We start from the raw sequence: 63503 nt of genomic DNA, 5'->3' as shown, positions 1-63503 counted from the left end.
AAATGCCCCATTGAATTTTCCCATTTTTGGAAAAACAGTGCTGGAAGTCATCTTCTGTCAGCTCCTTCAGGACACAGTGCCACTTTCTCTTTTACACAAGCTTCCAGACTCAAAATTTGTCCCTTTTAATGAAGATTTCACCTTAGACTTGCAGACCTGGTCTGCTGAATTTTGACTGTGTATATATCGCTGCGTCTAATTTATGTTGTTTCGCCGTTATTACCGGTGAATTGTATTACCGGTGTTGTCTGGTAGTTTTGTCGAGATCCAGAGCGTTGGTTTTGTTTGTCGACAGCGCTGGACATTTGTGAGTAGTTGAATGTGACGCTCTGTGACTAACCAGATTGAACACAGCAGACCGCAGTGGACTCGTTGTCTGTCAACGCTGCCATCCTACGCGCAGGCAGTGTGCGCCGCTGCCAACCGCAGGCCGCCGCCGCTTGATTGTCCCCGCTTGTGACTAACTGCTGTACGGCCAGACTAGCTCGGCTGCATCTACCCGCTGCGAAGGTTTATTGTTGTGCCTTCAATTTCTACGCTGCAAACTACATTTCATACGTGTATTTTGCGCTTGCAGTTATTGATGTGTAGCCGTTTGACATTGCATCACCTAAAGTGATTATCTTAGTGAGTCTGTGTAGACGCAATAAAATGGTGATAACGCGTGGAATGTTTAAATTGCACTGTCAATTTGATTGAGGATTACATTTGCTAGCACGGATGGCTTTGACGTGGAAACGGAGACAGTAATTACAAATCTCTGTCTGGATTTAAAGAAGTTAGAGGCTAATCATCCTGACATTATATTAACAGATGTACAGTTAAACATAAACTAAATTACTCCAGCGTTTGGATGAGGTGATGACTTCTAATAATAATTCTGGAACAGTAATTAAAGACCTTCAGTGTAACATTTTAACTCTTGAATCCCGGCTTGAACGGGAAAAACAGCAAAGACAATGTGACCTGAATGCCTCATTTAGTGAACTGGACGCCGTCCGTGAAGAGAAAGACATTGCAATGAAAGAAAAGTCTATCATGACAACTAGTCTAGTTAATGTTAAGTCAAAGTTGGAAAGTTTAAGTAATGAATGTTCGTCTTTGCAATCCGCTATTCATGATAAAGATAAGATTATAGCTAGTATTAGGTTAGAACTAGAAGCTAGTAATAAACAAAGGATAGAGTTGACCGACTCAGTAACTAATCTAAAATCCTCAGTTAAGAAAGCAGAGGAAAATTCCTGGCTTAAAAGTAGATGGGTCGATGACACCTTGCTTGATTCTCATTTTCAGGCTTTTAACAGCAATTCTGAAGATAAATCTTCCAAAGTAATTTTTATGGGTCCCTCTCTAACTCAACTGGTAAAGCATGCTACTTTCAACGATGTAAAAAAACTCTTAGGAGACTTAAGGTTCTCTGAGAAACATTATGCTTTTTTATGTATTAGTGACAATCCAGTTACATTCAAGCAAGATAATGGGTCACACTGGAGCTTAATGTTTGTTGACATAGCTAGTAAGTTGGTTTACCACTTTGACTCGCACCAGGGCACAAATTTATCATCTGCAAAAACTGTTGCAACCAAGCTGGGATTTAATATGAGTAATTTCACAAGCTGAGTTGTACTCAACAGAGTAACAATTATGAGTGTGGACTAAGTGTTCTGGTCAATGCTAAATTTGTTAATGAGGGATTTTGTAAGGGGTTCATACCGGAAAAAGGCTTTTCCTTCTATGACTGGTATAAACTGTTTATCGAGGGCCCTTGTAGTCACTTAGTTACCAACTATCATGAATCGTTACTTGTACAGCCTACTGCAACTACAGAGCTCTCTGCTGATGGCTCTAATTGTTCAAAAACCAATGTAAATATTAGTGATATTGATAATTACTTGTTAAATAGGCATAACAATGTTGAATGTAAAGAGGTATCAGTGAATCATTCTGAAACTTGGAAAAGGGTCAAATGTAAGAGCAAGCGTAGTATTAAGAACAGAGAATGTAAGTTTTCTCTACAGAACAACAAAACAGTACAATGTACCAATCGATTTCATGTGCTTGAGTTGGAGGGTAATTGATGTAAATGAAACAATTAGGTGTAATTCATCAGGAAAATGGAAAGTTAAGTCCTTAAAACACAAAATGAAAAAACCAAAACCATCTGCTAACATATCTAACCAATGTTATTCAAATGCAATCAACGAAGCTTTTTTTCACTGCAATGCCTTGCACTCAGATGTAAGAGGAAATGTGTCCAATAGGGTAGATAGTTCAAAGTGTTTAAATAAAACAGAAAACAAAGCACAAACGAGGTCAATGTCAAGTGTTTTATTGATCAGAGATTCTCTTTTGCGTTTCTCGGGGAAAAGGTGTGCAGAGGAGGGAGCTATCGTGGATGTAAATCCGGGGTCGAGAATTAGTCATATAAAGGGTAAGCTTGAAAAATATAAGTCTGCACAACCTGAAATAATATATCTCTTGGTAGGCACTAACAACCTTGGTCGTGGCTATAATGGTGGCCCTGGGTATGACGGTGGCTGGGGTAAGCGTGAGGCACTCCATTCGATGGCTGACTTGTTGAGTACGGCTAAACGGACCTTCCCAAACTCTGTTATAATAGTGAATAGCGTTCTCACGAGGAAGGATATCAGTCAGAGAGCCCTCTTCTATTACAATGATCAACTGATGTTGATGTGTAATAATTTTAATGTCGAATTTTTTGATGTCACTGAAGTGATAAGGCCTTATCATCTTGCATGTGATGGAACACATCTGAATAGAAGGGGGTAATGAGTGTTTTGGTAACCTCATTTTTCTCTCACTGAGAACAATATTCATGAAGCAATGTCTAATGTGTCAAGTGTGTGTCCCAACTTTCAGGTATCAGCGGAGACTAATGATGTGTGCCCCAGTATTCAGTCGCCATCCGAGTCAAATCTGTGCCTTGGTCTTCAGTCATCTGCTGATGTGAGTGTAGCACTTTCCAGTCCTCGGTCATCACATGAGCAAAATAAAGTGCTTCCCGGTGCTTCTCATTTGGCTCAACTAAATGATTCAATTCTGTGCTCTTCGAATATTGACCAGTCGGGAAACGACACAGACGTGCTGTCGGCAGTTGTATAGTAGCACATCCCCCCAGAGACTCTGCAGTGGCAGATCCTGGACATCTAGATAACCCGCCTGATACTGTGAAGATTCTGCATCAAAATGTTCGGGGTCTCAGTAACAAGATTGATAATTTTCAACTTTTTATTGATGCCGAAAATGTAGACATAATTTGTTTATCTGAACACCACCTGAGAGATTTTGAGTTTGAGGTTTTGTCACTGCATGGTTACACTGGTGTTACAGCTTTCTGTAGGACAATTTACCAAAAGGGAGGTGTTTGCATCTTTAGTAAATCTTCAATAAAACACAATGTTTTAGATATCTCCCGATTTTGTCAGGAGGGTAGGTGTGAGCTTGCTGGGCAGCGATCTTTCAGTTCAGACAGTTTCCTCTTCTTGTTGTTGCCGCTTATAAGCCGAAACCTTTTTCAGCGTCAGTGCAAGAATATGAGATGTTTTATGAATGTTTATCCGATTGCTTTCACAATATCACAAATCCAGCAGTTAGAACTGTTGTTGTGGGTGATTTTAATGTTAATCTCTCTGTTCCTGACATAAAAGTAGATAAGCTTTTATCCATGATGGCATCTCACGATTTAAGCAATAAAGTAACTTCATTTACGAGGGAATTTAAAAACTCCCGGTCCCTAATCGATCATGTATATACTGATCTTTCTGAAGACATTTTCAGTTGCTCTGTCGTGATAAATGTCTTGTCCGATCACCATGCACATATCTTACATGTCAGGTGTTTATCTGGTCCTGGTTGCTTTAAGTTTATGCTTAAGCGATCATTTGTAGAGGAAAATCTTCGTATTTTTAGACATCTTCTGGGTGGGGAAACATGGCATGATGTTTATGCGGCTAGAACAATGGATGATAAAATGAGCTTATTTATGTCCTCTATAGAGTTTTATTTCATTCAGGCTTTTCCTGAGAAAAGAGTTCGGATTCGTGGGCGTTCTCCAAATGCCAAAGTGTCTTTAACCCAGGAGCAAATTGAGCCACGTGATTTGGTTGTGCATTGGTATTATAAAACTAAAAACCTGAGTTCTTCTGATGAGAGAAGAAAACACTACCTTTCTTTGAAGAGGCAATTTAGGGCTAGTGTGAGAGAAGCTAAGTCATCTAAAGTTAAACATTTACTGCAGACTTCCTCAAATAAAGTTAAGACTGTGTGGGACATAGTGAACGAGCATAGAGGTAAGGCAAGAGTTTCAGCAAATATCCCTCGAACGATCAAAGATAGTAATGGAGTCATTGTTAGGGATCCGAAAGACGTTTCCAGCTTGTTCAATGATTTCTTCATTAATGTGTCGAATGCAAGTTCATCTTCCACATCGTTGTCTCTTCTTCAACAACAATCAAGTGCAAGGGTGTCTTCATTTTTCTTTTCACCTGTTTCTGAAGTGGAAGTATCTGACATCATCAGATCTATAAAAGCAAAGGCTTCTTCTGGCTTCGACAATATATCATCGAAGCTTCTTAAATCATGTACGGAGTATTTTGTTAGGTCACTTGCCCATTTGATAAATTTTTCGTTTGAAAATGGCGTGTTTCCTGACATTTTAAAGTTCTCTATAGTGAAGCCATTGCATAAAAGGGGACTGGTTGAGGAACTTGATAATTTCAGGCCTATTTCGATTGGATCGACATTTTCTAAGGTGTTTGAGAAGGCAGTTTTGATAAGGTTAACGGCTTTCCTGGAGAGTAATAACGTTTTGTTTGACAAACAGTTTGGTTTTTTCAAGGGAGGCTCAACTGTGAAGGCAATGTTTGCTCTCTTGGATAAAGTTGTTAAAGCTCTTGATGAGGGAAAGTTTTCTGCTGGTATCTTTTTTGATTTGAGAAAAGCATTTGACATGGTTTCGCATGAACTTCTTTTGCAAAAGCTTGACAGAGTGGGTGTGCGTGGTTTGGCAAATCAATGGCTGTCATCTTTCTTGAGTCAGCGTGGACAAGTTGTGGAAATTCCATACATTGACGTAAATACTAGGAAAAGATGCTTTTCTGACGAGCAGATTGTCAAGACGGGTGTGCCTCAGGGCTCCATACTAGGACCCTTCCTCTTTATTTTGTATGTGAATGACCTCAGCAGTTGTGTTTCGAGGGGCTTGTTGTGTTTGTTTGCTGACGACACATCATTTGTAATTGATGAGTCTTGCCGTTTCAATATGGAGATGAATACGTTTGTTCAATGTAATTCAATAGTCCAGTGGTTTCAGAGTAATGGTTTGGCCGTGAATGCTGATAAAACTACATTGCTAGACTTTTCGATTTCATCAAGACGCAATGACTCTTTGAGTGTTTGGGTTGACGATGCAGAGGTTTGTTCTGAGCAAATGGTCAAGTTTTTAGGCCTAATTGTTGATAGGAATCTTACCTTCTCCTTTCACGTAAATCATGTCGCACGTAAAGTCTGTGCTGGTATTTTTGTTCTTCGTTTTTTCATCTTTCACGGGAACCGGTGTGCTTCTGACGTCATATTTTTGCATTGGTTTATCCTACCTTTCATACGCTGTTGAGATTTGGGATTTTGAAAATTGCAGAACAAAACATGTCTTTCTTTTGCAGAAGAAAGCGGTGAGAGCTATTGCTGGCATCCGTCAATCAGAATCCTGCAAATCACATTTTAAGAAGTTCAATCTGCTTACTTTTCCAAGTATATATATATATTTACCACACATTAGTATTTTTTAAGCAAAACCAGGGCATTTTCGAGTCACTAATTCCACAGTCCAGACATTACCTTAGAAATAGCAACAAATTAAACATTCCCCCCATGCGACCTCTTTTTTCAAACATCACTGTTTTTATAATGCTGTAATTTTTTATAATTCTCTTCCTGTGGACCTAAAGAATGTACATGATGAAATGGTCTTTAAGAGAACACTGAAGGCTTTTTTAATAGAAAAATATTTCTACACCCTCAGTGAATTTATTGGTAAATAGTCTGTATGTATAGATGTAAACTGTACTTGTACTTTTTTAAATATTTATGACGCAATCCAATGCATGTTATATGTCTGTTTGGAAATAAAGGATATTTGATTGATTGATTGATTAGAGAACAGGTAGAAGTCACATGGTGCAAGATCTAGTGAATAAGGTGATGTTCTAACACAGGGATGTTCTGGTACTTGGCTAGGAACCTCTTGACAGATAACCGGAAATGAGCTGGCGCATTGTCTTGGTAGAGAACCCATGATTTGTTCTTCCACATTTCAGCGTCTTTTCCTTACTCTTTGACGTAGTTTTAAACTCAAGTTAGTAATATTGATTATTTGTTTGACCTTCAGGAAACCATTGAAGGCACACAATTCCATGGATATAAAAAAAAAACTATCATCATTGCTTTAAATTTCAACTTGGTCATTTGAGCTTTTTTGGCTCTCAGTGAAGTTGGGCTCTTCCAGTGCTGGATTAGCTCTTCGTTTCCGGATCATAAGAAAGAAAAACCACATTTCATTATCATTTCCAAAAATTTTGACCATTTTAATTCACGAACAAAGTGTCAGTACAAACATTTTTGTGAGTTTCTTGTTGTTCAAATGTGTTAGAATTTTAGGCACCATTTTAGCACTCACTTTTCACATGTTAAAATTGTCTTGTATAATTTGCTGTATACATTATCTACAGTTTCATCAATTACGTGAAAACTTAACCGACAGTTAGACTGAATCAAATTACCAACATTTTCAACATTGTCATCCGTTTTTACGTTAAAGGGTGACCTGGCCGCAAATCTTCTTCAACGTCTTCTCTGTCTTCTTTAAAACGCTTAAACCATTCAAAAACACGTGCCCACTAATAAACATTCACTGTCCTACACTTCCTTTAGTAAATTATTAGTTTCAGTAACAGTTTTTAGTGCCAAGTTTAAAGTGAATTTCACAATAATACGTTGCTCTACTATTATACTAACCATTTTATAAAAAAAAAAAATGTGAAATTAGGCTCGGATTAAGTGGTGTTGTTTACCAAAGCGAGAATAGCTGCATACTAAAGAGAAAGCTTAACACTAAACTGCTGTTGATTAATGGAGGTTGATGCATGACTCCTTGATCTGCAGTAGCGTCAGTCACGTTATTTAATAGCCATTTAATAAGTTTTAGAGCACACCAGTTTGTCCAGCACACCCGTTATCCAGTCGGGCCTCCAGTCCTGAGATTGCTGAATAAAAGTAAGGTTACTGTAACTCTAGAAATATAAATGTGTAAGTACTAAGAGTTTTGCTAAATGTTGAGCATAATAATACTGACATTAAAAAATTATCACATCTTGACTTTACATGTGTAGATACTTAAAAAAACATGCAAGATGACATTCTCTAATGAGGAAATAAAAGAATTACTATATTTTTTCTGTTAAATTGTGTGTTTTAGATTTGTATTGTAAGAAAGTATATAGAAACCTTATCAATTAATATCTGAAATGTTTTTCATGTATTTGTATAGATAGATGATGTGAGACCTGTATCTTATGGAGTCTGCATCCACTTCCAGCTTTAGCAGGCGGATCCGCTCCAAGTCCAGTTTCACTAATAGAAAACTGTCGTATGGCAAGTAAAACTTCTTCCATGTACTCGCAAACCTACGACATGATTCAACATTACTCAATGATACATATTCATTCTTACTCAACAATTTAATACAAAAATCAGGATATGTGATTAATTAAATATGACATCAAATAACACACAAATGTAGTAACGTAGTAAAAATAGCCAATTTAAAGAAATATACAATATTCTCAAATACAAATAGTTAAATAAATGGGTACCAATAACTGCAACTGTTCCTCTCATATTCTTTAACCGTAATATTGGTAAATAGTTTTTTAAAGCTCCAGATTAAACAAAAGATGTGCTCGCTCTCCGCTTCTTCTGTTAGATAGAAATCTAGACCCTATTACAAAAAATTGGCACTATTTCAATTTGTTATACAGTTTTCTATAAGTATACTAATAAAGTGACAAATATTAAAAACCAATATCAAAATCAATGTTTATTCATTATACACATTGGGGTGTTTTTGTGTGTTATAAAATATTGTTTGTCAGTAACATTTTACACATCACTATTGAAAAATAACATTAAAAGCCTATTACTTAAACAATCGATTAATTTTCCAGAAATCAATGTTATGATCTGACATTTGTTTAATTTTATAGTAGCACCCTTTGTACATCTGTTTTGGCTTTGTTTACATTTCACTTTCACTATACGATCTCATTCTAGTTGATTATTATGAAAAACAATGAATGCATAATAATCATTAGCGCTTGTGTGAAAATAAATAGCTGTTTTGTCATTTTGCTTGTATAGTTGAAAATGTTGGCTATTTCCATGTTTGACAAATTTTCAATTAGAAATGTTTTTTAAACATGGTCCCCTTTTTTAACCCTTTTGGTACTAACATTTGGATAATCGGACATGTGAAGAAATGTCAATGTGAAACAACGTGGACAATGTGAAATGTAAAAATTTTAATTGTATTATAAAAATATGCCATGTTTACTGTTACATAGTTTATTCATGTACAAGTCTTTTAAAGGCTTAGTATTATTAAAATTAAATACTAATCAAATGTATCAATATGTCCTCTTTAGCTACATTTTCCAAAGAAAAAAATAATATACAACATAGTAAAATAAATATTTTTCTTGGATTTTTAATATAAATATAAATGATAAAAAACAAAATGCCGAAATTTGGCCTGCCCCCAGAGAGTAATGTAGCTGTCAGGTCCGAAGTTAGGCAATATCAAGAAACTTTCATAGAATGTGTTTGACATTTCTATTATGGATTACATTTACATTAATTTTCTTTATTGACTCTCTCTTAAAATCATTAATCTATTCTCATTCTCTTGTAATCCTCATCATGGCGGAATTGGAATTGCATCAGCAACATTGGTATTCCAGTTTATCAGTTTCATGGCAGCATTGAAATAACACTAGTTTCCCAGATAACTCACACTGAACATAATATGGTATTTTAAATATCGGCTTTCCCAGCAACCCAATTCTACTAGCTCAGTGTGTCTTCCCTGGCTTTACCAACAATCCCACCTTGTTAGTCTCAATGCATTAATCAATGCATCTTATTTCTCTTATATAGCTAAACTTAGCAAATTAATATTGTTTGACTAAATAAAAATACTGACCAAAAGTAAACAAATATGGTAACAAGTAATAACTTGTCAACTGGTAAATTGATGAAAATAAAATTATAGACATTACCTCTCCCAAAACTGTCTTCTCAATTCGACCTTTAACTCTACGAGCGAACTCTGGATCAGTGTCGTTCTCCAGGTGGGCTGTGATGATCGGAGTACTGATGTTCTTGCTGGCATTGATGATTTCTTTTATACTGTCCAAAAAGCATACAAATTAATACATATCATCAAGGCAACATACTTGCAGTTGATAAAAATATTTGTTGTATTATTTATTACCTCTGATCAAAGTCTAAGGAAAAATATATGTTGAAAAAATTATGGAATAAAACAATTTTAAATAATGTTTATGCTTAAGATATATAGCAGTATACGCACCGAGGAACACCCTGAGTAATGTTCATGCTTGCCACTCCAGCAAAGTGAAAAGTCTTCAAGGTCATTTGAGTTCCGGGCTCTCCAATACTCTGAGCTGCCAGAGCTCCCACTGCTGTACCTATGGGCAGAGTCTGGGATAGAAGGATACTTCACATTACGTGTTTAAGATATAATTCACTTCATGATTATTATTAATCAAAAATGGACTTTAGCCTCATTTAGCTACATTTACCCATCCATTATGCTCATTTTTTACACTAATAGAAACAAAAACATTAACAATACATATCAAGGACCTGGCGGAACGTAATGAGTCTTGAATTGACTGACTTTTTCTCCCTTTTTAAGTTTGCAGTTCTTTGACCTTTTTATCCCAATATCAATAGAATTCTTACTTAAACCTAAGTATCATGATTTTAAGAAGGATCTGTAGGGCCATTAACCCTTTCCACGCCGTAGACGGATATATTAGAATAGTAGACTTTGACCAAAACACTAAATACAGTTATATCCGATATTATAGATAATGTCTCTTAGAGAGTTTTTTAGTTCACAGAAGGACTTCGAAATGCCTGGTGCACACTCTGTGCTTATCGTGTTTGCCAAGGAAGTATTTATAAACGACCTTCACTCTGCGTCTGTGGGAGGGGAGCACCCTTTGTCTGCTCGTCAGTTCTGCGTCTCCTACAGAGCCATAACGAAACATATCCGTGGCATGTATTACTGCTTTCTCGGTTATCACGAGTGCACATCTACGACGTATCTCGTATTATTCTTCATCTTGTGGTAGTGTTGTGATTAGTTTGAAGTATTTATCTTGTTTTATAGTAAAATGTAATTAAACTTTTCAGATTAATTACGTTTTGCAATGAAATTAAAAGTAAAATACCCTGTTTTATACTTTTTTGTTTTTACGTTTTATAATTTAGTAATAATAAGAATTAGCTTTGAACTTAAAGAAACAAAATTTGTTTGCTTGTCTTGGTGTTGTAGGAAAGTTAATGCATTTATTAGTGGCGTTCGAAGTGTTAGTAAGGAAGAGGTAAAGAGAACATTTAATGTTTATGCTCAAGCTGCAGGGAAGCATTGATACACAACATTGGCAAACAAGGTCTGATGCCAGTTAACTCTGTACTGGCTGCTTCACTGCACTGTGATTGTATTCAGAGGTGTAGTTCCTTGTTGTCCATTAGTGTTGATTTTATACAAGTGCTTCTACCTCTAGATTGTTCCAGAACAACTTGAACCAAGGTTTCATTCCTAAAGAAATATAAAAAATTTAAATGATGTTTTTCTATTGTTTATTTTTAAATATCTGTCAGCTGACAATGGCATTGGGTTTAGTAAACAGGTGTTTTTATAGTTAAATGAGTAATACTCATTGTTTACGCACCTTATTATATTATTGTTGCTAATTCTTACAGTGGTCCCAACAGCACTGTCTCACTGTATCTAAATTCGGTGTCTCATGTTTCCGAGGATATACATAACCACAATTTCATCTCTCATAATAAATATGAGATACCATTTCAGATGGGGATATCTTAAAGCACTTTTTTCTGATGCAATACTACAAAATCACATTAACACAGTCTGTAGTGTGAAAAAGATGTGTGCAACATCTCGTGTTTACTGAGTCGCGCTCTCAAGCCTCATTACACTAAGATATTTCCTGCATTTGTTATGACCCAGAAGACATGACAACTTACCTTAACCTTAGCTTCCTACACGAGACCAACTGACTCCCCGAGTTTAGCTCAAAAATTAGGACCATGTTCTACCTTATTGATTTTCCATCAAGTAATTACTTGCAGAGTTAAAGCTAAAACAAATATTGCTCATCCATATCATGAGGAGTTCTAACCTATAGGGATGAGTATAACCTGACTCTAGCCAGAGATAGTCTTCTCACCAGCAGTATGATAATACTAATTCTGATCCAGCTGGAATGGGTTATACGTTAAGATGAAGTAATATGATACAATATAAAACTTTCAGAATACACGCTTTTTTACTTGTGTTGCTCATAATACATATTTTTATTTAAAGTTATTAACGAAATTTAAATCCACTCCCATATTTTCAATCCCAAAGAATTCGGGAAAATAATTTTTAACACAAAAAATGGCACTTTTATGTTGTTGGAAGTTATGGTTAGCAAAATGTTATGAATTACCTGGCTCTATCTTAGCGTTCATGTATTTGGTCTGACAAGTGTGGAAGAATTGGATGAGTTGCGAGACTGTGATGCGCTCTAATTCCTGCACTACTTTTATATCCTCTCTATCTTGTCTCTGTTGAGCCATGCGGCGTGCCACTCCGTACATGAAGTCTCTGAAACACATAACACGTTATATGAACTGAGAGACTATATTTTCCTCTAATCCATCCTCCATTTTCATATCCCTCCTGTCTGTCCACATTAGCAATATGTCATGCAATCCACAAATAAATAAAGTTTCTAAGACACATCAAAATATTAGGTAATATTTTTTTATAAGTTATCTGATTGTGAATTGCTCCAAATCCTACATAATCCTTCACAATAGAAGACATGATATAAATATATATATATAATATATATATATATATATAAAAGAAAAAGACCTCACATATATATATATATACATAATTTCAATAAACATTGAATTGCAAAAAGTACTTGCTCCGCCGGGAGTCGAACCCGGATCTCTCACTTGCCGGGTGAATGTGCTACCATTACACCACAGAGCGCTTACTTTTTCCAATTCAATTATTTTGTATTTGGCAGTTTCTGTCACATATGCGTTTAAATAAGCAAACTCACATATGATTGGAAGACCAAATACCTGTCAAACGACTTTTGTTTACATTAAATTGTATAAATGGCATTAGCCTTATTTAATTTCAATAAACATTGAATCGCAAAAAGTACTTGCTCCGCCGGGAGTCGAACCTGGATCTCTCACTTGCCGGGTGAATGTGCTACCATTCATATATATATATATATATATATATGTATGAGTACAAGTCCAGAAAACAACTCTTTTTTTAGCATCTTCACTACAGCTCTATACTCTTTACTACAGATTAACCTGTTTTTCTTTCATCTTAGAGTTTCAAAACAAGAATTTAAAGGAATTCTTTTTTACAGCTTAACTTAGAATTAATAAGTTATGAACTGAACATATTATAACAAGTTTGAACAGAACTTGGGTATTATCTTAACTAAATTGAATATACAGGGTGCGGCAGCATAACTTCCTTTTTTCAAAACTCAATAAAAACTATTGTATGCATCAGAAAATATTTATTTAGTTTTTATAATGTAGGTACATGTCTAAAGTTTTTATTTACATTGTTTTTAAGATCAAATCTGTTAGGTGACGTCCCCCATTCTCCATACATTGCGTAAGCCGATTTCTGGCATTTGTCACGACTGTTGTAAGCGTAGCAGGTGTTATGTTGGCAATTTCTTCTCAGATGTTGGTCTTCAAATCTTGTAGGGTTCTTGGACGGTTCACATAAACACGGGATTTCAAAAAACCCCATAGAAAAAAATCACAAGGTGACAGATCGGTTAGAGCGTGCCGGCCATTCCAAATCGCCTCTAATTGAGATAAGGCGCTCTGGAAAGTTTTCCCTCAAAACAGCCATCGATGCTCTCGAAGTGTGTGCTGTTGCACTGTCTTGTTGGAACCAATTGTCCCCCAAATCCAAATCTTCTAGCCGTGGGAAAAAAAAATTCTGTACCATGTTTACATACCGGTCCGAAGTCACTGTCACTGTAACCTCATTTTCCTCTAAAAACCAGGGACCAATAATTCCAGCTGAGGAAATTGCACATCACACTGTGACTTTCGGTGAATGCAAAGGCCTTTGATGCAATTCTCGAGGGTTGATGTCATCCCAGTAGCGCATGATTTGTTTGTTAACCGACCTAAACAAATGAAAATGGGCTTCATCGCTAAAAAAAAACAATAGCACCCTCGGGAACGACATCAAGAAGAAGCTCACACGCGTTTCATCCGAGAATTGAAGTCACGTTCTGAAAGTTCCTGCACTATCGCCATCTTATAGGGATGAAAATGAAGATCATCACGAAGAATTCTTCTCACAGAACGATCGGATAGTCCAAGGGCAGATGCGTGTTTGCGCGCAGAACGCCGTGGTGATCGCAACATTGACGCTCTCCCTGCTTCATCGATGTTCTCAGGTGATCTAACGGGCCGAGGGACTCCAGTTCTTCGTTTTGTCGCACTTGCAGTTTGTCTGAATGTAGTGACCCATGTAACAATTGATCTGCGGTCTGGGACGGGAGCCAACGGGGCTAAATTAAAGCGATTCCGAAATGCACGCTGTGTTGCAATAACCGAACATCCGCTTGAAAAGTAGGCCTCAACGGCAAAGGCACGCTCCTCACTATTCCAACGCAGGATGGCGACTGAACCGTGTCGGGACAAAACTTTACAGTACCCCCTCTTGAATGAGACCACTAGCGCTCCGCTATGACATCAACTAACTGAATGGAGCACATTTTAAAAAAGGAAGTTATGCTGCCGCACCCTGTATTATCATTAGACTGAGCTCAAGGTACGTTACACAGTTCAGATTTTCACCTAAATGTAAAATCCAACAACTGTATAAGATTTTACAAACACCATCTCCACCATCTTTCAAAGCTGTTTTCACTTCTGCAATCATTCTCTGAAGTCATCCTACAAAATAGCTAACTTGTTATTTCCTATAATTTCTTTTACTTTTCCAAGTACAAAAACCTTATTCCTTTTAAGGAGTTTACGAGTTTTGGAGCAGTAAAAAATCACAAAGAACTATATTAGAACTGTAGGTAGTTTTCAAAGAATTGAACCTAAAAGAAACATACTTAATGTAACTTACTATTTGTTAATGTGCTCCGATATGTAATCAGACATTAAAGTAACGATGCAACACTTTAAATGTATTAAAACAGAAAAATATCAATGACACAAAATTGAAATTTTCTGTTACCTGAGTTCGGCTTTGAACTCATCACTACAGCCTTCTAGATCATCAGGGGACTTTATGAGCTCATCAGTAGCTTGTATGATCTGGGTGGCAGTGAGTGCATCCTCTCCCCTACTGGGGAAGACAGCTCGCACATGGTCTAGTACTCGTCCGAGCTCCACCGGGCATCCGTTACCTGACATCACACCAATTACACACATTAACACGTATTTCACCTCATCAAACACTATTTTGGCTATAATACTAAATACTTGTTTCTAAATAACACAGATAAATATCGTCTTGAATGTTAAATTAATAATGACAGAGTTGAAGATATTGAATTAAACTAATCATAAAAATAAGATATTGATTACCTTCCATATATGTTGGGTCTAGACCATCTCCTCCAAACAAGAACTGTATAATATCTCCAGATGAGTTACGGACAGTCAAATCGTAATGCAGACACAGATCTTCGAGAGACTACAACAAAATGTTTTTTATAAATCCGTTTTATAAATTTATTCATCCAGGAAAACACTTGTAAAATTGTATTATTGTAGTTCAATGTTCAATAATAAATAAATGAAAAATATTTCATTTTAAAGCACCAAGAATAGTAGCTTGATAACACATAGATTCATATCAATAACTCAGAACTAAAACAAATGAAAAAATAAAATATCCTTATTTATAAAGGTTATTTTAACGGAAAATATTCATCATTTAAAAAATTTGAGTTTATTATTTTACTTTAAACTAGAAGCATTTGACTCATATACTATAAAAAGTTAAGGTGGTACAAGCCTGTCCTGCCAGTTACTGTTGAATATGTATGACAACAGCTTGACTGAAGGCAATTTCAACTCTCAATTGAATGTCCAACCCTTAACTTGTGCACTCCATTCTTTTGTACAAATATGAGATAGGTAAATAAACTGCAGTACAATCTATAAATACAAGATTTCGGCAGTGCACAACAAGTTTGTTCTTCAAACAGCTAATTCTTTCCAGACAGTATTTGCTTACCAACTGTTCTCCTGATTAAAAGAGTTAACTCTACCAGTGTGTTTGCTTTACAGAGAAAGTGGCTTTATGAGGAAAACAGCAGAAGTAAAAAGCAACCGATAAGTGGACAACCAGATTATTGGAGGCATAAGAGAGGGGATAAAGCAATAATATGGGGGAGGGGAGGTAATTTTTAAATTTTACCTTTGTTCCTTACTGACCAATTTTAAAGCTTATAAATGAAAATGTTCAAAAACTTTGATTTCCCTTACAAGGATTACCACTACCAAAACTTACCACTTCTTATGCTTCAAGAGGTCGAAAGAAGAAAGAAAAGAGCTCTAGAAATCCAACCCAACTCTTGCTAGACTATGTGGTCTAAACATTTTTTAATAGCTAGTACGAAAGCCCTAATGGCTGATGCACCTTGGGACATAGTAAAGATTACAATAAAATAGTTGAGTAGTAGGCTTAGATCACTGATAAAAAAAGGCTACGTTTTAGTAAAAAAAGTCTTTCCAATAGTATTACAGTTTGTAATCATAAAAAGAGCATTACTTTATTTCATTTTTAAATCAAACGGTTTATTACTAAATATTATCCAGAAATAATAATTAAAACATAAAAAAGTGCATTTTTTATGTTTTATATTTTTTGTAACAAAATACTGTCTTCTATTGAATTAATGCAAAAGCTTTATGTATATTTCTAATAAAACATTTAAATATTTTACTCATTTATAATTTTCTACCATCACCCCCATTTAATTGAGGAAACAGAAGTTCCAATCACACCTGCTTTTATTCCCAAATTTTTAAGAAAAATTTATTACTGCCAATCCCGTTCTAACTTTATAAAAAAACTTTGCCGATCCCTTTTTACAGTTGAACTCAACACAAGTTCAGCTCTAACATGAAAAGTTACACAGACTCAAAACACATTTTGTAAAACGTCATTTAAACTGTTGATGAACTCTTCTGCATTAGAGATTGCGCTGTGTACCTTGACGAGTCGCCGCTGCATGTAGCCAGTCTCTGCAGTTTTGACAGCAGTGTCCACCAACCCTTCTCGTCCTCCCATCGTGTGGAAGAAGAACTCAGTGGGTGTCAGTCCGGAGTAGAAACTGTTCTCTACGAATCCCTTCGCTGCTGGAATCTTAGCTGGCAACATCAATACACAAATTAAAACGATCCACAAATATCTATCAAGGAACAATGTAGGAGGTACATTTCACCACGTGTCATATAACAGGATTCGCTGAGGTTACATGCAAAATTTTAAGCCTACAGTTCATTTTATTCTGATAGACTACATGTGTTGCTATGTCACATGTTAACACGTTATGACAATGTTGGGGCAATCATGTGTGATTGTACTCAGTTTATTTACAAATTTATTTATTCTCCGATTTTTTCATTGCCAAAATGGTTACCCACCAATAAGATCAATGTAAATATGTTCGTTAGTGCTCAGCCAAATCCCATGAAGTGACATTCACTATTATCAAACTCAATGCTGCTTATAACAGAAATCATGAAAAATTTCAAGTATACAAGACAATACGTAACTAGATATAGTGCCTACAGATAGAAATGATTTTTTTCTAGTCACTACGAATGGAGAAGCTTTGCTAACGCCCATTCCATAAAAATGTGCCATGCATGTTGAATACTTGGAACAATAAAGTCAAATATTGAAGCACATAGAAATCTTGTACATTCATAACAATCCAGTTATTCTTTCAAATTTGTGCTAGAGTGTAGCTTAGTTAGTGATATCATACTGGTGTAGAGTATTGATATTATGAGATAAAGCTTCCTTTAAAAAATAGTTTCTAACATTCTTTTAAATTGTATAAAGCACTTATACAGCATCAATATTACTCAATCTCCCAATATTCTACTACTCTGTAATGTCTACGCTAGAGGCGTTAAAGTTCGGTTACATAATTTTCAAAGAGCTTGCAAAGGACTTAGGTTCAGAACCTCCTGTACCAAGTACTCAGACAAAAGCCACTAGTGTGGGTGCTCTTATTGTTGAACAATACAGACTAACTCACAGTGTCGTTCAAAGTGAGGAAGGGCTCTGTCCTCGAAGCCGTCTGGAGCTCGCTTGCCACTGATGGCTTGTTGGCCCACACACGCGATCATCTGGGAGATATTGATGAACGATCCTGTTACACAGAAAATTATATATAGTGTAATACAACTGTAGGAGATAACAACTTATAATGTTAATTCAAACTGAACAATACTAATTAAAGACATCATTATAAACAATGTTAAAACTGGTACTACCTTTAGATCCACTAAGAGCCATCACCAGTGGACTGTTGGTGGGGTGCAACTCCTTAAGACAGGCTTTGCCCGCATGGTCTCGGATGACAGATAATTCCTTGAGTATGACAGCTTCCAGGGTCTCCTCGGCCGAACAACCAGGCTGACACTGCAGTTGGCCATCACGCATACGTGCTATGTACTCGTCACACTTGGTATACCTGTGATAGCAATGTTCGAGTCAGTAACATGCCAGAGCTTGTGGTGGATGGGACAAAGCTAACAGAAAAGAAAATGTAGGGCTAAAAATTTGAAATAAAGACTACTCTGCAATAGTTTTTTTATAATAATCCATATTTACAGCTTTATAACGAATATAAAAAAAGTTGTTCCTTTAGTATAAATCTTTGTTTTTAATTTGTTCAAAAAGTAGTAAAAGAATAATGGAAATATACATTTTTTTAATGTTTACATGCCACAAACACATATATTTTCTATAGTTAATGGTTTTATGTTATTTTCTTGTTATACATATCAATACAAATATTCTGACACCTTTTTCATTAAAATCCCATAAAAAAATTGTAATCTTTTTCTAAAAATCCTGTAATAATGCTAATTATTGTTTGGCATTTTTCATACACGTCATTTAAATTTCTTTTTTACCCAGTTTTTGTACCTGTGGCATTCAAAGAGTTAAAATGGAACAACCCTTAAGACAAACCAATGTGTGAAGTTGATAAGCAGGACCAAAGGTTGTTTCAACATACACGTTATTCATAATAAGAAACAAACACTGTCAGAATTTAGGGTGCGTAGCAGGACAAACCTTGGACACTATACAGCTTCCATCAACATCAATTAATTGGAAGGCCATTCACGTCTGAACAGTCATTTCTGTGCCTTAAATCAAAATATTGGAGACATTTGTTGAAAAAATCCCTCTAACCAAAAAGCAAGACCACCCAGGAAGTGTAAAGTGTGCTTCTCAGGAGAAAAGGAGTGCGGAAATACCAGTCCAAGAATGCACTTGAAAATTTTGTTGAGGTTTTCCATATTAAATTAAGTACTGAAAACAATAGTGTACATAACCTGTAAAACATTTAATTATGTTTTACTGTGAAAATAAAGTGTACTTTCAACAAATATCAATGAACAGATGGTCACGTGTTATTATTCTCTGCTTGTTTTATATATGAAATATATATGTGTGTGTATATTTATTTGACTTACAAATGAAAAAAAATATTACTAGTACTGGATATCTTTTATGCTTATTTAGGCCATGAAATGAGACTCTAACTCAGTTAACTGTTAAAATTCCTGTATAAACAAAACAAAATGTCCCTTATCAACGAAATTTCAAAACTCTAAAATCAGAAATGTGTAACTTTGCCATGATCTAACACATGGGTAAGTCTACCTACCCGGCGTTGAGCAGACGCTGTTTGGCCCTCAGCAGACCTGTTCCGGGAGTGACGTCACCGATGCCGATACTGAATCCTCGATCCATCAGGTACTTGGAAGTGAGCCGAGCCAGTCGCCACATGGCTGTGGTGGCCACACCTTCGCCCCAGTCTCGTAACAACACGTAGAAAATGTTGTTCTTGCCACCAGAGCCCAAGGTGGACTTGTCCATTGACCCGGCCAACAGTTCAGAGTTACGGATCACCACAACTGTGCAGACAACATGCTTTAGATTGTACACACATTTATTGTTTCGCTTATAATTGGATCCTACCCAGAATCCCTAAGTCTTATTAACACAAGTATTGTGCTATTTAACTGCACATTAATTTAAGTGTAGAAAATAAATAGCAGCACTGCTGAGTACACATTTTTACCAATTTTAATTGCTTTTAGAGTCAAAATCTACATTCAAGATCCAAACAGCAATGACAAGGAAACAAAGAAAATTTACAACTGCAGTTACTATGTCAAAGTTTTCACTACCTCTTCCCTCATGAATATGGATGTTAGACGTTTGGCTACAGTGTTCAAAAGAATTAGAATTTCAAACAGAAGAATCCATAAGAATGAATTAGGTTAACTACATCATGGACAACATGAGATTAGGTATATACTTTAATACTTACTTATATAATTTAATCCAATATTTAATTTAAAATTTACTATAAATATAATAAAATAAATATTTGTTTTATTTCCTTAATTAAAAAATATACCATAGTTATAAACATACAGTTTGTAAATCAATTAATCCAATTTATACAAAACCTTTATTTTAGGTTTTTCTATTGTTCTGATGCCTGTACAAAACAAAAACAAAACCATATTTATACACTTTATATTTACCTAATAGACTTGCACTTCAATAATAGTCAAGCAAATATTTTCTCAATCTTAACTTTATTTTCACTTTTTTCAAACAAAAGGGTTCTACTTATTGTCTCTTCCTATTATTAAATAAACTTGTGTTCTATATAAATATTAGAAGCTTCAACATGTACATAAATCACAACAATACTTTGCTTGTATTAACAAAGCTAAATTTATTAAGTATCTAATGTTTAACTTAAAACTGTCACAAGTCTATAAATGCAACATCTGACTTACAGGAGTCGCGCACACATAGATCCTCATCGGACGTGTAAGCTCTACCCTTAGTGCGGAGGTTGGCCTTCACTGGACAAGCTTTGTTAGGTTTCAACAGCAATCCAAACACCTGCTTGCCAGTCCATAGCATGTGAGGCTGTAATCACAGAATGGTTCCAACTGATATACAACGACGATTACTAGCACACATTTTCAAAACATAATAATTTACAAGGCATTTTTGTACTGATATATCAAATCAGCAACTCTCAATCATACTCCATTGTCCACTGAGATTGAGTTCTGGAAAGCAAGTACAGTAGAGCGTCAATAATCTGAAAGCCCGCTTTAAACATGTGAACTGTATTTTGCGAGGCAGTGTGGAAGGAGAAACGACCTTGGGAGTGTATGTTTTGAACCATCCATTCCCCCTCTCCACAGAAGGTGAGTCTATTTTTAACCCAGTCAGCATCGTTGTGTCACTGTCTCCAGTCAGTTGCTTCACTTGTTCAGTAGTGTAGTCGAAGTTGCATGTTGCGGTTTGAAGTTCATAATATTCTTCAGTAACATTTATTAAATAATACATAAAATGTTTACTTTTATTCATCCTACCATTTTTTGTCTAACTAGGAATTTCTAGGTTATATTTGAAAATCCAAAGAAATCGGAAGTCTGACACCCCTCTCCAGTCCCAATTAGTTCCGATATTTACCCTCTACTGTACTTCGTTACCTTCAACCCATTGGTCCTTCTGTACCCATCCTTCCTAGAATAATTCAATTAAAAATTGCAAAAACTAAAAATTTTGGTAAACAATTTGATAAAAATGTATTGTTAATGCAATTTCAATGTTGTTTGCATAATGAAACAGTTAGAGTATGCTTTCCAGCAGGGTGTTATTAGACACATCTGGTTAAATAAACCATAAAAAATACTTTAACAAACCTAAAGTCTAGTATTTATTTGCTAATAATGTTGTTACTAACTTATATCATAAATCGTACATTAGTCCTGATAACGGATTAAATGAATGCAAATATAAAACAAAGGTTAAACAAAGTAAAACATAAGTCTACAACTTGCATATTGCAAAAATGCATCTAGGTAATGAGATCAGAAAAGAGCAAAATTTAAAAAAGTAGTATCATTAATAATTATTACACTACACAGAAAAATCTATTTTTATGTATATAATAAAAGCTGTTTTCAAACCTTCAGCATAGTGCGCAGGAAATGGAAGAGGGCAATCAAAATTTGAATTATTTGTTAAAAGCCTTATATATTGTCAGAGTTATCTTTTAGAAAGTTGAATTGTTGTTCATACCTTTCGTATTGCAGGTGGGGGTAAATCAATATCCATGTGCGTGTCACTACCTGCGAGCAGGGTAGCCGCCAGCTGACAAACCTCAGCCTTTGTCAGGAAGTTGTCCCTCTGAGTCAATAAGTAAGCTCCGGTGATAAAGTCTTGAGTCGCAGCGATCAGAAGCTCCCCGTTACGAGGCGTCACTAAGTTAGACTTGTTCTACAACACCACACATAGGTATACAATGAAACATTAAACAAAAAAGTATTATCCCAATAGAGAAAACTTAAAACGGTGATATTATTTATAATAGTGATATTACTAGTAGCTCACCCCCATCAAAACAAGCGCCTCAGCACGTGCCTCCTCTGTTTGGGGCAAATGGAGATTCATTTCATCACCATCAAAATCAGCATTGTAAGGTGTACAGGCACACTCGTTGAATCTGAAATAATAATTTTAACATGAATTGTTTCTTCAAAAGTTATTGCTGCATTTTCATTCACATTATTATTGCTCACCAAAACATGAGATAAACTAAAAATCATTCCCATTGAATGATGTCTAAAGTTCTTGAGGTTATAAAATAACTGTTGCATGATAGTGTGTATGAGAAAGCTGACGAACCTGAATGTGCGATGTTGTAACACTTTAGCACGATGACACATGATACTCAGTTTATGCAAGCTCGGCTGTCTGTTAAACAGCACAATGTCACCATCTCGCAGATGTCGTTCTACTATGTCTCCTTCCTGTAACCAATACCATTTTTTTTAATAAAAAATATATTATTTTGTAAACTAAAAAATTACTAAGCGTAAGCTTAATAAATAACAATTTGTAAAGATTTGTCAATTTGGCATAGTTGTTAAATATGATTCTTGAAGTAACTGCTGAAACATTGAAAGAATATGGGTATCAGAATACCTCAAGTAAAGTTGATATCTAGCAATCAATTCTTGTGTAGTTCATCAGCCATCGAGAGAAATATTCTCGGAAGATGCTCATTCATAGAGAGCTAAACTTTAACACACGTATTATTTTACCCTCTCATATATTCACATTCAAAAACTGGGAGAAACAAAAAGGTTAATTTTGAGGTTAATGTAAAAAGAAAATTTTATTGCCTGTGTATTGCCATTAATATCTTTCAGCCACCAATTTTTACTAAATAACACAGATGGTTTTATGGTTATTTATATACAAGCTTTTTGTGTGTTTATATATTATAAATGTGATATCCCAATAATATATACATATAAGAATCTGGAATTTACCTAAAATAATAGCCTATTACTCTAAATGAGTTAGAATGTAAAACAAAATAAATCCAAATACTGAGAAGTTTGACATCTATTCAAATGCACATAAAAAGAAACAATAGGGTTTGTAATAATTTTACAAAACTGTTCACACATATGTATATATACATATAAGAATCTGGAATTTACCTAAAAGAATAGCCTATAATTTTTATTAAATGTTAACCATAATAACGCAATAAATAAACAATAACAACCAAATTTCAAAATGTTATTTTCATTTGTTTATATATTAAATTAGGTACATAGTAATACCAAGTTTAGGTCAGAATAAAAAAAATAAAATAAAAAACAAGGAATTAATCAATTGAAATAATATTCAGGGATAGAGAGTAAAATTCTCAATAAATTAAAATGTATATTTTTAAATATTGTGCTTTGATAGTAATAATGTTTTAAAATAAGCAATGTAGACAGATTACTACAGCTTGCCTTGAGCTCTTGTGCATCTTGTATCTGTTGCCGTATCGAAGGAACTTCTTGTATTTAGAATCCTTATGCTCGACAAAATTGGCTCCTGGGTGGACATCTGGTCCGTTGATCACCAGCTGTTTCATCAGAGCCTTATTGGCAGGCTGCACTCGCTCAGGGAATGTCAGTATCTTGGCCACATGTACCGGGACACCCACCTGTACACATCAGTTAATTACTGACTTTATCTCAAATTATCAAATGCATGTTTCAAACTATCAGAGAGATCATCTCTAAACCTGTAATATCCTTACAACCTTGATAATTTATAATAACTACTATATTTTATAGTGTTATTGTTTCTTAGTCTTATCTTTATCTTAGAAACTACTTTGTAATTTATTACAAATCAATGAATCCAAAGAAAAAAGATTGTGAAATTGCTCCTGAGTGCTCTAAGAAATCAGAAATTTATTGTCACGTAACGTTACATAATTGTAGTAGATAAGGTCTACAATGAACAGGTGACTCGTCAATATAATTTAAAATATACTAATCCTAATTTTTAAAAAGTTATAAACATAATTAACAATTCATTGATAAATAAATTTAAGAATACTTGTATGGGTGGATATCCATAGTCAACATGTTAATCTTGATTTTATTTTCATATTTAAGTTTGATATCAATTTTGTAAATCTTAGCTTAACGTCTTAACATTCAACTCCGAATCAATTTAATTTTTTTACCTCTTCTATTCTCAAGTTTGGGTCCGGAGAGATAACAGTCCGGCTGGAAAAGTCCACACGTTTTCCGGAAAGATTCCCACGGAATCGACCTTGCTTGCCTTTCAACCTCTGCACTAATCCTCTGCTTGATTTTTTTGGCTGAAATAAAAATGAATCATGTAAATTCAAATAATAATATTCAACAGAAAAATACCAAAACATTTGTTGAAAATTGCCAGTATTTTACAAAGAGACAGGTACGTACCTGCATGTTGATGGGGATGCCTGAGGTTTCGCTATTGATGTAGAGGGCGCAGTGAAGCTGCAGGAACTCCCAGTCCTCGTTGATCATCTGAGCCTTGGCCCCAGACAGTCGGTGTTTGGCGATCACATCGTTTATAAACACTATCTCTGACAGTTTCATCGTCAGGTCATCCTCGTTGCTGTACCACATGACCACAATACATGTCTTTGTCACTTTGTGTTATTAAGTTTAATTCTATTAAATAATAATTCACGTCAACAAACAACATTTATCTTATTCGCTACCGAATGACCATGCCGCGATATCAATAGACATAGTGCACAATTTCAATTTGGGGAAATTTTGTATTAACAAATTGAATAACTATTTTTTGGATTTCATAAACAACCATCATGTTGTAAATGAATAAGTTAAATTTTTTTATCAAGTTAAATTTGAAAATACAGTGTCTAGGAGTTTTGTATTTTGGTTGTTAATCAGTCGGAACAACAAAAGGCGTTTGGCCTAGGTACTAATAATAATTTAAAATGTCTGCATCTGTAAAAATATTTTGTTAGTATTGTACTTAACCTTTTAATTTTAGTTAACTAAATTTATTACTTGTTTTATTTGGCTTTAATTTTGTTAAAACTTCCAAACTTAATATAATTGAACGATACAGGTTTTTTCTTTTAACGTTACATGGTAAATTACACAAAATGCCATGAATATTTATTTGTATGTGATTCTATGCTTTTTGTAGGTAAGAATTTAAAAAAAAACATATTTAACTATCCATCTTTTTAAGATATTGCGATTTTAGTAAAACACCTTTTCCATCCCTAAAAACACTTAAAGAAGTACCCCAAAAATATTTATCTTTATCTTTTAAACAATATGCTCTAAAGATTATATAATATTACAAATATACATTGCAATGAAATAAATTATTTAACATCAAAGTAGTACTCACGTGCCAGACTTCAGGTCAGATATGACGGACGGCCGGATACAAATAGGTGGAACTGGGATCCTGGTTAGTATAAGGTGAGCAGGGCAAGATACATTGGGGTTCATCAACAGAAGAAACAGGTCCTGCTCCGGAATGGCTTCCAGGAGGCGCAGGACCTCTTGGGGATTCAGGATCTGTGTCAGTCCATGCTTACGTGCTGACTCCAACTCTGCATTGTATGCCACTACTTCATCATACTCAGCTGCAGGAAAAGCAATAAACAATTTATATTTAAGAGGGGGAAAATCATTATATTTCAGATTATAGTATAGTCACAATACTGTAGTCTTAAAGTATTCAGAACTCCATTTTATCTGGCTTTTAAAGATGAAAACATTGAGTCTCTTTAACTGATTTTAAAAGGCAAAATAATTAATTAATTAGAGAATGTGTATTTATACTCTACTTGGAATTTACTGTACAATATATATTTAACAGTGTACTTCATTTTTCTATGTAAATATATAAAATCATAAGTGCATAAGTTGCATAAGTGAAGAAGGATATGTTTATTTTTTTAAGGAGAGACTGATCTCCCTTTTTAGTCTTATTCTACCCATCCTATTGGGCCAGTTGCTTTGATCTTATCAAACAGAATAAGGAAGAAAGATGGTACAGTACAAGGTGGAGAGTACCGATAAAAAGTACAACAATTACAGACAGGATTCGAACTGTGCTATCTCTAACTTATATCCAAAGTTTGATATCTTAGACTGTGAGAACACCAGCTCTCACTTAGTGTGGGTATATGTATAAGAGTGTGTATGTATTGAGTAAATACATATGAGTAAATTTCCAAAAGATATACATAGACACCTAGGTCACTGATACAACTGCAGCTACCTTATAAGTACTTTGCTGAGGCTATAATTTCTGTGAATACTATCCCTATCATTCTTCTACATGGTCTCCTGGCCTCGAAGATTAATTGGAAATCAGTATGCAGGGAACTGGTTAAAGAAAGGTTCGAGGAGGGGGCAGGAGGGTAGGTGAGATGGTCAGGCCCCACTGACGAACATGATTTAAGAAAGGAACAAGCAGGTTCATCCGCTTGGAATGGCCGCGATTCTGACCTAGCTAACAGCCTGCTGACAGATACAAGACACAAATCATTGTCTGATTCCAACAGACATTTTTTAGTTTACAATTTATTAAAAACAAACAACTAACAGGTATCACAGCTTTAGTGATAAAATCACAGACATATTTCACTGTTGGGTAACTAAACTTGTTGGTGGGGCCTGAGCCAGGTTGTGGGATAGCCTTCTCCAACATCAAAGCTCTGGTCAAAGATTGGGAAAAGAGGACAAGACACAATAATTGTAGTAGAGCCTCAGGATTAAGACTATCCAAATTGTTTATCTCTCCTTACGTTAAAGGGTGGACAGCTCTCCTAGACCAGAATAAGGAGGATATAAGACTGATATTAGGAATGTTGACAGGACATGGCCCTCTAAGGAAGCACCTTATGAAGGTAGGCCTTAGCCAGAGTAACGAATGTAGACTCTGTGGAGAGGAGGAGGAGTCAGCGGAGCACATTTGGTTAGATTGTCCTGCCATCGTAGAAACTCGGGAAAGATACCTGGGAGCATATCTCCTCAGCCCCAAGGACATTAGAGAACAGGATTGTTTTTTGCAAAAGCCTCGGACTTTGAGGGCACAAAATTAAAGTAAGGGAGGCGCAAAGGTCCTTTTAGAACTAAGCGCGGGGACAAACTGTCCTTTTCCTCAGGAAGGAAAAAAAAAAACTAAACTTGTTAAGCTTATAAAATCTAAATCATTAAATGTAAATTAGCTTCCAACAGCAAAATGCACCAAATCAACATACATAACAAAAAACTAAGCTGTAAGTTAACTTAAATTTCAAAGTAAGCTAGTCAACATTTCATCTCAAAAGTTTTTTTAACGTTTGTGATCAGTTTATTTATGTGAATAAACAATGTACAACTACATACAAAGATGTTTACATTGTCAAACCCCTCCCTACTCCTCGCCACCTTCTCGCTCCTGACCCAAACTGATGAACTGCCTCAGTGCACGATAAACCAGTGAAGTATCTGCATATCTATTAAAAAGTGCACAACTCGTTTAGGCTGCAACTCCAACTATCATCAATGTGTGGGCTGTCTTCATTGTTTCTTCCATCAACAGCTATGACTGTTCTGAAGTTTTCTTTAATCAGTGCCCTGTATACTGAGTTTCAGTTGATCTTCGAGTCCAGGAGACAATGTAGAACATTGATAGGGATAGTATTCATAGAAATTATAGGCTCAGCAAAGTACTGGTATTAAAGATGTAGTTGTACAAGTAACCTAGATGTCCATGTATATCTCTTGAAAATATTGCCAGGACTGTTCACTCTGCAGATAAGGTGTAGATTTAAAAACAAAGATGTCTACATTTCCAAGGATATTTTATTATTTCTTTACAGATATGTTTTCTCATATTTAACTGATATATCCCTTATTATTTGACACTCACTTACTCAATAACACAACTTCTCGTTTATGTCAGATAAATGAGACATTGTAATGTATGTGATTAATATGAAAGCAGAATTTAAATTTAATATAATATATAAATGTACTACACTGTACCTAATTTAGCAGCCATGACAGTCTCTGGTCGACGTGTCCTAAACTTCTCATGGCTTATTTTAAGAAGACCACACTTTTTTATTGTACCATTGATGTCACCACAATGAGGACAGATGCTCACTTTCTTCGCTCGGTCTTGAATCTGTTTGCGGATAGCTTTTCTCGCTAAATAAGTCAAGTTGGGATTCCGCACTTTAGCATAATATGACATCCTCTCCTTGTCGTTCAGTAACACATGAGCACATAGAGGATTCTGTAAAACATTCATAATGTGAGCTCTTTTGCAAAAACACCAAATCTAAATTCACAATAACTTGAGTTAAACAATCAAAACTGTATCTTTTAACAGAATAAAAATATAGCCTAATGATATTACCTTGCATATTGTCTGTAGTATGTTGATGACAGAACGAAAATAACCAATATGAAAGACTGGCAATTCAAGATCTATATAGCCGTAATGTCCCACGCAATCATTCAGACCCTTGTTACAGGATTGGCAGTTGGCATCCTTCTGATTTGTTCCCTAGAACAGTTTGATATTCATACAGTAAGATACTGATTAATGTCACAGAAACAGTTGTCTCAAATACCAATATACCATAAAAATTCTAAACTACTAGGGTTGCTTGGAAAATAAATTGTTAAGGCATATAATCTTTGAACATAGGGATAGCGGTGCGATCTGAATGGCCGGTGTGTAGCTAGGTTTAGTTTGCACCTGGCAGTATCACAGTAAAGGTGACTATTCTGTTCTTAGAGCATTAAATTAGTGTCTCAAATGGCTACAACAGTCAACTCTCTCACATACTATAAAGAAAATATCTTCATTACATTTCTTTTGGTAAAAACATGCAATCAATAGAAATTCACCGTGATGGTGTTTTGTATATGGGGAAGATATTACGATATTATAAACTAAAGTGGTCAACTGCCTGTGATTACTGATAAACTCGTCAAACAAACCAACCATACGGTTAGAGAAAATTGTAGGTTAACAATCACAGATCTTTCAAAGCAATTTCCACAAATATCAACAACTATATTGACTGAAATTGTGCCTGTAAAACTTCTATATCATAAAGTTTGTGTCCAATAGGTGTTCTTGACTGATGGGACACAAAACAAAGAGAATGGGACCATCTCTTTTTTGTCATGAATAATTTGAATAAAGAAGGTGACAAACGTCTACACCACATAATCACTGGTGATGAAACATGGGTTTCTTATGTCAACATCAAAGAAAAATGACAATAACAGCAGGCAAATAGTAAAATCAACAATTAACATACATAAATTAAAACACTAGTTTCTAGCAGAACGTTTACAAAATAATTGTAACGTTTTATACTCCAAAAACATGATGGTACAGCCAATTCTGGAGTAGGAGGTGGGGTGTGGAAGTCTTATATTCCAGGAGAACACATCTTCTGTGTTACAAGTAACAGCAAACTTGTGTTACCTTACATGTCACTTTATACTTATATAAGTAAAATAACTCATCCTCATTCTGGAGGATCCTTATATTTTCTTAGTAACTGATTGTACGCCATTTTCTATAAAAATTACTTTGTTTAGGCATTCTAACACTCTTAAAAAACACAATTTTAAATTAGTATTATTACTAGTGTTCTGATCAAGTGGCTCTAAGACCAAGAAGACTTCTGTAAAAATTACATTACTAGATTGAATTTTCTCCCATTTAAAACTTTCCTTTTGTATAGGATGGTGTTAAGATTTGTAGAATTGGGTCAGAACCAAATCACTATAATTTATTTTCTCTCGGACAGAGAACAGTCCAAAACCGCTTACTTGATTATTTTCTTCAATTGTTGGTTATGGAGAGTAGGCCTGATCATAACTTCATTTAAAGGTCAATTTGTAAGTTAACTGTCTGAACTTACCATTCTTCTGTCCAGAACCCCAAAAGGAACAGGAGTTCTTGTGGCATCTTGAGCGTACAAGTTTTTAGCTACAACGTGCAAATGAGCTTGCTGTTGCATCTGATGGGGGCCATCAACTCCAAAACTGACTTTGCATCTGAAAAATAATTTTTTGTATTTTAACATTCAAGCTGGTTAAGTATATACTCTTACAACAACAGTGACAGAGTATTTTATGCCAACTGATTGTGGTTTATAAAGATTTTCTAAACCTTAAGCAATTCTTTAAATGCCTTAAATGCTTTAAACAACATTTGATTTTGATATTGCAATTTATTACAGATAAGTACAACCTCAGACAAATTTTATTTTCATTAAAAGTTTACAAAAAATAAAACATTATTGATGATGGATTATTTTTAAATTATGACAAATGTCTGAAATCATATTGTCTTCACGAAATAGCTTAAATTCTATAGAGTTCCTTATGGGAAACCCTATACTGAATAAAAATAATAAACAATTAGTATTAACAGATTAAATTATTTGTAACAATTTAATAGCATTGATACTAAAATCTAAGCTTTTATTTTTAGATTTCAGATGAATTGAGATTCATAATACAGTTTTAAACTATAGCACCATGTTAAAAGCTGAGCATTAACAGCATTAAACTGGCAGCTGGCTAGCATTTTATACTATATATAACTTGCAGAGTATTGAGAAACAAATTTTATATAAACATAAAAAATTTTAATTACAAAAATAATATGTACTTTGTTGGCATTTATTTTAAATTTAACTGATAACAATTTATATAAATTGTTATCTCTAAAACTAGTACAGCTACAGAAACCAAATTTGGCACAGGTTTGACTAGGTAAGAGAAAATTTAAAAAAAATGTGTTATTTAATTTAATATTAACAAAAGGCATTTGTTGAAAATGTTTAAAGTCAAATAACAAAAAAAGCCAGTAAAGTTATAAAAAATTTACCAGACACCGACTGTTTAGAGAATTTTATTGCGATTTTAAAGATACTCTTGTAGAAGTTGAGCCGGGGCTCAGTTTGGGCAATTTATTTTTTGTCTATTATTTTCCCACCTCGGCCACTCTTGTCAGTCGGTGGGGGAGTCACTCCGTCAAGTATTGATTTTCTGCCTGGTTGGACTGATTGGTTGAGGTCAGCTGGTTGACCTTGACTAGTTTACCGACCAGCTGTTCACCGGCACCGGCACCGGCTACTGTTCGGAGCGGTCAGACTGTTCGGAGACACGTTCGGAGAAGCTACTGCGTTTGCTGTCTGTTCGCTGCTCGTCCCGTTCCACATGGCTGGCTAATTCTCCGACTTTCGGCAGGTAAATGTTCTTTTGCACTCTCTTAACTTATTTAGTTGGCGGTTTTTCTCTCCCACCCAGACATATATTATCGTAGATTAGTTATAAGTAATTTATATATATTTTTGTAACTTGTGTTCCTCGTGTACGTGTTCGTGTCGCAAAGTGTTCGTTCCTGTCTTTCGTACGTTCTAAAATTTGTTAATTAATTATCTATGCCGGTTAAATTTATTTTATTTTGCTCTAGCGCTTTCTTACTGATCCGTTCGGCGAACGGAAATTATTTATTCCGTGTACACACTTTGTCTTTTTAGTGTAAGCGAGACGGTACAGACTTTGCAAATTTTTGTTACCTCGTGTTTTGTGTTGCGTGCAAAATTGGGTGGCAACATTCATGATTTCGATTTTATTATTTAATTATTGTTATTTGGGAAATAATGTATTGTTATTATTTGTAAATTATATAATTATTATCAGGCCTACCTTACAATTAATATTTAATAGCAAAATGTAAATTATTATAATATAATGATTAAAATCCAGCGAATTATAGTTACAAGTAAATGTTATCACGCTTAATCATTTAGTATGGCTGTCCTAGCCTATGTAATATTTAATATTGTCACCAAGTAGTGCATCTTAAAATACTTGGTGTCTTGAGTTATTTTTAGGAAATAGTCTTTGATACTTAAAAGGTACTGTTAGTTACAGATTGTTATTTTTTTTTAATTGTTAAATTTAAATATTTTATTATACTTTGTGGCAAACATAATTAAGTTTTTATTATTACTCGGGTTGTAGTAAAGTTGATCTGAATTTCTACTGGTTATGTTGGGATTCTACAGGGTCCCCGTGAGTGCCGTCAGCGGGACTGATGCGGCGAGTCTGCCCACAGCACTGAAACCAACTGAATGCCCGCGCCCTGCCAGCGCTATTGGACCGGCATCCAACCGGAGTGTAGTGCTCCCATTAATTTCTTCTGGAACAAGGTTGGATCAGAAATGTTTTTTACTTCTTATACCCCTTGAGAGGATAGGCTTGTATGGAGCGCTGCCAGATGTTAGATCTGGAGGAGGGCCAGTATATTAGCCAGTATTATTTAGTTTAGTTACATGAACTGAAGGGGAGGATTTCATCTTTAATTCGGATTCGTGGAGGCAACTAAGCCCCCCGCCTCCTTCGAAAATTGGCTTTAAATATTTTTTTTAATTTTCGGCTACAAACTTGAAACCAAATTACTTTTTAAAATTAGTGGGCCTAGAAATTCTACAACCTTTTCCCTCCCCTCAGTTCATAAAAAATTACCTGTTAAAATTTTTAGATTTACTACTGCCGTACCTGATATTATGTTATTTAGTATATTATATTTTTTATTTATTATGTTATTGTTTCTATTTATTATGTTATTGTCTTTATTGGAATTCTATTGATTGTTGTCATTTAGTTATTAAGTTACGCGGTGCACCGTGGTGCTGCAGTAATTGTATTTTGCATGAAAATGTTGCCACCTCATTAATTATATATCATTTACTCGAAATCTTGTCTCTCTTTGTCTCTCTTCCCACTAGTGGCATGTGATTGTTTTTTTTTATGATTTGCTCCGAGTTTGGGAGGGGCACGCTTCCGAGGCCTCCTGTATTTTTCACTAACTCGGAACAAAATGGTAGCAGAGCGTGGTTTCGTGTTTTTACCCTCTGCGGGCCCGGGGTTTTTGTTTTGCCACTGGTGGTGAGAGGCACGAGTTGAAGTTGTTAGTTGACTTCCTGCGCCTGTGCCGTCTCGCTGTGCTATTTTTCCGCCGATCTACAGGAAGTGTGTAAACTTGTTTATTATTTTCGGATTATTGTTACTTGTGTGTTTTTGTTATATCTTGTCTTCATTGTTTTTTTTCTGGTTTTGTTCTGGTACGGCGTAGTGTTTTGTTGTGGTATTTTGGATTCGCTGCCGTGTTTTGTGGACAGCAGGAATTCTGGGGACCCTGCTGAGAGTGTTGTCTCACTAAGTTATTCACTTGTCGCCTTAGTTATTGCTTTGTTAGTCGTTGACTTCGAGTCAGTGTGTTGTTTGTTAGTTTTTTGTTACTCTTTGTTATCATGCCTGTCTCTCTGGTGCCTGAATACTTGCTGAAGGAGGATCTCCATTTTGAGTTGTTGGCTCGTGGGCTTAATCCGGGTTCCGACTGCGAGTCCATGCGGAAGCAACTGCGTGATAATATGGAACTGGACACGACCTGGCCTAGAGATTTGACGTTCCAGAAGCAGAGGCCTATTTTGGAGGCTAAGTTGGAGACTTTTGAAAATAGTCAGGAGGACTGGTTGGAGTCGCCGCCTACTGGCCGAGAGAGGGCTAGGTATTTGTCCCGGCTTACCCATCTACATATGAGGCTGTCGCTACTTAGATCCAAGCTTACCAGTTCTGGTGATAGGGAGTGGTTGGAGGAACGCATCACCTTGGTGGACAGCCTGCTGACTGTACTCGAGAGGGACGAGGGAGCAAAGGCTCCTGAAAAAACCTTGTCTGCGGTTGACTCTGCTGCGGCTGTTAAGGGTAAATGCCGGATCCCTAGGTCAGTTGTTGCAGACTTTGATGTGGGCGTGGCGTCGGGGGTGTCTGGTGTGGACGGGACCCTGCCTGCTGGATCTGGAGGACTGGGAGCTGTGATGACGGGATCCTTTGTTCAGTATCACAAGCTCCCAAACCCACTTACCCCGTTGCTGCAGCGACTACCTACGGTGGATGGTCTAGATACTGAAGCCTTGCTGCGGTTTCTTTCTGAGATCCTGCGACTGCATGACTTGCCTGGTCTTCAGGGAGCGAGCTTCCTGCATGTCATCTCTCCGTTTTGTAGGCCACCTTTGGGTGACTGTCTGGTTCGAGTTCTCCAGAGGGGTGGTACCCTGGATGATTTTCATAGGGAGGCATTGGATTTCTTTGTTCCTGGTCAGTTGAGGGAACGTCTCCGTGTGGAGAAATTCTTTAGGCCTCAGGGCAACGGAGAGTGTTTGGCTAAGTTTGTGGCCGAGGTGAGGGACACTGATAGGGTGTTAAGGCTCAATATCCCCGAAAGTACTGTGGTCACCACCATTCTTGAGGGTCTCAATCCTGAAGAGAGGTCCCGTCTAGTTTTTGCTGGTCGCCCTTCCACCTTTTCTGAACTGGACCGTCTGTGCATTGCTTCGCGCAGCGTGCAGTTTGCTGACCGGCAGAGGGCGGAGAGGAACAATCATCGTTCCATCCAGCCCTCCAGGGCTGTCACGGCCGTACAGAATCCCGTGGATGGGCCACATCACTCTGGTGGGCTTCATCCACCCATCTGCTATGCCTGTGGTGAACGAGGTCATACTCGTCGGGAGTGTCCTAGGAGATATCGCACTGGTCCAAAAAACTAGATCAAAGGGGGGTTTTCTCTGAAGTTCCCCGAGGTCTAAGAAAAAATTTCAAAAAAATAGTACCTGTGCGAAAAATTTGATTAATAGTTTGGACACTACGAGCCTAGCAGAAAAGGGAAACCTACGGCTTAGGACAGCATCTTCGGTGTGCCCTTATATCAATATCTTAGTGGGAGACTCAGTGCATAAGGCCCTAGTTGATTCCGGGTCAGCCTGTAGCCTCATCTCTTCCCGTCTTTTTGAAGCCATTTCAAGGTTGGGTTTGGTGAAGCACACCGAGGAGTCTTCTTTAACTTGCTGGACTGCTTCTAATTCCCCTCTTCCAATTTCGAAGAAGGCTTCAATCAAGTTTAAGGTTGAATATTTTTCATGGGTGTGGAGCTTCCTTGTGGCCCAGGACCTGAGTATGGATTGTATTTTGGGGGCGGATTTTATTCAAAAGACTGGTTTGGTGCTGGATCTTCAGGCGGGCCAGTCTTATTTCAAATTCAATCGGCGAGTGTCAGTCCCCTTTTCTGAGAATTTCAAATCGACATCGCAGGTTGGTGAGGTGGAGTGTGAGGAAGGTTCTGCCCCTGGGGACCCGTTCGGTCACTTGGATGAGGAGCAAGCTGGGGTTCTCCGTGAGCTTTGCTCAAGATTTCCGGATGTCCTCACACCCAAGCTCGGTTCTACCCATCTTATTGAATATGAAATTCGTCTGACTGACACTCAGCCAGTACGCTCCCACCCATACAAGTTGGCTCCTCCAAAGATGGAGGTTATGCGTGGTATCATCAAGGATCTCTTGGATCAAGGAGTTATTGAGCCTTCAAACTCATCGTATGCCAGTCCAGCGTTCTTGGTTCCAAAGCCGAATGGAAAAAATCGTATGGTGGTCGACCTAAGAAAACTTAATGCCAAGATTGAAATAGACTCAGTGCCTCTCCCCGATCTCCATTCTGCTTTTGATTGGTTCGGTAAGGCCAAATTTTTCACTATATTTGATTTGAACCAAGCCTATCATCAGATTCCGTTGAAGAAGGAATCACGTCCTCTCACGGCCTTCTGTGTTCCGTGGAATTTGTATCAGTACCGATCTGTGCCGATGGGGCTAGCTGTGGGGGCCCAAACGTTAACTAGGTTGCTTGACTCCATCTTCCACGATGTGAAGTTCAGGTATGTCTTTAATTATCTTGATGATCTTCTGGTCTACAGTGAGTCTTTCACGGAACACGTTAAACATCTTGAGGAGGTCTTGGTTAGGTTGGGTAGGGCTGGCCTTACCGTCAATCCGGAGAAGGTGTCTTACGCCAAGTCTGAAATATCGTTTCTCGGTCACCTCGTGTCGTCTAGGGGTGTATCTATAGATCCTGCCAGGACCCAAGGCATTCGGGATTTTCCTCCTCCGAAGGATGCCAAGGGTGTTGCCAGATTCATCGGCATGGTTAATTTCTACCGTAGGTTTATTCCTGACTTTGCCGAGGTGGCCGCCCCTCTGAACGCTTTAAGAAGGAAAGACGCAAAGTTCGTTTGGGGTGAAGATCAAGAACGTGCTTTTCAACTGCTTAGGGAGGCCATTATCCAACCTCCTGTGCTGCGAATACCGGACTTTAGTAGGCCCTTCATCTTGCAGACTGACTCCTCATCCTGTGCTGTAGGAGCTGTGCTTTCTCAAGAATTCGACGGCGCTCGGCAACCTATCGCTTTTGCATCTAGGACTTTGACCCTTCAGGAAAAGAAATCTTCTATTTATGAGCTGGAGTGTCTGGCGGTCGTTTTCGGCATGGATAAGTTTCGGAGGTTCCTAGAGCATTCCGAATTTCTGCTGGAAACTGACAATCAGGCTCTTTCCTGGCTATTGGCCCATCCTCGACAACTCGGGAAGATTGGTCGCTGGGTTGTCAAAATTGCGGCCTTTAAATTCAGGGTGCAGCACATTCGCGGCACCCAAAACGTCGTCGCCGATGCTCTTTCTAGAATGTATCATCTACCCAGCGATCCTGTTGATTCTCAAGCACCGTTGTGTGGGACTGTGATGTTGGATTTCCCTGCTGCCTTTGAGAGTTTTGGCTCTCACCAACTTCAAGACCACGAGTTGTCAAACATCATTGGTGAGCTCCAGGAGGGAGTAGCCCACTCTCCTTACTTCTTGTCCAAGGGTGTCCTCTGCTGTCGTGCCCGACGCGGAGGTGGTCCCAAGATTGTTCTGCCGAGTGCCCTCATACCGATGGTCTTTTCCTACTTTCATGTTTCTCCCGTGGGCGGTCATTTAGGTATTCACAAGACCATCGCTAAAATCAGAGATAAGTTCATCTGGAAGAGTATGGACAGAGACATTGCTGGTAGAGTACGAGCTTGTCATCTTTGCTCGGTCAGTAAACCAGCACAAAATACCAAATTAGGACTTCTTTCCTCCGAGGTGGCGGAGCGGCCTCTTGAGAAAGTGTTCATTGACTATGTGGGACCCTTTCCCCGTAGCAAGTCAGGGAACACTTCCCTGCTTGTTGCTGTGGATGCTTTCTCTAAGTTTTGCTGGTTGATTCCTCTTAGGAGTGCCACGGCGTCGCTCACCGTCAAGGCACTCAAGTCCCGCCTTCTACAGAATTTTGGAGTGCCCGCCACCTTCGTCTCAGACAACGGCACACAATTCGTGTCGAGGGAGTTTCATCGCTTCTGTTTTGGGCATGGAATCAAACATGTTACTACATCTCCTTACTACCCCCAGCCTTCTCATGCTGAGCGGTTCAACCGCAATCTCAGAGCCGCCCTCATCGCTTATCACGCTGAGAAACAAACTACCTGGGATGAAAACCTGAGCTGGCTTCAGTTAGCCTTCAATTCTGCTCTTCACGAAAGTCATGATTCCACGCCTTTTCAGGTCATGTTTAGTCGTCCTCCTTCTGATCCCTTGTCTAATCTCTGGAGTCTGGATAGTCTTCTACCAGTACCTGGTACTCCCAATGTAAGTGACACTTGGGAAGCAGTCAGGGTTAAGCTCCTACAGTCTAGGGAAAGGGTGAGGAGGAAATTCAATAAGGGACGTATTGCTAACCCCTTCCAGGTGGGGGATCTTGTCTTTTGTAAGGCCCATCCGGTCAGTTCGGCCGTGGATAAACGGGCAGCCAAACTTTGCTATCGGTGGACAGGTCCCCACCGGATTCTTCGTTTTCTCTCCCCAGTTACTGCTGAGTTGGTTGATCCCGTATCGGGGAGGTTGTGGCGGAAGGCCCATGTTTCTCATCTGAAGGCCTTCCGTGGTGATACCTCTGGTCATGCTCTGGATACTGGTGCGGCTGCGGGGGTGTCCGGGGACTGATCACCCCTGGTTTTCTCTGTGGTGTCGTTTTACTCTCTTTCTGTTTTCTTCTTTCTCCAAGAGAGGCGCCTCTCAAAATTTTTCAGGAGGACCGTGTTTTGTCTGCCTCCTGCTCAGGACTTCGTTTCCTGTTAGAGTTCTCGACTTCCCGTATCCTGTGCCAGAGCTTGTTGGTTCTTCTTTCAGTGGGGGAGAGGTTTTGTTTGGGGTTGCACCCTTTTTAGTGGGGGAGGTTGAGCCGGGGCTCAGTTTGGGCAATTTATTTTTTGTCTATTATTTTCCCACCTCGGCCACTCTTGTCAGTCGGTGGGGGAGTCACTCCGTCAAGTATTGATTTTCTGCCTGGTTGGACTGATTGGTTGAGGTCAGCTGGTTGACCTTGACTAGTTTACCGACCAGCTGTTCACCGGCACCGGCACCGGCTACTGTTCGGAGCGGTCAGACTGTTCGGAGACACGTTCGGAGAAGCTACTGCGTTTGCTGTCTGTTCGCTGCTCGTCCCGTTCCACATGGCTGGCTAATTCTCCGACTTTCGGCAGGTAAATGTTCTTTTGCACTCTCTTAACTTATTTAGTTGGCGGTTTTTTCTCTCCCACCCAGACATATATTATCGTAGATTAGTTATAAGTAATTTATATATATTTTTGTAACTTGTGTTCCTCGTGTACGTGTTCGTGTCGCAAAGTGTTCGTTCCTGTCTTTCGTACGTTCTAAAATTTGTTAATTAATTATCTATGCCGGTTAAATTTATTTTATTTTGCTCTAGCGCTTTCTTACTGATCCGTTCGGCGAACGGAAATTATTTATTCCGTGTACACACTTTGTCTTTTTAGTGTAAGCGAGACGGTACAGACTTTGCAAATTTTTGTTACCTCGTGTTTTGTGTTGCGTGCAAAATTGGGTGGCAACATTCATGATTTCGATTTTATTATTTAATTATTGTTATTTGGGAAATAATGTATTGTTATTATTTGTAAATTATATAATTATTATCAGGCCTACCTTACAATTAATATTTAATAGCAAAATGTAAATTATTATAATATAATGATTAAAATCCAGCGAATTATAGTTACAAGTAAATGTTATCACGCTTAATCATTTAGTATGGCTGTCCTAGCCTATGTAATATTTAATATTGTCACCAAGTAGTGCATCTTAAAATACTTGGTGTCTTGAGTTATTTTTAGGAAATAGTCTTTGATACTTAAAAGGTACTGTTAGTTACAGATTGTTATTTTTTTTTAATTGTTAAATTTAAATATTTTATTATACTTTGTGGCAAACATAATTAAGTTTTTATTATTACTCGGGTTGTAGTAAAGTTGATCTGAATTTCTACTGGTTATGTTGGGATTCTACAGGGTCCCCGTGAGTGCCGTCAGCGGGACTGATGCGGCGAGTCTGCCCACAGCACTGAAACCAACTGAATGCCCGCGCCCTGCCAGCGCTATTGGACCGGCATCCAACCGGAGTGTAGTGCTCCCATTAATTTCTTCTGGAACAAGGTTGGATCAGAAATGTTTTTTACTTCTTATACCCCTTGAGAGGATAGGCTTGTATGGAGCGCTGCCAGATGTTAGATCTGGAGGAGGGCCAGTATATTAGCCAGTATTATTTAGTTTAGTTACATGAACTGAAGGGGAGGATTTCATCTTTAATTCGGATTCGTGGAGGCAACTAAGCCCCCCGCCTCCTTCGAAAATTGGCTTTAAATATTTTTTTTAATTTTCGGCTACAAACTTGAAACCAAATTACTTTTTAAAATTAGTGGGCCTAGAAATTCTACAACCTTTTCCCTCCCCTCAGTTCATAAAAAATTACCTGTTAAAATTTTTAGATTTACTACTGCCGTACCTGATATTATGTTATTTAGTATATTATATTTTTTATTTATTATGTTATTGTTTCTATTTATTATGTTATTGTCTTTATTGGAATTCTATTGATTGTTGTTATTTAGTTATTAAGTTACGCGGTGCACCGTGGTGCTGCAGTAATTGTATTTTGCATGAAAATGTTGCCACCTCATTAATTATATATCATTTACTCGAAATCTTGTCTCTCTTTGTCTCTCTTCCCACTAGTGGCATGTGATTGTTTTTTTTTTATGATTTGCTCCGAGTTTGGGAGGGGCACGCTTCCGAGGCCTCCTGTATTTTTCACTAACTCGGAACAAAGTCAGGAGCAACAAACAACTGATAACTCTCAACTGTGACATGTTTGGCACTCCCGGCTTATCCATTGATGGATTTCAATGAAAAAAGTATCGTTGGAAATGTTATAAAAATTCCAAAATAGTTGGTATCATTTAAAATCGGTTTGATCTGGCTGATTGCATTTTCTGCATCGATTTGTCAACGGATTCATAGACAGAATTTACTTCAGGATTCGGTACTAATGCACAATACGGACCCCACCTATTTTTTACAAATCGGGTAGAGTAAGGTTATTTTATGTTATATTACTATCATAACCTAACCTAGGTCAGGAGATTAGGTAGTGGACATGCTAAGCGGACATAAGAGCCACTGTCCGGCGCCTACCGCGCAGCGACAGTACAGTCAGTCCATGGGCGTCTCTATGCTGATTTGAGAGCTACATAAAAAGCCGTAGGTTTTTTTTCAATGGCGAGGTCTGCTGCCCGTGACGAAATTATGCGCAGGAGGACATGCTATGAAGTTGTATTCCGGTGAACAATACCCTTTTTGAAAATGCAATGTGAGACCCTGGAAGAGGAAAGTGGGGTTTCGTGTCGGTATGTGGTTTGAACACAGTAGGTTACCTTTTGTGACAACATTGCGTTTTATGTATTGTTGGTACGAGGAACTAAATTCAGTTAAGTGGTGTGGCCGACAGTTTGCAATGTCTATTCACAAACAGTGGACTGGAACAATTACATGAGAGAGGTATGTGTTGAATCTGTTATAAAAAAGAATGTTGGGAAAATTGGTGGAACCAATAAAATAGACGAGAGCTTGTTTACCAGACGTAAGAACAATGTTGGTCCTATTCTGCCTGAACAATGGGTGTTAGGCGGACTCTGCAGGGAAATTAATGCTAGATTTTTGGTTAAGGTACCGAACCGTTGTGCAGCTACACTTATGGCTGCTATTCTGGAGCATATTGAACCAGGTAGTACGATTATGTCTGACTGCTGAAAAGTGCTGGATTTGAACATTTTTCAGTCAACCACAGCTACAACTTCGTAGATCCCAAAAATGGGGCCAACATGCAGGTGTACAAAGAATCTGGGGTAGTGCGAAGTGGCACAATAAGGTCCAAAGGAGAACTCTCGGCATCATCTATATACCTACTTGGCGGAATACATGTGGCGGTCGACAGTAGCGGAGAACGGAGGCAATAGGTTTGATGCGTTGTTAGCGGGCATCGTGGCCTTCTGGGATGACGCCAATACACAGTAACCAATCTGTGTTCATTGTTGTAAATATGTTCATATTCATGTTACACATGTTTTTTTACCTCCTAACTGTGCCCAATTTGTAAAAAATAGGTGGGTTCCGTATAGAGCATAGGTACCCAGGATTCCAGGGTTCACCAGATCCACTGAACTATTTGCTCACAACTACCACAGGACAAATTACCTGAAGGCTGGAACTATCAATAGATTACATAGGCTTAGATTTGTGTGAAGCAGACTTCTTCCAGGATAAATTCAAAATATTTAAGATGACGGTCATGGCTTGCCTCCCTATAAAACAATCTTGTTTGTTGCCCACACAGCCCCTATGTAGCATGCCTGTTTTCTTTGTTTATTAAAATTAGCTGTCTCTGTATTATTGATTGTATATTAATGTTATTATTTATTACTTGTTAGTGTTATATGTCAAATTATTTTTTTTGGTCCTGTATATAGTCATCCACTGTTGGCAACTACTTGTTACATGTATATTGGCATTGCTGTTGGAAATAAAATTGTTGTTATTTAATGTATCCAAAGATGGTGCAACAGCTAACATCAGCAGCAACCAATAAAAGGTAGACTCATGGTCACAACACCATGTGACGCCTAGCAGAGACGTAGAAAGATGAAATATTACTCTGCGCGAGAAAAATAGTTTCATTTTTAATGTTCTATTACTTCATTGTTCGTAATTATTTCCCCATGAGACCTTTTTTTTTGCGTAGACTTTGATAAGCGGCCTACACTCGTTATTCGGTTGTTTTTATCCAAAGGAATGATTCGATATGACTATTTGTTTTAACTTAGCATATGATTTCAACTTATTAGATATATTCAATTTAATGTAAACAATAAACAGCAAGAAGTAACTGATATTTTGAGACTTATAAAATGGAGATGAATATGAGGAAAATATGTGAGATATTTCTCACGTGACGAGATTTGTTTAAGTGGCTTCAACATGTGGGTTTGGCTCCTGGTAACCTATGGGGAGAATTCTTTCCTCCATTTTACAAAGCGTTACTCGTTGATATCAAGCTGTACAAGTAATAAATATAAGGTATATATATATATATATATATATATATATATATATATATATATATATAAATGTAAGGTTTCATTGGTGCCTAAGTCTAGGCCATAGTTGGTTTTGTAATGTTAGTGTTAAATTTACGCTTTTAAACTGTAATGTATGAGATTCTTCTTCTTACGTAATTTATTATACTCTTATTACTCTATTTAATGTTACTCTTATTGTGTACGATTTTACATATCAAAGTTGGATAATATGTCGAATTGTTCGATAAAAACCACCGAATAACGGTGTAGGCGACTTACTAAAGTCTCCCCCTTTTTTTTATGAAAATAATACAAATAGTTTAATATCTCAAAACTCATCTTTTGCCAATCCATCCGTTAGTTTCACATTTGCCTGATAACTTTAATGTCCAAATTAACTATTCAATCATTTTATAATTCAGATTTGATCTTAGACTAAAGCTATTAAATCCTGATCTTTACTTGGGTAGGATACAAAAGCGGACCCGGCTTTTATATAGAAATTGGCAAACGATATTATTTAATCATAACTATCGATATCACCAATCGATACTGATTAATTATTTTGAACAATTTACTTAATCTATATCAACAGCTATAAACATTTTCAAATAATACGCATAATCGTATTATTATTATTACTATATATACGACTGTACGTGTATATATAACAATAATAATTATTATTATACACACACGTAATATATAATTACGTGTGTATAATTATTAACCAATTCAATAATTATTACGACATAAACCATACGAATTGTGACTCATAATTATTTATGAGTTTTCCTGTTTGATCGATCTTGTTCGGCTTAATTTATTATTTATGTCATTTCTTAATTATTTACGAGTTTTCCTATATTCCTTTAAACTCTTATTTTATTTAAAACACATAATATTGTTATGTAGGACTATAGATATTTTTATATTTATTGTTAGTCTAAGATTCGAGATGCGAATACTAGGTATCGATGATTATATTCTTCGATTTATAAAAAAAACTAGGTCCTCTTATCATACCCTACCCCTTTACTTTTGTAGTTAAATTCATAGCATCCATTTCTATGCCACTTACACTAAACATCTAAAAGTAACATCTTAAACTAGTAATCTAACACATAGGTACTGTTCATTCATTGTTGCATTACTTAGTGAAATTGTGTTAGAGTTGAGTTTACTTACATTTTTCTAGTTAAATCTGTTTCTCTATACTGTTCTTTGACCATTGTGGTCACGACTGAAACCACTTTTAGATGAATTCGAATCTTATTTGGATAATTTAATATACGCCTGTTGTAGATTTACATTATTCACCGTTTAAAAACTTCATACAAAAATAAAAGAATCAGCAAATTAACCTCAATTTCTCACAAACAACATAGGTTACGAAAATCCAAATGAAATCCATCCTCTCCCCATACTGTCTGTACATCCTTTTTTTCTCATCACTGTAGTAGTAGGCAACTACAAAGACATGTAAAGGAATGTATTACATATATAATGGTTAATTACATGTAAACTTGGTTTGAGTGAAAACGATTATAACTCATATTTGAGTTAAACAGGGTTTTGCTGTAGACTCCGTGTCATGCATATCACAAGTATTATGGCAAAGATCTTTATCTTTAGCAAACCCTGTCCTAACTTGCTCTCCAGTTGAGCTCTCTCCCCAGAATAATCCCCGGACACCTCACGACTCACTTTAGTCTTGACACTCATCTCCATAATCATAATCAAAATGTAACCAATCAACCAATGTTTACCCACAGACACCTGTTAATAGATAATAGAGGCAACAAGTTAGTACACGTTAAGTCTATTCGGTTTCCATTATGTTCAAAAGGCCCATTTATTAATTTCGTGATCTTGATGTTAAAATTACCACTCACAATAATTACAATGTTACATGAATAATCTTCTGTAAAGACATTACTACTTTTAAAATCAGCCCCCATTACTGATTTTAACAGATCATCTAATCAGGTATTTTGTATCTGATTAGATGATCTGTACTATATTCTACATGAGTGAGATGGAACTCCACACTGGGGCAGCTCCTGGTCGTCCTTGCACTGATCGTCGCGAAAAGGGCGAGTGAACTCTTTTACAGAGCAAACCAATCCCAGAAGTGAAATAAAGGCTACATAACCCGATCGCCCATTCAATCCTTCTGGCGAGCACAACAAGGTGGTCAGTACTCTGCTGTGAGTGATTTTCATGCCAAATGGAGGTCAGGATAAAAGGCCAGTGACGAATTCAATAAGAGGTTTATCACCATTGTAAACTATAGAATCTGAAAAGCTATAGCTTATCATGAAATTCATCGTTCTCAGAATAATTTATATAGTTTTAAAGAACATGGCATCAATTATTTGCCAAATGTTTCTTCTGCCTCATATATATATATATATATATATATATATATATATATATATATATATATATATATATATATATATATATTAAGAAAGCTAAGTTAATATTGCACAATGATTGTATAGAAATAGCTATAAGGAGTTTTATTCTAACTTATTATACGGAATTGGGTATTTTTTTTATCATCCGGAGGCCACTATTTTAGATGAGTTTTCTTACTGGGAATCTACAAAAACTATACTATTAGAAATAACAGACTATATTTGACTTACAGTAAAAATTACAAATCATTATGACGATCGGTTCTTGTTTTCTGCATCAAAAAAAGGAAGCGATCTCGGTGGGTAGGAGGCTACTCTGTCCCTATCTACTATTTGCTAGATAGATATCTGACCTTTGAAAGTTGACCTTTACGAGCGTTCATGTGATCTGAGCTGTAATTTGGAAACTATCTCTTTATTCCTCAGAAGTGTAGAATGGCGCCTACCTACCGAAGCCCGCACTGATGGCCAGAGGTATTTTGATCGGTACTTTCCCAATCTTTACGTGCCAGATCATCCAATCTAATCACAGAATATGCATATTTAGAGTTAATGATTTTGTATTTATGCAATGGGATAAATTAAACTACAACACGCTGTTTTGGTGATAGATCGTTTTACATTTTATCTTTGCACTTCGGACAAAGATGATAAATTTCGTCAGGACTACCTTAACGGCGTTTTAGCGTTCTGTGAAAATTTTGAAATCTTAATTTGAAGATATTATATTCCAGTTGATGACTTTGGGATTTGTAACAGACCCTTCCTTGGTGCTCATATACTTGACAATATAGCCTCATCAACATCGGTTGCTGATATAGGATAAATTCATGAGTACAAATAAGTAATCACTTATCACCTATAAGTAACCTCATAATCTTTTGAACCGATCGAGATTCCTTTTGGGATCTTTTCCATCTTTTTATAGCTTGCCAGTCATTATGAAGATTATAACAACATTTTTATAACTGCTTTCCGGCAGTATAATTCTTAAAGTCATGTACTGTTATTGCAAGAAATGCTGCGAGAATATTTTGTACGGCTGAAATGGAATTATGATAAATTGTAAAACAGTTCTTAAACTAAACTTAAGAAAAGATTATAATTGAGCAGATCTGATACAAGCGCTTTCGTGTATTCATATTATATTACTACATTTTAACTTACATTTGTGTAGGCCTCCTCTGTTGAACCCCTGAATGAAGTCACAACTATCAAACCTAAAATCACATATTCAATCCATGATGTCATACTAATTACGAAAACAAGTCAGTTAAATTCTAAAGACGTATAGCTAAAGCCGATTCTTACAAGAGAACAAAATTAGTCTCGCCAGTTTCTTTAGCCACAAATAAGTAGGCTAATTCCTATTCAGATTCTTAAATATTGAACAATAAAATTAATTATCAAATATATGATATATCAAATGATGTATCTCATAAATAATTAATCAATTTATTCCTTAGCATATAAGTTGTGTAAACGATTAAACTATTTAATTTTTTCTGCAACTGCAATTAATGAGCTACGGTTAAATATTTTACAGTTTGCTTGAATAATATAGCTTTTAATATTTGCGCTGGTTATTACGTATTGATTTATTATTATTGCAATAATTATTACTGTATGCTCTTCTTTATGCTCTATATGGTTAAGTGTTTTCCATAGACTATTAACTCTTTCGATTTTAGGGTACATATTCGAACTAATCCGTAGTATTGTTTTTATGATATTTGTTGCAAGTACTAACAGTGATACGCAGTACCGTTTAGCTTAAAAAAAGGAGTAACTTCCCACCGTTTATTTTGTTCGTCGGTGGTCATTTCCGACTTCTTGTCCACCTGTTTGGTTGACCGCCTAGCCTAACCTCTCTTTCCTGTTATCCTTTACATCCAACGAAACTGTTTATGTTGTAAGTTAGTAAAAATGACTACAGCTATTTCAAAGAAAAGAAAGGTAATTTGAGCTTATTTATTATGTTATAATGGTTTATTTGATTTATTAAGTCGTTATTTTTAATTTGTGTATTGTATTTACAGGAATAGTTCGGGAAATGAATGGATGAACATGGATTAAAATCAGTACTTGGTTAGTGGTTCAAATATGGTTTATCACTTTTTAACTGGATTTGTAAATATTTCATTTGAAAAAAATAAAATTTATTTATTTACTGGTTCACTTTCTAACAACTCTCATATCACTAAATTGATCTAAATAGTTCCTATCCAATTCAAATGCAAATAATGTTGGTAAAATTCAACATATAAATGATTAAAACTTGCTAAAATACAAACTTGACACAACTAACCTAGGCCTACATAGATTATGAAACTTAGTTATTTGAAAACAAAACACTAATTGTTTTACTACATCACTCCCGCGCAAGGAAAATATATTTCAAAGCATTTATACCACTTGATTAAATAATATTACATATTTGCAACAAGAAACGTAAACAAAAAAATAACCAATACATAACAACAGCAAAGATATAACAAGAATGATAATTAAATATGATATTCTTCGTCTTTCCGACTTGTATCAAAGATCGAAAAGTACCGATCTTCTTACTAATTGATACATTTATTTATCTGCTATCGAATGCTACCATTACTTTCGTCAAAAAGCATTATAGATACTTTATAAAGTGGCTTTTTCACTGTGATGTTTGACCGTCACTGCGGCGACTGTCGCCAGTTGTTGAGAATGATAGACCGTCACTGCAGCAGTCGTCACCAGTTCCTGAATTAAGATTATAGCTTTCATGTTTACTAATTAAAACCATCTTAATATTACATATTTTTACTTTAAAATAAATAGGTATCACATTAAAAATAATTTATTTGTCTTACTTGTATTAATTGTGTATTGTTTGCTTCTTGAAAATGTAATAACTGTTGCAGATTTTTTCTTTTAAAACTTTACATTTCCTCTCCAAAACGCCCAATAACTCTTGTCTCAAATAACTATTTTGTATACCATTTAGTGAACTTGAAAGAAATATACACACTTATTCATATTATAATTTACAATCACTTCATTTTATAATACTACCGTTTGTTGTGGTAGTTTTAGCACAATCTTTTTCATTCTTTGATATTATTATGATATTTTAACTATTAAAAGTTATCATAGTTATCATGGTCATAATTTAATAATAAATGCCTTGCAAAACATAAAATAACATAAATTAATCGAGTGTTTTTTTCTTTTTAACACTAAGGACAAAAGATGCATAACAGATGTTTTGGGTCTGTTATACTGGAATACACTGATCAATCTCATCAACTTCCAACCAAGTCAACCACGGTTAATTTAAAGTGAGCCCTCCCACAAGCTTTACCCCAGACTAGTAACTCTCAAAGGTACACCAGCCTGCAAGAATCCTTAAACATCAGGTTCGGGAATCAAACCTGTGATACCAAGACCAAAACCTGCGTTATGAGAGTAGTGCCTTAGATCACACAGCTATCCTGACTTGGTGTATATGCAGATAGCTCACTAATGATTTTGCTGTACACTTATCCTTCTCTTTGTACTTTTTGTCTTAGACAATTCATCTTGTGTAGTTCTAATGATGTCAATGTAAACAATGTCTACCCATCATGATTGTGACTACTGATACCCCAGATTCATATCTCAGTGTCACGATCACATCCTCTAACACAGTCCGCGATCACATTCTAGGAGAGTTAAATGTTGATACCGCTGTTGTGAAAGTAAACATTTTTATTGTGATAGTTTATCGAATAAAAATTAAACAAGAAATACTCAAATACAATAATAAGGTAATTTGGTATTATCTGGAAACTACTCTGTTCCTATCTGCTATTAATTATAATAACCTAATCTAACCTACTTTTATTGTGTGATAAGTAGTAGATATGGACAGAGTGGCCTGTGTATAGTACCAAAATACGCTGAAGTGTAAATAGATGGCAAGTATATGTCAATAAATATATAGGAGTCAACAGTTACAAACTTTTATGGTCAGTCACTGCATTGAGACATAAAAATAAAATTCAGTTTTTAAATTTTGAAGTTGTACTTTTGAGACCTTAAAATTGTTTATTTAAACTACAAAAATATGAAGCCACCATATTTGTATCAGGTTTTTGAATTGAAAAATGAGTGGAATGTATCAGTTTGTTGCAGATGGAGTATTTAAAGCGGAACTCAACGAGTTTCTAACTCGAGAACTTGCCGAAGATGGTTACTCCGGGGTGGAGGTGCGAGTCACTCCCACCAAAACTGAGATCATCATCATGGCCACCCGAACACAGAATGTGTTGGGTGAGAAAGGGAGACGTATCAGGGAGTTGACGTCTGTTGTCCAAAAGAGATTTGGCTTCCCCCCTGATTCTGTTGAACTATATGCTGAGAAAGTGGCGACTAGAGGACTCTGTGCCATAGCTCAGGCTGAATCTTTGCGTTACAAGTTGATTGGTGGACTTGCAGTCCGAAGGTAAGTGTTAAAATAATGTTAATGCCAGTTTTAAATGTTATGTTAATACGCCTTCTTGTCTAAGTCTGTGATGCCAACATTTCTCACCCTTACAACTCCATTGTTTAAGTAGCCTGCTCTTATATTAAGTTTTAGTCCATTTATGTGTCAGGAAACAAAGAAGTTTGTCAGTAGAAATTATCTACATATTAATGTAAGCTCATATACAGTGGACTACATTGTGTTTGTGACATTGTACCTTTTACTACAGTGTGTGCAACTTCAAAAATAAAGAAATATTGTGTTTGTATTGTAATTCTCATTAGATATGACTTGAACTGTACTTTAAAATAATTCATGCAAAAAAACAGGTTAACTTGTTGGAAGTCGCCAAGTAAATATAGTTGACGCTACTTTTGTCATTATTTTGTGAGTTCCGCCTTAAATACTCCATTTGCAACAAACTGATACATTCCACTCATTTTTCGATTCAAAAACCTGATACAAAGATGGTGTCTTTAGGTATTTGTGATTTAAATAAACAAATTTTAAGGTCTAAACGTACAACAGCAACTACCAATTTCATGTGGTTGCTGGTCATTACATACAACTTCTAAATTTAACAAGATGAATTTTATGTGTCTCAATGAAGTAACTGACCTTAACAGTTTGTAACTGTTGCATCCTATATTTATTGACATATAGTTACCATCTATTTACACTTCTGGGTAATTTGGTACTATACGGAGACCACACTGCTCCTATCTACTATTTGTTATGCAATATAAGTAGATAAATATATACATATGTATTACAAATAGATAAAGCTAAAGTTAACCTTTATGAGTGCTCACGTGATCTGAGATTCAGTTTAGGTACTATTGAAGGTTTTTCTTCTTTGTTCATGCTGAAGGTGCTACCGAAGCCTGCACGGCTAAGGGCATTACCGATCAGAAATGCCCCTGGCCATGAATAACCGGCATGAATAAATGGCGGGCTTCAATAACCCTGCATTACTGGTGTAAAAAGAAAAACCACCCTTCAGATATTACACAAATTAATCGAGCTCAGATCATAATGAGCACTCGTAAAGGTTAACTTTGGTATTATTAGTAACATATTTATGATGATCTATTTATATCGTGTAATAACAAGTAGTAGATAGGCCGCTGACCATAAATTAATTTGTGCGCGCACACCAAAACAATACGATCCGCAATGGGTTAAGGATGTCAAAATTTGCTAAGCAGAACTGACATCAGTGTCATCGTCCAGGTATGAATGCTTTCCTGTTAGATGTCAGCACTCTCACGTGACACTGATGAACTCATTATTGTGATTGTTGAAGATGTCTGCCTTAAACTCCAATAGGAAAATTGTTTTTCAGACTTTATGTATGACATTTATCAATGCCACAGGGAGAAAAATAATTGGGCTCAATGGTAAGGGGTTTGGCCTGCTTAGTGAGCATTATTGTCACTTGAGTTAGAAGTGGTTAAATTGTAATATTAATAATGTTACTTTTGGCTCATGTAAACACATTACAACAATCATTTTGTGTATATTACAGAATGTATTTTGGGTGTGAATGTATAATATTACAACGTTTGCCAGGGCTTGCTATGGCGTCCTGCGGTTCATCATGGAGAGCAGAGCCAAGGGCTGCGAGGTTGTGGTGTCTGGCAAGCTGAGAGGTCAGAGGGCCAAGTCTATGAAGTTCGTGGATGGCCTGATGATCCACAGTGGAGAGCCTTGTAGAGAGTACGTGGATACTGCCACTAGACATGTACTGCTCAGACAAGGTTTGTATGACACATTTTATTATTTTATCCATAAAGTGGTATTTTAACCCTCTAAGGAGTATGGACGTCATATATGACGTCTTCCTTTGATAGTCTAAGATGAGTAGCCTAATGGATGAAATTAAAAAAAAAAAAATACCAAAAGGAGTAAATAATTAAAATTTTTAAAATCTCTTAAAAAATGTTTATTTACATTTGAAAGCTTAATAAAAAAGGACTATGTGTTCTACAAGTCAATATTTAAATACTTTTTCAAAATCAAATATCCTATTTCCTCACTATGGCAGGCTCATCAGTATTGTCTGCTATTTGGACAACAGTAACAAACTAGATGGTTGTTTAACAAATATGTCACTCTCACAAGATAAATATGGCCACAGTATGTAGTATACAAGGAATGGCTAGTAAAATGTGGTGGCATATTCTGACAACAAAGCGATGCAACCTTGAGTCAGTGGCTTCTACCGGATGTCTACTGCGATCTGGTGGTAAAATCAGATTACAAGTGATTGAGAGCACAAACGTGGAAGTAAAGTATGTTGCTGATAGATGGAACCACTTTACAGACTAATCTACCTAAAGGCAATCAGTAATAGCAATGCATTTACGATATTCAGCTTTGGTCGTTGACTCCAAATATTATTCCATAACAACCAATTCTGAATCTCTTTCTTTAAAGTGCTGCTGCTTGTTTTCCTGTTCTCTTTAACACACGATACTTTGCATTGTCCATCACTACAATGCTGTTGGCTGTTAGGTTTGGTACCAACTTTTTACCAGTACCAAACGAGCCTCGTGGTGCCATGAACAATAACAATCCTATCCCCCTTACCTACAGGCACTGCTATTCCAATCTCCTGTGGGCTGTTCCAGCATGATTAGCATTAATGTAAGTTTCATCGTTATAAACAATACATTTTCTTTCTTCTCTGTACTTTTAAATTTGTCTCAGGCATTTAATACGCCAGGCAATAATTTCAGACCTCTTGATCAGTATTTTGCGATTGGTTTGACATTTTTTCCAACAAAATCCAAGATTGTACATAGTTTTTCTTAAAAGTGTATTTCCGCATTTTAAAATTTCAGCCTCCTATAATTCTTTCTTTATTTTTGCCAATGTAGGAAACACTTTTTACTGTATACATATAGTAAATTTTTCCATGTAAAGTCGTCAATTTTTTTTCTTTTTCTCCCATAATTTTTCTTTATTTTTGCCAATGTAGGAAGCACTTTTTTACTGTATACATATAGTAAATTTTTCCATGTTTACAAGTTCTTGTAAAGTCGTCAATTTTTTTTCTTTTTCTCCTATTTTTCCCATAGGAGTTGAAAAGGAAAGCTCATCACGAGTTTCAAGTGTCTGTTTTCCTTATCTTATAATCTGTTTGACGAGCGTTGGACCAACTCTAGTGGTCCTGTTGGCTTCATCAGCTAGGGTATTTAAGTTATTTTCAACCCACATTTCTTTTAAATATTCAGTCAGTTGTACACTATTTCCCGAGCCTGTCCCCTCAGAGGCCTGCCAGAAGTACAACTGCACTTTTTTGGTGTTGCCATAGTTTGTCGAATTAAAGCCAAATCCGTATTGTAATGTAATAATTTGTGTTAAAAAGGCATCAATAAATAAATACCACGATATGATAAAACACTAAAAATTGTTGAAATTGACACTATATTTGGAAAACGGGAAACATAACATGGACACAAGTGATTGTACTACAGAAAATCACTGACTTTATTCAAACCGTGTACTGAACAAAGAGTTACATAACCCAATAATAATAACAGCTGTTAACAATAAACATTTGTTAAAATACTTCTTAATTTATTATACTAACATATAAAATAGATGCAATGCACTATTCTTAACATAAATAATATTCGTTATTCCTTAACAACGAGAATAACAAAACATAACATGATTCTCCAATAACACCAATACAGGGAAGCAAGGCACTCGGTTCCCACTTGTGTCTTGTAAAGGAAATAGATCGAGCAGTGAAAGAGGGGGTGGCGGCAGGCGTGGTCGAGCTCCTGCTCCTCCTTCCCCCTTTACGCAAGAAACCTTCATGGAGATCGCTTTCAAAGTGGCTCATTTATAATCATAATCTTGTGAATGAATGGCTTACTCTCATTATCATAACATCTACAAATCAGATGCCATTCACTGTGCTTTGTGACCTTCAGAAAGACCTTTAGGTACATAGTACTTATGATTACCTAACATCTCTATGGTTACCATAAACAAACTAGTTCTGGATTTTTTTATTTGGATGCTTAGAGATGGTAAAACATCGATATTCCCTAACTTTGTTGATCTTGTCAACAAGTTCATCACTCACCACTGATGACCTGTCACTCCTTTTTTGGTTGTAAATGGTTGTTCATCAACAAACCCACTCACTTCACCCATAAACAGCACAAAGTTTCCTATGAATAACTGCCGCTGAATGTTGATTTGCTGTGTAAAATCTAATTACAGCACACACTTCACATTTGGCGGGAAACTCAATCACAGCACACATTCTGCAAATACATAAAAAATGAATGAGTGCTCGTACAACCCTTTAACTGCCATAGCTAGATGCCGACTGATCTGCCGCATGCACCAGTTTGTAAGAGGGCACGCTGCCACCATTACTGTAAATGAATGGTGGTTTGTTTTAGAATAGCCCTCTTACATCGAAATGTTAAGATTTAATTTATAATTAAAATAATATATTTAAATATGTGATGTATTTTGTTTCCAGGGGTATTGGGTATCAAGGTGAAGATTATGTTGCCTTTTGATCCTGATGGCAAGATTGGTCCAAAGAAGCCCCTTCCTGATAACATCTTTGTGGTTGAGCCTAAAGAAGAAACACTGCCTACCATTCCTACAAGTGATCACAAAGCATCAGCAAAACCTGATACTGTGGTGCCTGCTGCTATTGTAGCTTAAATAAAAAGTATCTTTCTTTTGTATGTCTTACTTCTTTGGTATAATTAATTACCCATTTAACTGCCACGCTGGAGATATATCGTGCAATATATACTAGTATTTTGCACAACTGACATGCCAGAGCTACCTGGTTTTTAAATCACCACCTGTTTTGAGCTAAATATAAGCTTAAATATTGAATTAAAATTGTATAAAAAGCAAGGCTGAATAATTTTATTGTTTTCTGTTAAAATTAAGCACAAGTTAAGTGAAGAAAGAAACTAATTTCAGTAGAGTAGAGGAAATAAATGGCTACCATTGAGATCTCAGGAAGTATTAATTTTACAAACTTGATCTTATTTTTTATGCTTATTAAAAACGTAGTTGCAATTTTAAAATTACGTCACCATTTTCCAATATGACGGTCAACTTTAAAATTTCCTTTGGAGACCCAAGATTCAGATTTTTACTGCGGATTTGAGTTTGACATGCAATTCTAAGAGCTTTTTATTATTGGTGATATTTTTATACAGGGTGTAAAATATAATTCCCAATAATCGATTCATGATAATTCCCAAACAATTACAGGTAAAGCAATGAAACTTGTTACATCATTACTGCACCTATAAATCTACTTTTTGAAGTAACTACAGTGGTTTTTTGTCATGTCAGGGGGTTGGCCTGCAAGGAGGCAGAAGGAAATCTTAAATTAGAGCACAAGTCGAACAGTACATAAAATTAAATTTCTCTATTAGTACAGTACAGTGCCGCAAACCTGATTTGAAAAGGTGCACTCATTAAATATTAAGCTGGTTACAAATTTCAAATATTTACAATGTATGTCCTATTCTAGATGGTGTAAAATTCTTGTCTTGGCTCAAGTTAATCTTAGTAAATGAATACTGGACTTAAGAAATAGTTTTAAGGTCTTTAGTGTCTTTTCAAATACAATGGAGGATGGTCTACAAGGAGTTTAAAAAAATTTTATGTAAGCATAGCTAACTTGAAACCAGTGTAACTCTACTGATAAAGACCTTTAATTTTATGTATTACTCGACCTATGCTCTCATTTAGGATTTCCATACGACTCCTTGCGGGTCATCCTTCTGACATGACCAAAAAGATTTTAGTTACTTAAAAAAGTAGCTTTATAGGTGCAGTAATGATGTATCAAGTTTTATTGCTTTACCTGTAATCTTTCGGGAATTATTAAACCCATGCAGGGCTATTTTTATAATCTGTATATTTAGCTGCAAGAGCACTGAAAGTTTCAAAAACTTACGTCAACATTAATTAAAAAGGCACATTTTACCATTTGCAAACAAATTTATTTAAGTCAGAATGCAATATTTTTCAATAAAATGTTATAGAAAGCTGTTGAAATTTCACAAATACTTTATTGCATACAAAAATTCTTAAATTGCTGTTTAAAGTAATTACTTGTGATGACCACAATTTATTGGACAACATATTGCGCTCAGAGTTAAATTTTTTTTCAAGTGGTACAACATGCCTCTTTTAATGAGTATTTCTGAAACATTCGGGTTCCTAGCGGTTAAACAGTTAGAGAAAAAAGAAATTAATATATCAAGATAATTATAGTGTATTCTCACACTAATTGTTAAGAAGCCGTTTTACAAATCAAAGAATACATTTATGTTATAAAAGGATTATCTTGTAGCCAATTCTTGGGTAAAGAGCTGCTAATTTCTATCCTGATGCCCAGGTAGGCAGTAGTTGTTTGTGTGACTGGTGTTGTAATGGTAAATTTGCAATCCACTTCTAGCTGTTTCCACTTCCTTAAAGTGGATGGGGGTTATTGTCTCCAGGATGTACAATGTGAAAATGAAATAACACAGTAACTTTTTTGTTTGTTTTCATTAACCCTTGGAGGTCTAAAATTTCAGTTATCCTTTTTCCAGACAGTATGAAAAATCATAGCTTTGGTAATATTTGTGGTATCTTTGTTTTTTTTCACTTAAATGTATAGAAATAAAACATACTTTATAGGGAATAAATGGTAAGAATAAATTTAAATATATCGTTTACATTTAAAAAAATTAATAAAAGTTGACCATTAATGACGGAAATTAAAAAATAATTTAAATTCTAAATGTGGAAAATTTATCAATTTTATTCTGGACAAAACTATAAATTTGTATTAAGTTGCGTTCTAAAATAAAAAATTATTGTGATAACAATGTTTTCACACATTGCTAAAATAGAAGAAAATTGAACCTGGCATCTTGAGTGACACAAATAATTAAAGCCCCCAGCTGTTGCTCTATAAATGAGCTGAAGTAGTACATTATAATGGAGAATAATGTTACTAAAAGTACAATAAAGGTCAAATTACACGATTATAATATAAATTAGTGATTGCATAATATGCTAAAATGTCAATATCAATTCCAAAAAAATTACATAATCTGCATTCTTTGGGAGTTATTGCATTCTGCAAAATTACATGATCCGCAACCTTAGGTAGTTTTGGAGTTTCGTTAAATTTGTATGAATTGTAGGCCCACATTACAGACACTACAATGGGCTGACAGATCAGCCTGCGGCCTTTGTCACAAAAAAACAATTTAGGTCGATGAATTGGCTCAGCACTTAAAAAAAATGACACTAAGGACAATGTATCGGGCCCTTAGTCCTCAAAGGGTTAATATTTTGAATTTAATGTAAAAAAATGCCAAATTTAGAATATTTAAATACTGACGTGTTTCTTTGTCAAAGCATGTGTGACCTTGAAGAATCAGATCCACTGTCTTCAGCCGGAACTGTTGTTGAAGTACAAAACTAATCGTCGAGAAAGTTGATGACAATGCAATGTATCAAAAATGATTTTCCATTTAGATCATACATGCCGCCGTGAGGGTCATGTTTACAGAAAACGTAACCTTCGTTAATGATACAAAAATATTAACAAAATATTAAAGAACATAATTTAACCTCAAACTTGCTCATCTCTAAAGTAATAATAGTGAAACTTATGAGAAAATAGTGGGAATCCGATGGAGCTAATAGTAATAGAAAGAAGTGAGAGGCTGGTAAATCTAGTGTAGAAACAATCTAGTCAACTAATCAAAACCACTGAGATTCAAGTTGTTAACATTAACAAAATAATCAATACTCTGAAGACCAATTTCCGGAAACCAGAGTTGATTGGTATTTTAGACTCTACACAAACATTTAATATAGCGATAATTTAAGTTATTATTAAATAGTAAAAAAATTGGCAGCTTTAAAATACTGGTGTACTTAACTCCACCATGGCATTTTCTGTACTAGTAGTGTGAAATGTGCTCAATACCATCGTAGCAGCACAGATTGAACGCAGCAGGGATTGAACATGTCAAGAACATTTCTAAAACCCATTTATATAAAATAACTGTAGATATAAATATAAGACAGTGACATATGTAGTGTATTTAGTTGTTGTTGGTTATAATGCTTTATTGCCAGAACATCTTAACAATGTATTGTAGTGTCGGAAACAAATTCAGCATAAATAATTATCTGTGATATACATTGCCTAGGTCTAATAACAAGTGTCTATCCAATTATAGCAAAATAATCACTGATGTCATATGGGCTGATATTAATCAATAGCCTTTTTACACTTTTCTTGAAACAATTAATTTCAAGAGATTTCAGATGAGAAGGAAGAGAGTTGTAGAGTTTAATGCCTCTTTCAGCAAAACAATTTAAAGTGGTTTTAAGACTACATTATATAGAGATATTATATAGAGATATTATAAGAGAATTTGAGTTTCTAGTCATGTGGTTATATGAACAGATCTATTTGTAGATATGGCATGTAAATTTCTTTTGTGTATACAAGAGGCAATCTGAAATATGCTGTGCAGGTTCTGTAAGAATACCATACTTTTTAAATAAAGGTTTACAGCAACTCCTTATGTTTACATTAGCTATGTAATCTTGATTGCACGTTTTTGTAAAATTAATAATTTTTTTATAATTAAAGTCTGGATTCTATCTTTATCGATACAGAGGGAATTGGCAACTGACCAGTCCTCGATAACAGTCACTAGTATTACAAAGAACATCATTAGCAAAGAGAATATTACATTTAACTTATACAGCCAGGTCATCTGTACACATGGAAAAGCTCACATGGTTAGTAGCAATATTACCAGTCATTTTACATAAGTAATAAAAAATACTGGGTCCAGGATTGAACTCTGTGGGACACCAGTTCTTTGTAACGGGTATAGGCCTAGCCTGTAACCTAAATCAACTTTTACAATTAATAATAAATTCGAGAATAATATAATACAATAAATAATATTTTTCTATTAATAATAAATCTAAATGAATAGGAATCCAAACCGACAATTTAATTGCTTAGTTAATGTTATCATTCTCATATTTGAGAATAATCAAATTTCAATTTATTATGAAAGTTAGTTGTGCATGGTGACATAGTCCGTCACTGACAGTTTTGTAACCTCAAACATAAATCTCGAATAGTAAAGCGGTCATATTTAATAAAACTCGATAGTTCCTCATCAACATCAAAGAACAAAGCTAAACACGGCAAAACGCGTGCCACGATTGGCTAACGTAACGATTACTCTCATTGGAGGGTAGCGACCCCGCGGGAACGCAAACTCGTTCTCTGCGCACCGAATTCGAGTGGGTTGTTAGCCAGAAGTAAAAGCGGATCATTTTTTCGACCAGAAAAATGGAAAATTTCCGTTTTGAAGGGTATCACTTTTCCCTCTCTGCGCTACTGACGCGGAGTTTGGGAAAGAGAGAGTCTTCTTCCTCGACCTCTTGATGATGTAGTACGTTGTGAAACAGTTTTCAAAATTTTTCAATTATTAATCAGTCTTTTTTCAATGTGATCCAAATTTAAATTTTTCAATTATCTGTGAGGACCGCCGTGTCGCCATCATGGGATTTGGTGAATATGTTTAAGAGTATTTAAACCTTTTTGATCAACATTTTTAACTAATCAGACTCTAAATTTTAACTGCTAGGGAGTAGGGATATTTTCTAATTAATTATTTCAAGCTAATTGGATTTTGTGTTGTAGGATGTTATTTTAAGCATAGCCATAATTTCATTTCATCAAAATCATGTTTCATTAGTATTAGTTTTTATTCAATAAATCTAAAATTTGTTTCTATCAAAATTTTATTTTCATTTTACCACACATAGCTGCCCTACGCCGCACCCATTGTAAAACGACCCTGTAAAGACAAAGAGTCTAAAGCTAATATATTTTTCACAAAACCTATCTTGTTACTATTTATTATAATGTAACGTAACGGTTACAAATGGCACCCAGCAACGTGGGGCAGCTAAAAGTGGTTTAGCTTAATAATTGTGTAGGGGTTTTCTAATTTGAAATAGACTAAATCAAAATTTAAAAATGATGGATCAGAACTTAGAGAATATTGACAATTCGGACAGTAGTAGTGAGATGACGCTCGCGGAACTAGCTAATAGGCCTAGATCAGACAGCTCTTTGGCTAATGCGAATAATGTTGAAACGATGGTAGGCCTAGATAGAACTGATGCATATCAGCAATTGTTGTTTTTGATGACACAACTCAATGACAAATTTGATGGGTTAAATAACAAGATGGATGAGGTAAAAACCGATATTTATAACAAGATGGATGACCTAAAAACCGATATTTATAGCAAAATGGATGACGTTCAAACGGGCATGACACAAATTGAACAAAAATTAAACACAAAAATTGAGAATGTTCAAAGTAAATTGAAGGGAGAGATTAAGGTTGTGGGGGAAGAAGTTGAAACTAAAATTGCTAAAGTCAATCAAAAATTCGATCAAGAGGTTTCACAGATTAGTTCTCGGGTTGATGAGATAGTAAATAAAATCGATACACATGCAACGGAGATACTGAGAATAGAAGATTATGTAGGGATGAGTGAAAGTACTAAGGTAAGCTTAAACGAGGAAGAATCTAAATCAAATTTAAAAGAGGAATCAGACCTACTAGTTGAGTCGAACAAAGTTCAGACCACTGTGAAAAGCGTAAAAATGGAGGGTAGCGGTCTTAATCAACAACCGGCTTGTAATATTATGGTGGAACTCTATTTGACCGAGTTTGATGAGGGTAATGATAGGACTCACCCTATGAATTTTTTGAAATTGGCTGAAAAATTTACTAATAGTAATCAAGAACACTGGGAAACAAAACTTTTGTATATTGTAAAATACTTGAAGGGGGAAGCATCTGAGTGGGCTCGGAGAAACATTGACAAATGGGAGAGTTTTGAACAATTTAAAAATGATTTCAAAAAGAGATTCTGGGGCATTACTAAACAAAAAGATTTTGAAAACAAATTGATGGGTAATGGGAATTTTTGTGAAGGTAAAACCGATTTGACAAACTATGTGCTTGGGTATTTTGACATAGCAAAGAAATTGGACAACCAGATGGATAACCTTACGTTTGTTGGCTTTATTTGTCGACATTTGCCGCCACACATAAGTGCCAGTCTGGCAATTCTACAATCCCTTGCTGGTAGGGAAGAACTAGAAGTAGTATTAAATCAGCTCAGTTATGTAAAGCCTTTCAAAAAAGAAAGTTTCAGGGATACATACAACACTAATCATGAAAATGGAAATAGACAAAAAAAACATACACAGGAAGGCCAACACAAAACTTTCATGACAGTACCCAAGGACAGCAGTATAGGCCAAATCATGAGAACAGGGCAGTAAATACCACACAATTTTCTCATACCAACAATGGTAGGGCCAATCACACTAATGGGAATCATTTTGAAAGGAATCGGGAAAATAATAGGGGATACAACAGACCCGAGGGTTTCAGAACATTTCGAGGTAGGGGAAATTACAGGGGTGGACCAAATTACCGGGGGGGACACAACTATAGGAACAATTCAGAAAACTTTGATGGGCCTAGGGAAATTGAAAATGGTCAAGATTGACAACCAACAATTCCAGGGGAAATAACTCGGAACTTAAATTTTGACGAAAGACCAAAAATAAACAACTTTGAATTGATAGGCGATAGTCAGTTTTGTAGACTATCAAACAGAATTTTGCAAATGGATACAGTTAAAACCCCTGGTGGTAGAACATCAATAGGACTTTGTGTGGGGGGTCAAACGATTAAACAATTATATGAGCAGGTAAAAATACATTCATCAAGTTTATCTGAAAACCTAATGATTTTTATTGGTACAAATGACATTCTAAAAAATAATTCACTTGAGCAAATGAAAACTGACATGAAAGATTTAGTTGAATACCTAATAAATTGTAATAAGAAATTAATCATTTTGACTCTACCTCCAATTCCGAAAGTTGCCAAAGACATTGGTATCAGAGGAAAGGTTAAAGATTTTAACAGGTTCATACGGGCATTAGACAATGGGGATACAATCAAGATTAATCATGTCACACCACACTTTGTTGATCACAATGAGTTAGGGTGTAATTTAAAATATTTTGAACAAAACATCAACTTTGGGGGAAAAACATTTGCTGATTTGGTTCATCTGAATATTGATGGGTTGAAACTTTTAAAAGAAAGCATTGATGAGTTTTTCAATCAAACTAATGAAAAGTTGAAAGGGGTTGTGCAAAGTAACCAGAATCAAATCATTATGGATCAAAATATAGCGGATGATTTTTTAGATGAAAGCAACTACAATGATGGAGTAATGCGTGATAGGGTTCAGTCTTTACCAGAAATTGATATTGGTATTGGAGGGGTAAAATACAAGTGTTTAGTAGATTCAGGTAGTCAAGCATGTATAATGTCAGATGAATTCTATAAGAAAATAAAAAATCAAGTGGGGTACAACATTCCAGAACTACCTGTTAGTAATCTGTCAATTGTAGGTGTTACAGGAGTCAGGTCCAAAAGAATAAATGTTCAAATAAGACTAGAGGTAAATATTGGAGAACAGGTTGTCCCAATAACATTTTTAATTGTTCAAGGACTAAAAATTGAGTTGATACTTGGTTGTGACTTTTTCAGCAATCATAAGGCTGTACTAAACTTTCATACCAATACTTTATGCTATAGACATGACGGGAAATATCTAGAGACTAAATTAGTGTATAGAAATGGTGAAGAATTTGTGGGGGGGTTAAGAATAATACATATTAACAGAATTAACTTGTATAAAGATGAAAATGAAATAGACAATACTTTAGCAAATTTAAAGCCATTTTTTGAACACAGATCAAATCAAGTAGGCCTAGAACAAAAAATTACTAAGATCAAACATGAATCTGAATCAGAAGCAATTGAACAGAGGTTAGTAGACAGAATAAGTGAATTAGAGGCAGATAATGTGAGTATTAAGGATGAGGAACTAGAATTATTAAGAGTAGTACTCTTTGAAAATAAAGAAGTTTTTTCGGATCAACCAGGGTGTGTCAAAGGATACACAGCAAAGCTGAATGTTAAAAGTGAAGTCCCATATATTGGCAAGTCTTATCCGGTTCCGTTCAGTAAAAGAAAATCTGTAGAGGAAGAATTAGAAAGACTGAAACAACAAGATATTATAGAAGAGTCAAATAGTCCTTTTTCTAATCCCTTAGTCTGTGTAGTAAAGAAAGATTTGAGTATAAGATTGTGCTTAGACAGTAGGAAATTAAATTCGTATCTTGTTCCGGATAGACAAAGTACAGAAACAACTGATGATATATTTCAAAAATTTATGGGAGTTAAATATTTTACAACATTAGATTTAACACAAGGGTTTTTTCCAGATTAAACTCGATAAAGAATCTAGAAAATTTGTAGCTTTCACATTCAACGGAAAAAATTTGCAATTTAAGCGATTACCATTTGGTTTGAATGTAAGCACGGCTCATTTTACTAAAGCGATGAATAAAATTTTGGGCCATGAGTTTTAGCAATTTCGTAACTTGTTACGTTGATGACATTCTAATTACGTCCAGAACTTTTTTGGAACATTTAGATCATATCGATAGAGTACTGAAAAGACTGCATGAGTGTGGAGTGACTGTTAAACTTAAAAAATCAGATTTTTTGAAACAGGAAGTAAAGTTTTTAGGTTTTGTTCTTAGTAAAGATGGGATAAAGATGGATGAGGATAAAGTTGAAAAGATAAAGAATTTTCCAACCCCAAAGAACTTAAAAGAACTGCAATCGTTTTTAGGTTTATGTAATTATTACAGAAAATTTCAGAAGAACCATTCAGATTTGACGGGTCAGTTTGGTGACATTTTGAGTTCTAAAAGTAAATGGTTTTGGGATAAGACAAAACAAAATCTGTTTGAGAAAATAAAAGAAACATTTTTAGACTCAGTTATGTTACATCATCCAAATTGGAGTAGGGCATTCTATTTAAGTACAGATGCATCAGACATCAGTGTGTCAGCCATTCTTTATCAAGTAAATGATCAGGGGGAACATGAAGT

General features: G+C 35.8%; 2 protein-coding genes across 2 annotated transcripts; one reads left to right on the top strand and one right to left on the bottom strand.

Annotated features, from left to right (window-relative positions):
* Positions 1–2893: 2893 nt before the first annotated feature.
* LOC124371958 (DNA-directed RNA polymerase III subunit RPC1-like) lies at positions 2894–43827 on the bottom strand. Its single transcript, XM_046830326.1, is given in 24 exon segments — positions 2894–3197; positions 7581–7675; positions 7677–7700; positions 9351–9480; positions 9665–9782; positions 11841–11998; positions 14654–14825; positions 15007–15115; positions 16643–16800; positions 17700–17813; positions 17938–18137; positions 19344–19593; positions 20494–20629; positions 21797–21994; positions 22109–22220; positions 22403–22527; positions 23520–23726; positions 24258–24395; positions 24502–24679; positions 25454–25694; positions 28090–28342; positions 28466–28615; positions 29994–30129; positions 43670–43827. Coding segments are annotated over 24 exon segments (3750 nt in total). The 5' UTR covers positions 43714–43827.
* Positions 43828–46702: 2875 nt separating this feature from the next.
* On the top strand, positions 46703–54119 carry LOC124371959 (40S ribosomal protein S3-A-like). The gene is made up of 4 exons (XM_046830327.1): positions 46703–46860; positions 49050–49369; positions 50963–51150; positions 53901–54119. Exons 1-4 carry the CDS (start codon positions 46831–46833, stop codon positions 54089–54091), a joined length of 729 nt encoding a protein of 242 aa, XP_046686283.1. The 5' UTR covers positions 46703–46830; the 3' UTR covers positions 54092–54119.
* Positions 54120–63503: the final 9384 nt, after the last annotated feature.

Source organism: Homalodisca vitripennis, unplaced genomic scaffold, assembly GCF_021130785.1.
Source record: "Homalodisca vitripennis isolate AUS2020 unplaced genomic scaffold, UT_GWSS_2.1 ScUCBcl_2336;HRSCAF=6980, whole genome shotgun sequence".
In the NCBI taxonomy this organism is placed as follows: Eukaryota; Metazoa; Arthropoda; class Insecta; order Hemiptera; family Cicadellidae; genus Homalodisca; species Homalodisca vitripennis.
The sequence above is the reverse complement of the archived record's forward strand: the minus strand, read 5'-3'. Positions and strand labels throughout refer to the sequence as shown.

Bases quoted from the DNA above. Each gene is read 5' to 3' on its own strand.
- LOC124371959 (XM_046830327.1), top strand. From the start codon at position 46,831: ATGACTACAGCTATTTCAAAGAAAAGAAAG. The intron at 46,861-49,049 runs GTAATTTGAGCT...GGAATGTATCAG, and splicing joins CTATTTCAAAGAAAAGAAAG to TTTGTTGCAGATGGAGTATT. The intron at 49,370-50,962 runs GTAAGTGTTAAA...AACGTTTGCCAG, and splicing joins GGTGGACTTGCAGTCCGAAG to GGCTTGCTATGGCGTCCTGC.